The 72089-nt window shown below is 36.7% G+C and overlaps 2 protein-coding genes and 1 long non-coding RNA gene across 5 annotated transcripts; 2 read left to right on the top strand and 1 right to left on the bottom strand.

The window, feature by feature from the left end:
- Positions 1-11843: 11843 nt before the first annotated feature.
- LOC132051644 (putative glycerol-3-phosphate transporter 1) lies at positions 11844-15536 on the top strand. Of its 2 annotated transcripts, none has more exons than XM_059442805.1 (3): positions 11844-11959; positions 13332-14374; positions 14475-15536. In XM_059442805.1, exons 2-3 carry the CDS (start codon positions 13411-13413, stop codon positions 15032-15034), a joined length of 1524 nt encoding a protein of 507 aa, XP_059298788.1. In that variant the 5' UTR covers positions 11844-11959; positions 13332-13410; the 3' UTR covers positions 15035-15536. The 2 variants fall into 2 exon arrangements, with proteins under 2 accessions (XP_059298788.1, XP_059298787.1); XM_059442804.1 differs by lacking the exon at positions 11844-11959 and adding an exon at positions 11980-12135.
- Positions 15537-16198: 662 nt separating this feature from the next.
- On the bottom strand, positions 16199-20767 carry LOC132051645 (uncharacterized). Of its 2 annotated transcripts, XR_009413827.1 has the most exons (3): positions 20456-20767; positions 18632-18701; positions 16199-16669 (listed from the first exon to the last, which is right to left on the bottom strand). XR_009413827.1 is itself a non-coding variant. In XM_059442806.1 (2 exons), exon 1 carries the CDS (start codon positions 20639-20641, stop codon positions 20477-20479), a length of 165 nt encoding a protein of 54 aa, XP_059298789.1. In that variant the 5' UTR covers positions 20642-20763; the 3' UTR covers positions 16199-16669; positions 20456-20476. The 2 variants fall into 2 exon arrangements, 1 of the variants encoding a protein (XP_059298789.1); XM_059442806.1 differs by lacking the exon at positions 18632-18701 and having other exon boundaries at positions 20456-20763.
- Positions 20768-39204: 18437 nt separating this feature from the next.
- LOC132051646 (uncharacterized) lies at positions 39205-58852 on the top strand. Its single transcript, XR_009413828.1, has 5 exons — positions 39205-39284; positions 39368-39488; positions 39573-39853; positions 39934-40053; positions 57925-58852. It is a non-coding gene; the product is annotated as an uncharacterized LOC132051646 (long non-coding RNA).
- Positions 58853-72089: the final 13237 nt, after the last annotated feature.

Genomic DNA, 72089 nt, shown 5'->3' on the forward strand with positions numbered 1-72089 from the left:
TAAAGAGCACAAAATAGCTTTTTACACAATTGTGTATTTTTCGACAATTTATCGATAATTATCCTTATTTTAGGAATTTTATCAATTTATTGTCATTTTTAAGAAACATTATTTTTGCACATGTACAGCGTTATACTACCGCTTTTTGTGCAGTTAATAATCGTTTCTTAATTTTAGAGCCTGTATATTTTTATATCTTATACATTAATATTTATATTTTATACATACATTATTACTTATACATGTATTAGTTAACTATATTTTAGTACAGTCTGTCAGTGTAGAGAAAATCGGAGCAATTAATTCTTAAACGCAGAGCAAGAATTCAATCAAGTCAAGGTCTTGTCACTTTTTAAAATGTTGACATTTGAAGTGACGGGTTGGGTTCTTCATCCATTGATTAATAAATTTTTAAACATTGTTTAAAAGGGTGAAATCCCCATTGGACAATAACCTAAAGACCAAATGTGGCATTAAGGGAACAATGTGGTGTAATTCTTTATTTTTTGGACAAAACAAGGGATCATTTTGTATTATAAATAGATGAGATATGTCTTCATATTTTTTCATCACTTGCACACTACCTCACACACATTTTTCTTCTCTCTACACTCTCTAGATTTTCTTTCTATAGGAAGACTAGCAAGGCTAGCACTTTCTTCCTCTTTCTATATTTTTTTAATTGTCTTTATATTTCATTCATACATTGCTTCTTTACTTATTCATATATATTGTCTTTACATTTATTTACTTGCATTGTCTTTATATTTTTTTTATATACATTGCCTTTATATTTATTTATCTATATTATTTTTACATTTATTTATATACATTGTGTCTTTATATTTCTTCATATATTTTTTTATTCTCTCTACATTTTTCTTTACATTTTACACACATTTTCCTTACACTCTCCACACTTTTCCTTTATATTATCTTACATCTATCTATTCTTTTATATATTTTTTATATACATACGTTATATACATACACATGTACATATTTACATTACTTAACTACTAAGAAAAGAAGGAGAAACTTTTCATTAAAAGGAATGCTTATTGTCTCTACATTTTTTATGCACTATCTTTATATTTTGCTATATTGTCTCTACAACTTTATTTATTTTCAATACATGTATACATTGTCAAGTATTTTTCTTTGCACTTTTGTCAATAACATCACACTACATGCCTATTTTTTCTATATATTTTGCTATTTACATTTACTCTACATTGGCTATACATCATATTTATATTTACCTATATTTTCATTTTTTATTCTTATGTTCTTTTTACATATATCATTCACCTATACATTTGTTACATTACATACACTACACTAATCCTAGGGTCAAATCAAGTTTCATTATTCTTTTGTCAAATCACTTTTTCACAAACTTTATGTCAAATCATCTTTTCAATAACTTTTTGTCAAACTACTTTTTCAAAAAATCTTTATCAAATCATTTTTAAAGACTTTATGTCACATACCTTACTTTTTGACTTTTTCAAATTATTTTAACTAATACTTTTTCTTTCATCTTGCAATTTATTACAAATACTACACTCTTGGTCGATGAAGAAATTTTCGTCGATTTTCAAGGCCTCCCCTGTACAAAAGACGGATTTTTATTTTTAGTGTATTTGTCATTTCTTTAATTCATTAGATAGTTCTTTATTCTCTTACTAACATTTTTACGAAGTGCTTATACAGGTACTGGGAAATACATCTCGAAGACGATGCTCGGAAGGAACTCGAATCACTGTTTGTATTTACTTTCCGCGTTCTTTATAATTGTACAAAACATAAACTCGTAATATAGTGGAAATTTTATTTTTTGAATGACGGGCTGATATATTTGTTTACTTGTCGCCTTATCTGTTTGACTTAAAATTTTCCATTCGCTTTAGGCAAGACTTAGGTCGTCAATACTTTCATAAATAGATTAAATTGACTTGGTATAAATACTTTGTTAATTAAATTCACACTTTTGGCGTTTAGGAAAAAATGCTAGTATATATAATAAGTGCCAAGGAGGAACGAACACAGCAGTACCTCCTTGTACCCACAGCTTTTCAAATTGTACACGCAGTGAATATTTGTACCCAAAGCTATATAATTGTACACTTTATTCAACTATTTTTATATCCCACGTAGACATATGTCATAATATTTAATATTTATTTCCTTCTCATGTATAGAAATATGCACTTCAAATTTAATTCTCCGTCATATTTATTTCCTCCGTGCACTTTTACTTGTTCACTTTTGACTTTTCGTGCTCTAGCTGAATATTTATTCTCTGCTCGTGTATAGACATATGCAGTTCAATTTTAATTCACCTACACAAATTTATTTCCTCCATGCACTTTTACTTGTTCACTTTTGGCTTTTTACATTCTTATAGAAAAAGTACTAAAAGCTATATAACTTGTACACTTTATTCAATTATTTTTATATCCCACGTAGACATATGTCATAATACTTAATATTTATTCCCTTCTCGTGTATAGACGTATGCACTTCAAATTTAATTCTCCGACATATTTATTTCCTCCGTGCACTTTTACTTGTTCACTTTTAACTTTTCATGTTCTAGCCGAATATTTATTCTCTTCTCATGTATAGACATATGCAGTTCAATTTTAATTCACCTACACAAATTTATTTCCTCCATACACTTTTACTTATTCACTTTTGGCTTTTTACATTTTTCTATTATATATAAGTCCCTTAAAGGGACAAACAAAGCTTTAAACAGTTGTACCAAAAGCTTCACAGATTGTACCCGCAATGAATGTTTATACCATAAGCTATATAACTTGTACACTTTACCCAACTATTTTCCTATCTCACGTGGACATTTCTAATATGTCATAGTACTTAATATTTATTCATTTCTCAAGTATAGAAGTATGCACTTCAATTTGAATTCTCCGACACATTTATTTCCTCTGTGTACTTTTACTTGTTCACTTTTCACTTTTCACGTTCTTGCCGAGTAATTATTCTCTTCTCATGTATAGGCATACGTGTGCTTCAATTTTAATTCTCTTACATAAATTTATTTCCTCCGTGCACTTTTACTTGTTCACTTTTGACTTTTCACGTTCTTTAAGAATTAGTAAATCCCACGTGGATGTATGCCATAATATTGAATATTTATTTTCTTCTCATGTATACACGCATGCACTTCAATTTTAATTCTCCGACACATATTTATTTCCTCCGTACACTTTTACTTGTTCACTTTTGACTTTTCATGTTCTTCGTCGAATATTTATTTTCTTCTCATGTATACATATATGCACTTCAATTTTAAAGGGACGAACACAACTTTAAACAACTGTACCAAAAGTTTCACAGATTGTATCCGCAATGAATGCTTATACCATAAGCTATATAACTTGTACACTTTACCCAACTATTTTCCTATCTCACGTGGACATTTCTAATATGTCATAGTACTTAATATTTATTACATGGACGTATGCACTTCAATTTTATTTCTTTATCTCATGTGGACATATGTCATAGTACTGAATATGTATTATCTTCTCATGTATACTAAAATTGTACCATAAGCATTATAAATTGTACACTTTAACACAACAATGAATACTTGTACCAAAAGTTACATAAATTGTACACTTTAATCAATTACGTCTTTATCCCACGTGGACATATGTCATAGTACTGAATATGTATTCTCTTCTCATGTGTACACGTATGCACTTCAATTTTAATTCTCCGACATATTTATTTCATCCGTGCACTTTTACTTGTTCACTCTTGACTTTTCGCGTTCTTGACAAATATAATATGGGTGTCCAAATTACTTGTTCATTTATAAAACCAAAATAAAATTAACCCTTTCTAATAAATATTCTTGAAAATAGTCTATTCGAGAGAGACTATGACAAATGTCTAAGTGGGATAAAAAAATAGTTGGTTAAAGTGTACACTTTATATAACTTTTGGTACAAATTTGCATTGCTATTATTCGTCCTCTTTTCACGTTTAAAGTATTAAGATTGAAGGAAAACCCGTTTTCCTTCTTTGTCAATACTTTGCTTATCTTACTCTCCTTTGCATTCTCTGATTATTGTTTCTTTACATTTATAAAGTGTATTACTTTATATTTTCATTTCGGAATTAAAATTTGGTGATTTACGATATAACTTATTACATTTCTAATATGTCATATAATATTTATTCCATAGACATATGCACTTCAATTTTAATTATCCGACACATTTATTTCCTCATATTTTTTAATTAATTTAATATAAATATTTTATTAGTTTTGCTTTTAAAAAATCCAATATACAATAATGGTTCTTATGTTTGGATCTGAACAGTTAATTGATTGAGATGGATATCAACTTGTCGGTATACATATAAGATATTAAACAATTTAAAAGAACAAAATCTAAAATCAAAATATTAATTTTCCCCCACCTTCTTACTAATTTTCTTTTTCACATTGATGAACAACTTTCATTGCATGACTATGACAAATTTTTAAAAATTATTTACAAAATACAAACCTTAAAGACAGGCTAATTAAAGTGAATAAACATGTTCGGCCCGTACATCGCACGAGCATATATGGCTAGTACTAACCATAAATCGTAGTTAAATGGAGGAGGTAGCATATGGCCCAAACTTCTTCATTACATCTTCTAGACAAGAAGAAGAATAATGTACAAACTACATTTTAAAATCAAATTAAATCTTTAGTGAAGTCTAAATAACTATTTTTTTTTTTTTTTTGGAGATAAATTACCTGCTTATAAAACAATATTTTGTAGTGTAACATACCTCAAATATACATTAGAAGATATGATCAAGATTGTCGAAACATATCATTGAGATCCAAATTGTTGGAATGCTTTGGTCTTCTTGTAATGTAGGTAAACTCTAGACTGCCATAATTTTGTAGTATTCTCAAATTGCACATATTTTCTGCTTCAAACTGCCCCGACAACATCAAAGGCAGGTCTTAAAAATTAGTGCGCTTCAATTCTGCCTATATCCCAAATTACTTTATGATTGTGGCCATTAGTTTTTGAGTGCAACCTGTATTTTGTTTAAAATCTAATAACCATAATTTTATGGAATTGAAGCGTGCATTATCACCGAGGGATGTGATGAGATGAATGAGATTCTTTCACCTTTAATCAGACGTCTCAGATTCGAGTCTTTGAAAATGAATAACTCTTGGTAGGAAGCGTTTTCCCCATTAATGGATCCAACATGGCATATATCCAGATTATCGACCAGGTCAGTGTGCACAGAATACCGATTGTATAAAGAAGGAAAAAAGCATGCATTATTAGAGATTCAAATTGGGTAAACTTTCTTTAAGTCTTCCCTTCATCAATATCCTCAAATATAAATGTTTGGTATTAGCTCATCTCAATAATGTTCTTTTCACCCTTTGAGAGAGTGAGGCTCATGAAAATTATAAATAAAACTGGATATTTCTCAATGATTCTCGTCTCTTGAATCACTATTTCCACATAAAATTCCCTTTCTTTTTTTGTTGTACCTTTTCAGATCTAAGAAGGCCAAAATAATTCTAGATATAGGTGCTTAATTCTCATTGCTCAAAGTACAACTTCAGAAAATAAAAAGATAAATTTTGGTACTCCCTAATTGTCCCTTCCAGAACCAGTCTATGACCCCATTTTGGTCATGAAACTCCACTATTTGGAACTCCTTGTTGCAAAAGTCTGCCAATTAATTTATGTCATCTCACTTTGTGGAAAGATAAAAGAAGAGAAATAAGAGAAAACAATGGAGCGAGTACAATATTAATGCAAAATACCGTGAGGAGTTAGGAACATGATCAAGTGAAAAATGAAATAAAAACATGCCACACTGAGAGGTTACAACATATGCTGGGAAGGCCTTCATTATTGCCGATCCTTAGGGTAATAGTTTAAGACACACAAAAAGGCACATGTATGTACACAATTTACATAGTATAACATTCTTTCTCCATTCCTTTTTATTTACTCAGTTTGTATTTTGTTCCTAAAGCATTACTTAAGTATTAATTTTACTAAATTATTCCTATTACTGGTACTTTAGAAATTTAAATTTGACTATCAGTATTTTAATTAGTTTGGAAAATAATTATTTAATAATAAGATAAAATTGAAAAAACTAATTAGTACTTTCTCGATTTGCTAAAGTAAACATGTAATAGGGAAAATCTAATTTTAGTACACCGCACAAATAAAAAAGAAATAGAACAATAGTAATTTCCTCTATATAGTACGAGTTAGATGTGATGATTGCACATACTCATTATATGTTGGATCCATTTCTGTACGGTGATAATCTATGAAAAAGGGACTTAGAGGGTGTTTGACTAAGTTTATAAACTGATCAAATTGGCTTATAAGCACCTTGTTATTTATCTAATCGTTTGTTAAATTCCTAAAGTGCTTATCCAAGTTTTTTACTATTTTTTTTTAATTTTCAAAACAAAGCCACTAACTTCCTCTCCATTTTATATTCGTCGTTCATCCAATTTCTTGCAAAGATCCTTTTAAATTAAAAAAAAATTAAAGGTATTTTAGTCATTTCAATTAAAAGAACTATTTATCAGCATTTTTACTAAACACATCAATCATCGCTTATTATCAGTTTCATCATTTTTGTCCAATTCGCGTAACAACTTATTTAAAAGTTTAATTTTAACTTGGATTATAGAACACCTTTTTGAAGGGTGCGTCTTCTTCCACACTTTTGGCTTGATCTATATCTTCGCAGAAATTAGCAAAAAAGGAATGTGGAGGAGACCTGTTTCAAGTGGATAATTGTAGTTCGACAATAAACTTAAGCTTGTCACGTTCGACAACAAACTTAAACTCATCAGGTGTCACAATGTGGCTTGATTTTGAGTCTTGATTAGAAAAAGATAATTCGAGATAGAAACAACTTAGAGCCATGGTTTGACCATGGGCATTTGAATACCTGCACTGTTGGATGTAAAGTCCTGCATTGATAGCTGAACAATAATTAAATATAAAATGTAAGAATATTTTTAATGATATGAAATTTTTTGGAGAAAAATTATGTAAACTTGACCAAAATAGAAAATATTACACCATATTGAAAGTACTTTGGAATAGTTGAACATAACATATCCATAAATCCCGTCTATGGAGACAAGAACTACCCCCCTTGAAAGGGGCCTATTTCATAGTGATAAATTGTAGGGGAAATTTCGAACAACGATGCAAACTGACAGACGTAACCGCAAACTTATGCAAAAGAATCCAGGCCAGGAAACTTCCAAGCTCTTTCCTAAATTTAGCATTCATCATATTCTTTATTCTTCATTTAAAACAGATTTTAAAAGACAAGTAAATATCTAAAAATTGATTAAAATAATAGCTAGAAAATAGAACTTTAAAGAGAGCCTCTGCTCGGTTTGACTCGAACTCGATTATACTACAGTCAAACCTCTCTATAACAACATCGTTGGCCGTTAGGTTTGAAATTTTTTGGCTGTCATAGAGAATTGCTATTATACATCTATAACAGTATTGACATTTAAATAATATTTCGCTGTTATACGCAAAAATGATGCATAAATTTATTTTTTCATTTTTAATTGTCAAATTCTAAGCTTAATCACATTTGTATAACGAAAGAAAATCTTTTCATGATGAATATATATATATATATGATATTTTTTGTCATAAATAGTATATTAAAGAATCAAATGTTTGGTCAAAATCTCTATACTTGTTATTAGTAATCATAGATATTTTATTTTTATAAAGATGATTAATTATTATATTACCAAAAAATAAGATAGCTGTTATATGATGAGGGTTGGGGGGGGGGGGGTAGTAATTTTACAAAAAGCGTACTATTATAAAGTTGGTTGTTGTTGTTACAGACGAAATCTTTGTTATAGAGAGGTAAAATATAACATAAAAAATCAATTCCGAAAAAACTTGATTGTTATAAAGAGGTGCTATTATATCATATATACGGATGCCGTTATAAAGAGGTCTGACTGTATAATAAAAGTTGATTGAACTCGAGTCGATTGTATAACAAACTCGGTTGAACAAAGCTCAAACTAGACTAAAAAGTTCTATATTTTAATAAGTTCAAATAGCACTCGATTTGAGTTCGAATAGTTCCGCTTGACGCCCCAATCACGCCTACATTTACACATCGCAAGAAAAATTCGTCGTCGATTTGCCTCCCACATATATAGCTTCGTAGGACCATTTCATAGTGACAAATGATAAGGGGAATTTGGCGCATGGAGAACTACATCACGAAAGCTCAAACTTTTGCAAAAGAATCCAGGCAAGGAAACTTCTAAGCTCCTTCCTAAATATAGCAATCAATCTTTCTTCCTCATTTCAAAATAGATCTCATGAGTAAAACATTTAAGTCAATAGTTGTACCAATCCAAATTAAATTTAAATTAATACCTGCAAATATGAAGAAGTCGGCCTGAGTTCGCGCGACCCTGACACTTTTAATTTCTGCACTTATGGGATTGCATTGGGTGTATTATTGTTGTTGTTGTTACTTGGAAATATGATGAAGTGACAAATATGAAATAAGATAAATTGGTATCAAATTACATTAGTTTTAATATTTGTAGGAAATATATTGCTATATTACAGGGTATAATGTGTACTAATGGTAATTGAAACATCCTTGAAAAACCTCACTTTGGGTCTATCGTGCTTTTTAAAGCTTGTTTAGATAAGTGTTACTTTGGTTGTAGTGGAATAGATAGGATCTCACCCTTAATCAAAGATTTCCGGTTTAAATTTTGGGAGTGAAACTTTTTTTTTGATATATGGAGTACCTCCCCTCATCTTATGTGGCTCTAATTTAAATTAATTGGGGCGACGCCTTAAAAGGAGTACCAAACACTTAATAGTAATTTTCTTTTTAAAAAAAAGATAAGCCTAATTGAATTGTAAGTTATTGTCATTCTCGTTGTAAGTTTGCAACATCCACCGAGTATACCTTCTTGAAAGTTCAACATAACCTTATGAATTTAATATGTAAAATAATATTTTCATCGACGTACTTCCGAAGTGTGTAGAATCCTCTAAAGTCCAACCTTGCGTAAGACATTAAATGAGCTACATTAAATTCTAAGATTGTTTTAAAATTTACTGATGTTGATCTCAACATATCCACTAACTTTCTGGTATATGTTTTCCAGAAAAGTGAAGGATTTACATATATAAACAAGACAATAAGAAAATATAATGAAACTCGTATAGGTAAATTCTAAATGCCCGTATGAAATAACGGAAGTACAATAACATTGATAATTTAAGTTAATTGGACAAACTCACACGTTACACTTTTTATAGGAGTCGAAATGGTAAATTTTTTATTTAATTTAGCTATCTTGTGTTGCTTGAATTATACCTTCTTGATAATTCTTGAGATCAAGTTTACTACTTATACCTTGATACTAGTACCTATTTATTGATAGTTTGGTACTATATATACTTGAAAACTCTTCCTCACAAATACTTTGAGCTAATTTAGGTATGTATTTTCTTAGTTAGCAATAAATAGATTAAGTAATATTTTGTGGAATATATAGCTGGAAACTTTATCGATCAAAAATTCAAATGCCAATGACCTCCCACGCAAGTAAGCTACAAATGTGAGTGCCCAAGCAGAGATGGATCTAGTGAATAAGTTTCGGGTAAGCTTATTAATTTTAACTCAAATTTTGCATATATGTTTAAAAATTTATTAAATAAATACAAATAAAAGATTTTGAACCTAATAAATGGAACGAATTATGATAAAATTTCAATTACGAACCCATAAGGTTTTGGGAAGTCTTCACACGCCTACTTCATAACTCATCTAAATTCAACACAAGATGTGCTTTCCTTGATAATTAACAACATAAGCTGAATTGGAATGCAACTAAAGTGTAAAAAAAGTGTGCGATTTGTACCACAAAGGCGAAAATAACTATATTCAAAGTTAATTAAAGCGCACTTTAATTCATTCCCTTGAATAAATTTGCATACTTTTGATCATAGAAATTCGTTTATTTTCTTTGTTCCCCCCCCCCCCCCCCCGCCCTCTTATTTTCTTTGATCATTAACCTTTTCCTTCTCTCTCTCATCTCTCCTCTAAAAATAAAATTCTTTCGAATTTTTATCTTTTATGTGATTCTATTTAAATATTCCAAATCAAATTAAATCGGGAAAAACATACATATACATTGAAAGTACTTTAATCATCGATTTATAGTTCCATTGACAAAATTTACTCGGGAAACACACAGACACACAAAAAAATGGAATTCACAAAATATAAGGACGGCAATATTTTAAGAAAAATTTCCCATTGACAAAGATTAATGGAAGTTTAGAAATTAAGTTCATGCATGGAACATGCATTCTTTCAGTACTGCCAATTGAGATCTCGACGTTCAATTAATTTAATTAATTATTAACCTGTCAATTACTACACGCAACTGATTTCAACTCTTTGATATTACCTTGTCGTTAGGTGGAGAGCAATGGAAAATCCGATAAGAACAAAATAATTGTTTATTAGACATGTATAGCATATAATATTGCACTTCCAAATTATAATTGCCATAGATGAATTCAAGATGAGTTAACAAGTTCAAAAATAAATTACTTATGATTTATCATGTACTTAACTTTTAAATTTTTGAACGTTTATAAATGATTCAAATTAAAATTCGCTTTAGATTCGCCTTTATTGATTACCTGCCCTGTCATTCGCTTCTTCATTTTGCAAATTTTGTATTGATTTAAGAATGAATATGTGATTGCAAAACTTTTAAGCAATTTTAAAATTTTCTCTGAGTATTTGACATATTAGGGATTCCTATTTAGTTAATAGTTGACTTGAAAAAAAAAAAAAAAAAAAAAAAAAACTTGACTCATCAGTCATGTGTCATGCCTATTTGGTTAAGTCACTGGAAAAGAAATATGTGGATGTGGAACATTTTTTTAATCTCTATGATAGAATTGAAAATCATTTTATCTTATAGTAAGTTTAGATTACGAGTTCGAGCCGTGAAAGCATAGATCCACTAATGTTCGCGTATTTGTATAGGCTATCTATATCCCATCTCTTGGGTACGGTCCTTCTCCGGATCCTGCTAACACGGAGTGCTTTGTGCATCGATCTGCCCTTTTTTTATACTTAGCTTAGATTACTTGTTTATGGCTGTCCAAATATTAGGATAAGCTTACTGTTAGATTTAGTTGCTTTAATTTTATAATATTCCATTTCTTTATAAATTAGAGCTCCAACTTACCATTTCAATCTCACCATCAATTTCATGCCTCAAGTACGTAATCTGTTATCTAAAATTTGCTTGTGAAATATGACCTTAGACCATTTTAGAGTTCAACTCATCGGTCTTCATCATTCAGCTGTTTTTTTACAGACCGACATATGCATATAAAAATGAAAACTTAAAGAAATAGAACTAAAACAGGAAAAAGAAAAAAGAGCAGCCTTATTAGTGAGTGGCATATGACACATGGATTCACATACTTTTTGTAATTCTAATAAATTTAGAAAAGCGTCAATTATTTGTCACCTCATAAGTCTTAAAAATTTTGTGTACCATTTTGCACTATCGTGAGGTTGAAGTATTCAAATGAAAAGAGTGATGATAAACAATACTCCTCTATTTCAATTTATGTGATGCCATTTGACTAAGCACGAAATTTAAGGAAAAAAATTAAAAGTTGTGGTCTGAAAAAAAAGCCTTATATAAATGTCCGATCGTAAATCATAAATTATTTTCAAATATAAAAAAGTGACATTTTTTTGAGATAAACTAAAAAAAAAAGTGTGTCGCATGAAGCGGGACAGGAGAGAGCAAAGAGTAAGGAATTATAGGGATTCAAGCGAGTCACCGCTGGCTTTATAAGTAACCACTCTTTCCCACACTCTGCTTTACTAAAAGCTTCGATAACTTAAACCTTCCTTTTTCCTTTTTTTTGTGGGTTAAGCAACTGAAAGTTCGTGAATAGATATTCACATAGACTCAGTGAGAGTGCCTTATTTTGTAGAGGAAGACATAATAGTTAATTTCAGAAAGATAAGGTTAGCTCTAAAATTTATTCATATATGCGTAATTTCTTTACATTCTTCATTTTTGAATTATGTTTTTCGTTTTCAAATTGTTACTGTATTATTCATATTGTGAGCTTCCAAGTGAGTTCTTTGACGGGGTTTTGCTTTGGTTTTCCATTTTTATGTTGATCTTCTTGCTCTGTTCATTTCTAGTATTGAGACGGACAGAGTGTAAGAAAGGCTCTATTGGATTGTGGTTGTAAAATCAGGAGAAAAGAAGTATTCTGCCCGTTCCAACTCACCTGACACACTTTACTTTTACTAGTCTGTTTAGAAAAGAATGACACCGTCTAAATTTGAAAATAATTAACTTTACATTCAATGAGTTTCTTTTATAACTACTAAGGACATAACATGTTTAAAATTACAAATTTTAGAACTTTTCATTTATTTCTTAAATTGCGTATTGAGTCGAATCATATCACGTAAATTGGAACGAGGGAGTAGTAGAAACTAGAAAGGATTAAGGAAGATAGTATCTTGGTGGAGATATTTAAGGAAAGAAGACATGGAAACCTCTGCTTTGCTACTGCAGTTCCAATGGGCTGTTTTTCTCTGCCAGTTTCTTCCCTTTGTCACAAACACTCATGATTTTACACAATTTTTAATTTGCTTTAGCATCAACTTAAGCTTTGTTCTTTGGCGATTTAGAAAATATTTACGAGTTCCAATAGTATTATTTAATGTCACACATGAATTACGTTTTCTAGACTAGTAAGCCATGTTTCATGTGAATATTTATTTACCTTTAAATTCAAGAGACCTAATATTTAAATATTTTTTTGGTCTTTTTTGCTATTGCCTTCTTATTTGCTGTGATCTGTTTTCGACACTGATCATCAATACAGGAAATTCTGTACTTCCGTGATGATGTAAAGAGCAATAATGAAAAATTTCATTGGTAGCAATTTGAGAGATGAGAAATCAAGAATAGTAAAATACTTGTAAATAAAGCTTTTAATCAAAACTTGACCAACCTTGACTCCAGTAGCATGTGCATCCAACCTTTTTTGTTTTTGAATTAATTCAGTTTACATGCCAAAGTAAGGCATATTCCCATGTAAATGAGTATCTCAACTTAGATATAAATCATAAATGACAATTTCCTTATTTATGAATGGTTAGATCTAAATGATTTAGTCTTAGTCTTATGCATCTTTTTCCAGGTTGTTTTTTACTCGATGTGTAAAAGAAGGGAAGGTTATCATTTTATCTTGAACAATCAAGTTCCTTGAGTAGCTATAAATGGAGTCACCTACAGAGCCAACCACGAAGAAGAATAACAACAAGCCCTTGGGAATTCGATTTATAGAGAGCATACAGAAGTCAAGCCTGTTTTTCAAGACATATCAAGTCATTGTTCTACTTGTGACATTTTTTGCATATACAAGTTACCATGCTAATAGAAAAACTACAAGCATCGTGAAACAAGCACTCGATCCTCAATCCCTAGGTGTTGGTCCGAATTTACCATGGCAACGAAATAGTACGTTTAGAGATGGCTGGTTTCCATTTGATGGCCCTGATGGAACAGCAATGCTCGGTGATCTTGATGTGGCTTTCCTATTTGTGTATGCCATTGGAATGTATTTCTCAGGGCACGTGGGCGATAGGATGGATTTGAGAGTTTTTTTGACAGCGGGAATGTTGGGAACCGGTTTATTCACAGCTCTTTTTGGAGTTGGGTATTGGGCAAACATCCATAGTTTCTATTACTATCTGATCGTTCAAATGATAGCTGGATTGTTCCAATCCACTGGATGGCCTTCAGTAGTTGCAGTGGTGGGGAATTGGTTCGGAAAGAAGAAGAGGGGACTCATAATGGGCATATGGAATGCTCACACCTCCGTTGGGAACATTACGGGGTCATTGGTCGCCTCAATCTTATTGAAATATGGATGGGGTTGGTCGATGGTTGTTCCCGGTATCCTTATTGCTTTTAGTGGCATGATAGTATTCCTTTTGTTACCCGTTCATCCCGAATCTGTTGGAGGTAGTAAAGATGAAGTCGAAGTGCTATCTCCCGGAAAAGAAGACGAGGTAGTTAATGAACCTCTCTTGAGATCAGACAGAGAAGAGGAATCAGCTGTGGGTTTTATAGAAGCATGGAGGATCCCGGGGGTTGCGCCATTTGCTCTTTGCCTTTTTTTCGCCAAGTTGGTGGCTTACACATTTCTCTATTGGCTGCCTTACTACATTAGCCACACAGGCATGCTAACTGTTCTATATTTTTCATGTTAGACATGTTTTTTTCCACTCAATTATGTAAAGTGAGTCTCAACCCTTCTGTATGTTTAATGTTATTGCAGCTATAGATGGACGATATTTGTCGAACGAGGAATCTGGAAACTTATCAACATTGTTTGATGTTGGAGGGGTAGTAGGTGGAATCCTAGCAGGTTACATCTCTGATCAGTTGGATGCTAGAGCCATAACAGCTGCTAGCTTCATGTACTGTGTTATCCCAGCTCTATACCTATATCGCAGCTACGGACACATCTCCATGACTATAAACATCATCCTCATGGTGATTACTGGAATGTTTGTGAATGGCCCTTATGCATTGATAACAACTGCTGTTTCAGCTGACTTAGGAACACATAGCTCTTTGAAGGGTAATTCACGAGCACTTGCAACTGTCACTGCTATTATTGATGGAACTGGCTCAATTGGTGCTGCGGTTGGACCATTTATAACGGGTTACATTTCAGCGGAGAGCTGGAATGCAGTTTTTGTAATGTTGATGGGAGCAGCTTTAATTGCTGGTTTATTTTTGACTAGGCTAGTTGTAACTGAGGTGAATGGAAAGATTCAAGAATCGAGGTCTCAAGGATCATCCAGACCAATGTCTATCGATCTTGAAGTGTGACTGCCATACAATTGTGTGATAATCCAAATGCATTTTCAGACGCAGTTTGGATATTAGACTTTGGTCAAAGGGATGAAAAGGTAGAAATGCTCAAATCAAAATGGCCTAGGATTTTGTATGGAGTACAACTTAAAATGGGGATATGAATTCTTCTTGATTTTGTGAGACTGACTCTGAAAGGGAGAAAACTGGAGATGATTCCTCTGGTCATCGTATATACGTATTCACATGTACATTTTGTGTGCCATAAAGGATCAAACACCTAGATGTAAAGTAGTATTAGTGTGGATTGCTGGGAGTTTGTACGCATTTTTCGTTTGATTCTTGCCAAATGCCAATACATCCTCCAAAATAAAAGATTTTTTTTTTCCATACCACTGTATATGTTGATAGTGACACTGTGGTCATGTATCGAAGCCCTGGCCAAAAAGCCTTGTACAACTTAATTGGATGGGACAACTACTAATTGAATTTTGTTGATAATTTCCAATTCTTGATTGAAGCATCGTTCAAGTAGTTTTTTTTAATACCTCCGAGGATGGAACTTTTTCTTTGTTTGCTCTTACATTTCAGAAGAGGGATCAGCTAGATATAAAAATCAAACAATGGTGTACTACCATTTAAACCAGACATCAATTTGAATAAAGGAGTGTCCAAAGACGTTTGAGAGTCATAACTTTCTGAAATAATCACTACTACTTCTCACAAAACTCTCCTACTTATGGTACTAGCTTTTGACAAATTTAATTCAATAATCCCAGTGAAGAAGATGAATTATTTTTGTCTTATTACATTTTGATATGTTGAGGGAAAAGATCTTAAACTAGCCAAATATGTCAAGTCTATGTCAGAAAGTAAGGACAATACTTCTCACAGTTAACAATCGAAGCGTCATGAAGGTAAACAAACCTTTCTTTAGAGCTAACCTGAGATAACTGAACATGCTAAAACCCATTTGATCTTGAAAAATACTATAATATACGACCAAATTTTAAGACAAGCTCTCCTCCGTTCCATCAACTGTTTTGGAGATTAATCCATGGAAATCTTACACTTATATCTGACAAGTCGATATGAAAAACAAATGATATACGCATCAAATGCATTTTATTTGCAACCTTTGACCCAGTAATCTCATGAAACGGAACAAACTAGAAAGTGAAGTAGAGTACCAAAGACATGAAATAAAACAATTTTAAGAGATTGGTTTACAAAGACCAACACACATGATTGTCCCACTCTCACAAGAAATAAGGTGCCGCAGAGCTATATAAACACCTCTGTATTTAAAGAAAACGATTCTACAAGGCCATTCTTAAATCTTTTAATCACATACACCACGAAAAAAATGCACAAGCTTCACATCTGGCCTGGCCCCTTCCGTCTTGAAGAAGTGCAGCAGAGAAAGAACACCAACTCAGCAGGAAGTAGACAATGCACCAGATATAACCACAATACCGTACAGTAGAGTAAGAAAGCATGCAGAAGTACACTTTTATCATTGGTTGTCCCCAATATCTAGACTATAGAAATTACAGTTACTCCCTTACTTCTAAGTATGTCATTTTCTAAAGAATCTAGATTTCTCCTTTCACAAGTATGCCAAACAGACGGGCTTTCTTATGGCTCGCTATCCTGCAGTAAGTAGAATATTACAAGAATACTTAGATGGGCACATAGAAGAAGAGCTTAACTTGTGAAAAATCACCAATACAAAAATGAGGACAACTTTAATCATGATTTCTGGGGAAGAAACTTTGTGAAGACTACATTCCGAGGAAACTTTTTTTTTTAAAACAAATATTCCAAGGAAATGTTTCGCAAAGTCATATTCCTGTCTCAACAGTAAAGAGTGGCAATTGCTGATGGGAAATAAATAACCCTTGCATGGACATACTGTTGGATTATAAAAAATATATGAGCTTGTATATTTACAAAACTATCCTCTGCTAGGTTTCATTGCGTTGATACTTTACCAAGTATACCAGGGGCTAAAAACACATTATAAGAAAGCACTTTCACCTCATGACACTCTGAAGTCAGAACCCTAGCAGAGAGGGGAACAATAGCAATATCAGCAAAACAAACTAGCTAATGTTGCACAGTGTGCACATATTACAGGTTCCCACTGCAATACTCACAACCCTTAAGTACATCAATGACAGAGAGAAAAGCATGAACTTTGCAAGAGTTCAATATTTTGCATCTTGTCAGTTTTTGTCTTTGTAGTCCCATCGAACAAACATCAGTTGAAATCAAACACCATTAGCCCATTACACTGCCATAACATTTAGGAGATGAATTGTGTTGCATTTTTCCATCGTTAAAGACAACCTAAGGTAGTGAACCATTAATCATACGCCGAGAATGCAACTGATTTGAAACAGAGATGAACCCTAGATTCTATTCAGCCCTCAACAAATATCAAATTAACACGATTATAGTAGTCTTACTTTGCAGAGAATACCATCAAAGATTCATTGCTGCAAATAAAATGTGGCTAGTAAATGTTGATATGGTTCATAAGCAAGCATCAAGGTATTTGTGCGAGACCCAAATGAAAGAACACTGTGTGCATCCAATGCGAGGTGCAGGTTGGAAAATGCTTTTGCATTGTAAATTTCTACTAGATCGAGATGACTTATTTATCTATTTCAGGAATGGTTGTTGATGATTGATATCGCCAATCCCAATCTGGGATTGAAGTGCAGTGGTTGTTATCGTCTTCTTTGACATCCTTATCTTCTCCTAGATGAATGTAAAACTCCTTGGTTGTCTTCAGTTCAAATAATTCTAAGAAAAGTTATGGGAGAATACATAGTTACCCTCTCCCACAACTTATTCCCTTTAGCTAACTACACACCTAAATCTTTTAAGCGTCTTACAACCCCTCTACACTTGTGTGAAGTGGAATTGTTATCCCCTTATTTGCTAATGTGGTACAAATAGTATTAACTCAAGTTGAGGCGCGTCAGGAGCAAAAAATAAGAGCAAACACCATAATTTCCAATCAAAAGCCATAATTTCTGAACAAGAGTTGGGCAAACACCATTCTCTATTAAACTAGCTTCTCCTTCTCCTACTTACTTTTTAACAAACTTCTTCACACCATTGAACAAAAATCCAAGACCTCTTACAATCTAACCATTCATATACACCCATGGACACTTCTTCAACTTCCCATTACCAAATTTACTCCTGTCGTATTATAATTGTTGTCGAAAACAATTTGTGGGCAATTGGCATGTCTCAGGACAAGTTTGTGGTTGGAGAAGAAGATCGTGATTGAGATAAAAACAAATCTTAAGCGGGTATGATTGAGATATGAGAAAACGATAAGGAGAAGATGGTGAGAAAAAAAGGTGGAAAAAAAAAAAATCACATTTTGTAAAAGAAAACTGACGTTAAAATAGGACAGCCACAAACTTTAGATGTGTAGTAAGCAAAATGGGACAAGTTGGGGGGGAAAAGGAAGTAGCCGGTAATTATGTATGCTCCCAAAAGTTTTTGGTTTTAAAAAACTAAAGGTTTTTGACATGATAAATTTGCTTTCAAAGACCAAAACCAATTAATTTCAAACAACAACCAGAAATATACCTCAATCCCAAGCAAGTGGAGATCGGCTGTATGAATCATCAATGTCCATGTGGCTTCATTTAAGTTCATCCTATTCCAATATTATATAAAATAAAATGAAAATAAAAACAATAAAGCACTAGATGTTCTCTATATTTTCTACAGCATATAAATCTCTGACAGGAGTAAAGACTCCTAGAAAACATTTGACCTATAAAGTAAACATACTAACATGACTCAAAACTTAATTCCAACTAATTTGTATCGCCTATTACGAATCATTTTCGTAAAACCAAAAACAAATAATCATGGTTCTCCACCATAAACTAAACTCTTTTTTACAGACAAACTTTTAAATGTTATCATTTTGACCCGATCTTCTTTTCCATTTTTTTTTTTTTTTTTTTTTTTTTTTTACAACTGTTTTATCTTTTCTTTTTTATTATGTAAAGTATTTTCATAAGGTCCTCTCATCTTATGCATCTTTCCAAAATGTAAAACAATTATTTCTCTTGAACCAATCTTTTTCTTTCTTTCAGATGAACGAGAACTCCGTTGGGTCAAATCCTTAAGACCAACCACAGCCCCCCCCAATGGACTCGCCCCTCTACCCTTCTCTACTTAAATACTAGGCTTAGTTTGCATGGTGGAAGTCCCGAGCCTATGACAAAAGTCACAAATCCCTTACTAATCCTTTATTTTATATTTCTATAATACGCTAGGAAGTACATGTTTCTTTGGATACAATGTTTACATCATAATGGAGTTGGAATGAATGACATGGGTCTAGGTGACACTTTTGCAAAATCATGGCTTGCAGTTTAGTTCTGTTTCCAGAAAATATCCACCATACAACTGTTTTAGAAGATAGATTTTGTATTCAGACACTAAAATCCCACAAAAACTAGATTTCAGAAACTTCTCCTTAGGATCATTCAACGGCACATTAGACGATTTTTACCTCCCAGAAAATGCAATATCTTCAGAACATTGACGGCACACAAAGAACACATATCTGACGGTCAAACAATTGGGGAAAAAAGAAAAAAAAAAACATCAACAAAGAGGTATAGCTGTCGAGCAGTGCCAGAAATGACAGAAAAGACTGTCCAGAAGTGATCATGTTTAGTATGTTCCGGAAAAATCAACCAAAAGCTAGATGGCTAAGTGGCATCCGCAGCCAAACAGCATTTCACTGTTCCATCGTCAGCGTATCACAATTGTTCCTCTAGTGCAAATTTCAATGTGAAAGGCCTAAAGGTAGATAAATCTTTACCTATCAGAAAAATATGCAACTATTCACCATTACAAACAAAACTTCTAGCTGATATAACCATAATAATTCTCAGATTTTGACTAGATTTCTGCCTTAACAAAATTCTGATTCCAGGTAAACAATCTCCACCAGGATGGATGCATAGCAACAACAATTTCTCAGGAAATATATTATCCTGTTTTTTTTTTTTTTTTTTTTCTAATTTAATACGAAAATTATTGTTAATGCATTGTATTATGGTTGATCTATGTCTCTAGCATAAAGAGAAAACTGGTCTACCATTCCAATTGGTCTAAATCCTGCTAAAGCTTGACACCTAACTAGAAAACCAAAACGTAATTACACAAATTAAACAAATATTAGATGAATATTGAGTACAGTTCAACTGGTCTAGAAAAATCATTCCTAAACGCAAAAAGCGAAAATCAAAGAAAAAGGCTAACAAAAATCATCATTAACAAGTCAAATTTTCTGGCCATGCTATAAAGGTCACAACACAAATGATTGTATGGGTCAAACCGTACTTGTCAATAGCAAGAATTATTCGAACAATTGGGGATTGCTTAAACCTGAAATGAAAGAGACTGAATCTAAAGGCGATCGCCAGGCTTGCGGTATTTCTCTTCAACATCTTTAGCCTTAAATAAAGCGTTCTCTATAAGCTTCTGAATATTGGGAACATTGTAGTTCTGAGCTATATATATACCGCAAACAGTTCCTGATATGAATGAAAAACTGCTTCTTATTATCCCCATCACTCTCTTCTTGATTTGCGCCAAGTGATGCCACGGATTTGCAAGAAAACTAGTAGGGACGAGTTTGCCTCGGACTGCGCAAAATTTTTATTCCCAAATATGCCTTTGAAGAAAAGCGAATATTAGACTAAGAGAAAATATTTACACTATACAAAGCGCTTAGCCGGAAAAAAGTGACTTTTAAACACAAGTGCTTAAAGTAAAGTATTTTTTAAATCTTTGAAAGTTATTTTATAAATAAACAGTTTTGTGTTTAGATAAAAGTGCTTAAAGGGTTTTTAGAAGTAAGGGTAGTATTGAAATTAACAGAAAATATAAGGAATAAAAGGGTAAATTTGGTCAAATCAAAATGGCTTTTAAGTCAAAAAAATAAGTGGGGTTGAACAACATCTTGGCTTAGCTTATTTTAAGCACTTTTTAACTTAATTTAAGCTATTTTCTATTTTACCAAACACTCAAATAAGTTAAAAAATGACTTATAAGTTGGTTTGACCAGAACAGGCTCTATCACTTAATTTACACCTAACGATAGAATTAACTACGGAATTTCTATTGCGTCGCAACGTAGTACCTCAATTTTTTAATTAAAAAAAATAAAGATGGAATTTTCCGTCGCTGCAAATATAAGTTTTTTAGAGAAAAATCAAAAGACCTAGCTACGGATATTTCGTTGCTAAATCCGTCACTAGGTATTAATAAAATTTGTTGTGTCCTTTTTATTGCTGAATCCGTAGTAAAATTTAAGGCGACGGACTATTATTTTCGTTGCTAATCCGTCGCTATATAATGAACTTAAATTTTAATTATTGTTTTCGCGACAACATGATTATTCTGTAGCTAATCTGTCGTTAGTTAGCGACGGAATGTGGTCTGTCGCTAAAGTTCTGTCGCTAAACACTGTCTTTTTAGTAGTGGAAGCAGAATCGAACTTCGTGGTGCACCTCCTACACTCCGCCTTGAGTCCCATCGTACATGAGGTAAACCCCACTAGCCTGACATGGGACTGGTAAAGCGAAATAATGAATTATCTCCCGGAAGACGCCAAAGCGGCAAGAGCTCTAACAGTCAAGAAAGCACGGTATTGCATGCATGAACGGGAACTACACCGCAGGTCATACCTGGCCCTCTTGACTAATTGTCTAAGGCCCGCAGAAGCAGAATACGTTATGAGAGGAATACATGAAGGCAGTTGCGGGAACCATCTTTGGTTACAAGTCGCTGAGCAGAAAAATAATGAGGGCCGGATATTATTAGTCCCGGATGGAGGGAGATGCTAAAGCCTTCATTCAAAAATGTGACAATGCTAGCGACAACCTCCAATGATTCATCAACCCCCCGAACTACTTCATTCGTTGGTGGCCTCGTGGCCCTTCTTAAAATGGGGGATGGACATCGGAGGCCCCTTAACGGGAGCCGTGGGAAATGTAAGGTTCTTGCTAGTGCAGACAGATTATTTCATGAAGTGGATACAGGCAAAGGCTTTCACAAAAATCCGGGAGAAAAAAGTGATCGACTTCATCTAAGATCACATCATATGCAGGTTTGGGGTGCCGAAAGAGATAGCTTGTGACAATGGTCCTAAATTTGTGGGGGAAAAGGTCACCGAATTCCTGGAAAGGTTGAAAATCAAACTACTAGCGTCTTCTCCATGCCATCCATGTGAAAATGGGGCCCTGATACCTGTGGAGATCAGAGAACCAAGCGTCCGATATACTCAAACCACGGAAGAATCTAACAATGAGGTGATGGCTCTTCGGTTGGAACTGCTCGAAGAGCGAAGGGAAATGGCTTTTGTACGTATGGTAGCACAGAAGCAGGGGGTTGAAAGATATTTCAACAGAAAAACAAACTTGAGGCATTTCAAAATTAGGATTACGTCTTCTGAAAGGTCACCCTTGCAACGCCGGACGTCAATGCAGGCAAACTAGGCCCTAAATAGGAGGGCCCATACCAAATAGTGGGGATCGCGGGCAAAGTGTCTTGCTGGATCAAGGATGAGCACGGAAAAGAGTTAAAGAATAGCTGGAACGTCAGCCATCTCAAGAGATTCTACCTTTGATAAGGGTGACAGGTATGATTGTATAAATACATTACTTACTCTACCCTAACTTGCTTCCTCTCCATGATAGGAATCACTACGGGAAGAACCACCTGTTTCCCCTCATTGCTGACTGCTGGAAGGAGGACCGAAGGCACGTGTTACACTGTTTTCCTTAGCCTAGGTTTTATCCCAAATGGGTTTTACTGGCAAGGTTTTTAACGAGGCAATAACACAGAAACATGTCGTATTCGATCAGAAGTCGAAAAACTTGGAGAGAGCTCAACCAAATATTTTTAAACTCGATACTAGAATCCTCGTTACCTCACAAACAAGTATCAGGGGGAGAGAAAGGGTATCAAGCAAACCGAACAGACGCACAAGGACTGGGACTGTCAGGAGAAAAGAAACACTAGTCCTTGCATAGCTCTGTCCGCCCTTGTATATCTTTCTAAGATTTTGTGGAAGAAATGTTATACTTCAATCAAGCAGTTTGTTCATGTAAACTTCAGGGAAATCGAAATAAGAATCTTCACTTATTTTTTCAGAGCACTTGCCAATAAGGTATCTCTTGAAAGAACAAAAATATTTGGGGCAAAACTGAACTCGGAAGCCATACGGCCCCGTAAAAACTGCTTCAAACACACGACACGACCGTTAGAGCGTCTGAGCGTGCATGTTCTATGAACCTTTGTGCCATTAAATAAGGTTGAAACGTCTTCCTCATCAGCACAGAAATCCAGGGGCCTCCCCTCTCTTATTGTGAATTAGATGAGTAATTCCTGATCACAAAAAGTGTTTCTGGAAGTGACATGCCCGAATTGAGTTAAAAATGATGACCTCAAACACAAAATGCTAAAGTGAAAAAACGGGTGCACCGATCATCGATTTTTAAACTTAAACACCAACACTTGAATATAAACATAGTTCCGGTAGACGGGCATAACGGTCACGCCCCGACGGTTAAGGGTTAAAAATAAAAGCCAACAAAATTACTTGTTATCACTACTGTTGCCAGCAAAGCACATATCAAAGCGTAAAAAAGGAATAGATGCGGAATCAGAAATCAAGTAAACGCAATCGCATACATATATATAAACACCACGAGAAACATTTTTCTTTGAGCATTCGGGCTCAGACAAACATATTAAGGACACACAGGCGCGATATCCGGCAAGAAAAACAATAAAGAACATAACTATGAGCACGCAGGCTCAGAAAAAAGCAGATTCAGGATAGACAGACCCAACCTTCAACAAAACACAAAAAACAATCAAAGGCACAGCGGCCGGAGCAGTTTTAACAGGGAACGAAGGCCCATAGAATATAAAACATTAGCTAAGCAGGGGCAGCAGCATCTTCATCGTTCGAAGAACTAGAGGAAGCATCAGAGGAGGAAGGGGTCCGGTCACGGTGGTCATCCATAGCGATGTCGGCGGCCTCCACATCCACCTCTGCATCTATCATAGCAGAGTTAATGTCTCGGATGCGGCCCTCTTTGATATCTAGGAGAACACCAGCTCGGGTCTTCAATACGGCATAGTCCTTTAGAAGATTAGAAAAGTGCTGGTCGGCGACTGCCCCCAAGCTACTGCAGCTGGGCATTATGGGCCCTGAGCCGCGTCTCGCAAGCCTCTAGTGCTTACACATGCCCTTGGGCAGCCAACCTCTCTGCCTCCGCCTGAGCCGCTCTCTCCTAAAATTCTTAGTGGGCAGCTAGCCTCCCTCGCTTCTGTCCATTTAGAGTCCAAAAAAGACCTACCGGTCACCAGCTCGGACAGATCAATCCTTAGGCGGGAGTTATCGGATTATAGCCTCCTCACCTCTTTGGACGAAGAAGGCGAGCTCTTGATCATCTCAAGCACAGAAGTGACGGAAACATGGCACTCTGAGAAACAAAAAAAAATAGGCGGAAGAATGAGAAATTTTGAAGAAAGGTGGTGATAAACTTAAATAAGTAACATACTTGGAGGAGCAGTCTCGCAAGGTAGGACAGAGGAGCTTCCAAGTCGAACTCGTCTTTCTCCACCGGAGGAGGCAAGGCAGAAGGGCCGGCGCCTGCATCGTCTACGGCCTCTCCGGTGTTATCAACAACAAGCTCGGGAGGCCCCTCTCCTTTCCTTTCAGCGACTCCGCTTTCCTCGCCCTTCTCCAAGTTCACCACACCTTACATAGTTTCCTTCCAATGTTATAGTAATCGGAGGCAAGATTGCTACCGGTGACCAATTCCTCCTAAAAAGATGCGCTAGCATCCTCGGAAAGCCTTCGTTTTTGGCGGCCGCAGCCAGCTCAAGCTTGGTTCGGGCTTCTTCTTTAGAGGGGGCCCTTTGGGACGGCGATTCTCGAGAATTAAGGCCAACGTTAAAAAACATATAAGAAAAGTAGCCCCGAATATCGGGATAAGCAGTGAATAGCGGTAGAAAGAGAAGGCTTTTCTCAAAACTCACCATGGCTCTTACCTCGCCAGCGGTCAGCGGATATACTTCTCCATGTCATCTCAATCTCAATAGAGAAGCGTAAGATACTCATCACCCAGCTGAAGAGACAGGGCATGTGATCTAGCTCCTCGAGGATCGCTGTAAAGAAAGAAAAGCACAAGTAAAGGAAGGGATTCTTTGATCAAAAAAGAAAAAGGAGGCTAAAATACTCATGGGCGTGGTTCCACAACTTCGAGAATGGTTCTAAAGATGCGTTATACAAAAGGTCAGTTGGTATCACAGCAAACCTATCGTGCCACCCATGATTGTAGTCATCCTCGGCATTGGTGATAAGCCTCCGGACACCTCGGGAAGCCAGATGCACCATCCCTCCGGAATACGCGAAGAGAGTACAGTTGGATTAGGTGGTCAAAAGTAAAGGGGAGATTGGCCCTATCGGCCAAATATTGAATGCACTGCACGATTCTCCAAATTAGAGGGGCCAATTGCCCTACCAAGGACGGCAGAATGTTTCGATTATGTGGTGGACCGCGAGAGTGAAACCAGTTGTGAAATGCTACGTGTAAGCGGTAGACATGCCAGCGGAATGGTAGGAGATGTTGGCATTCTTAGGAGCCAAGCGTATCTCTACGCCGGGCCCCCAATTGCAGTCCAGACGTATCTGATCAAGACAAAAATTGCTAACCAGAGAGTGAATCCTCATGACAGATTCTATTCGGCGGCTAATACGAAAATCCCCAGAGCAATTAAGGATTGGGGGGATGATTTCAGTGGTAGTAGAGCCTGAGATACTTCTCTTGAATCCCACGACGGTGCTTTAAATAAGAAAAATGTAATCATTTGCCTCAATTTGCGAAATGGCATGTCTCTACGAAATGTCAAGTCTCTACCTCTGAAGCGACGTCGCGGAATGAGGGCAGGGGCATATTAAATGTAGCCCTGACAAAGTGTACAATCGTGGAGGAAGTCGCGACGTTTCTCTAATCTCCAGCGTGAAATTTGAAAAGGATGGGTTCTTCCACTTCCAGTCTCATGTTCATAGAGGGCCTGAAAAGTGGGGGACTATCTGTATTGGGTCAAATTCGTACCCGGACTGGTTTTAGCAACCGGGAGCTCCGAGAGACCGGAAGGATCTCCACAGCTGGGACCCACTTCCACCTATTCGGGTCATATCAACAAATCTCGATCACTGCGCTGTGACACAAAAGCACGTGGGGGTATAGATAGGTCACATCAACCGACATTGAGGGTTGAAAAGTCTTGTTTTGGTTTCTATATGGCTAGCTTATCATGTAAGCTGTCACGACCCGACTAGGGGCCATGACGGGTACTCGGAGCTAACTACCAAGCACCACTCTTTCTATTACTCATCATGCTTATCCTGTATTCATTTATTATTCTCATGCTTCTAATCATAGGGGAAACCATTATCACTTCTAAGAACATACCTACATTTATATACATAAGCCCTTCGGCTATCAAAATGATATATATACATATATACAATGAGGAGATCATGAGACCATACTACCTATACACATACGTATCTACGAGCCTCTACTAGAGTACTAGACATAAGGACGGGACAGGATCTCGTCGTGCCCAAAACATATACACAAAATAATGTAACAAAATAGCACCTCCGGAATAATGGAGTGCTCCTGTGAGTCTGCTGATCAACACTTATGAATTCGGGTCGCATCCCTGTCTACCTGTGGGCATGAACACAGCTTCCAAAAAGAAAGGGCATCAGTACGAGTATTGTACTAAGTATGCAAGGCATGAATAACGCTAACATAATAAAAATCATGAGACATGAGATGAAGATATAACCTGCTTGACCTTTAAAAGTAACACACGTGTTACACATCATACATATATAAACATATCACATGTACCATCATCATTAACCCGCGTCCGGGTAACCATCGTACGCCGCCCACTAGTGGTGTCATGTCCTTCCCTCTAAGCACGGTGTAATTATAAGCAGCCAGCATTAGCGGTGACATGTCCGGCCATCTAGGGACGGTGTAATCGTAAGCAGCCCGCCTTTGCGGTGACATGTCCGACCATCTAGGCACGGTGGAATCGTATCATCACATACATCTCATAGGCTCATCATACCCTTACCATAAACTTATCATCATCATACATTCGTCATGAAACATACATTAGAACTCAGAGATAATCTATACGGGGTGACGTAAGGTCGGGAACCCCCGATTCCATTATGGAGTGATCATGATCGTCATACCTCACCTTGAAAGAACTAGCATCATAAGGTGGGTCTAGCAATAATGAATAACATCAAGGAGTCGTACAAGGATCATTAACTTCGTAAAATGTCACATCATATTCATAGGCTTTAGAATCTCTAGACTTAGGCTCATCATTATTATTATCGTATTAATAACGTATCTCTTATTCTTTTAACTCATAAGAAGCTCTATATAACGTTGACTCATATTTTTCCGGAGTGTAAGAATGTCATGAAGAGATAAAGAGAGTCATGTCATGGGAATCATGCCTTGGAAGAGAAGGGACTAGCCTTACATACCTTTTCGTTTAACTACTCTATCACTTGAACGTTCCCCTCCAATTCACGTTTATACCTTCAAGAAAGTTCGTACTAATATTAGCTAATCGGTAACATAAGCATGCTTGAACTAAAGCTAGAGAAAATTGGGCAGCATTTCCTTTGTTTATGCAACTTTCTCCGTATCATATATCAACTCCCAAACATCAATAATAATATTCATCATATCATAAGCAACAATCTTCATTCACTATTAGCTAATTGGTAACATAAGCATGCTTGAACTACAGCTAGAGAAAATTGGGCAGCATTTCCTTTGTTTATGCAACTTTCTCCGTACCATTTATCAACTTCCAAACGTCAATAATAATATTCATCATATCATAAGCAACAATCTTCATTCACCCTACCTTATTCAAGTCTCCCAATTCCATTTCAAATCACCCATAACCATGGTCGTAATGTGACATTATATTCATCCTTATATAATGTTTCTCCCATGTTCTTAATATCATTTATAGCATAATTATAATCACAACATATCAAGAGTCATGATTCATATTAAGCTACTACTCAACAATGTCATTATTCTTATATTTGTAATCCATTTTCTATTTCCTTCCATAATCCAAGTCTTTCAACCTCTCAATACTTTAAATAACATGGATGGATCATAAAACTTACCTTTGATAGTGTGGGAATGAGCTTTGGATGGAAACATCTCACTTGAGCAAAAACCTAGTTCCACTTCTAAAGAGATTTCTTGTCTTGGATGAACCCTAGTGAGTTTCTTGCACTTGATTGCCTTGGTTTGATGAAGTTGATCATTAGTTTCTCTTGGAATCTTGTAGGAGAAGTGTGGAGAGGGTTCTAGAGAGTTCTTGAGAGAAGCGGAGAGAAAATGAAATGAAAATAAATGAACTTGGCTCCCTTATATCAACTTAAAATCTGTCCCGACACAATTATACAGACACACATACGGTCCGTATAATTTATATGGGCTGTATGTGTGAACGTATATTTGTTCCAGTGAAGGCTCCAGTTCTGGGCAGTTTATACGATCTAATATACGGGTCGTATAAAGGACCATACAATGCTCAGTTCTCCGAAACTTGCCCTCGTCGACTCGTTTGATCTCCAATCCTTATGGAAGCTTCTTAACACTTGTTTAACACTTCATTAACAACCTAAGGGGCATTATAACTCTTCTCTAAGACATCATTAAGCCATCATTACCTTGGTACCTTGTAAATCCTTTCCGATACACAAAGTATACCTCGCCTTTCTTGATGAACTTTCTTCTCTTGCGTCAAACGTCTTTGAAATCTCAATTAGGACCATTAAATACTATTTATTACTTATAGAAACATCGTATACTTCGTACCCTTCATTAGTCTATTCACTGCACAGCGACATGGAATTTTCCGAGGTGTAACATAAGCTAAGGCACTCCCATCTCATCCCTTGTAAATTATCCCTTACTTTTTCTCTCAAGAGCAATAGATTCGGGCACATCGATTATTCTCGTGAAAATATTTACCTTGCTTGATTTTTTATTTTTTATACTTGGTTCTTTTAATCTAACTCTCGTAATCACGAAAACCTACCCGAAAGGAGAGATTCTGGGATTGGATAGACCCTCTTGTCTTCAAAACCTTGAAATACAAATCTCTAACTAAATATCAGTTTTCACCGGAAAGCAGGATGGGTGTGGGGTTTTCTTTTGGCTGGTATGGTTTTTTAGCTTGGTTGGTCTAGTGTAGCTTGTGGTGTTTTGTAGAAAACCAAAAAAGTGAAGAACTCAATTGAGGCCAATGGGATCTGAACCCTCGCCCATCACGGGAGCATAACCTTAAGTGGATTCCTATTTGCCACAGAGCCAACTAATTGTTTTAGTGGGGGTTCCGCAATAGATTATTTATCACTTCAAACGACTTTTCTATAATATATAGACGCACTAGAACTAGTGTTACAGCCGCTTAAAACCTCACTATTTGTTTATACATAGATGGCACGATCTTTACAAAGTCGAGCATTAGATGGTAAGATATTGGAATCAAGTGGATATGTGAACACTGGTCTTGCTCTTGCCTATGTCCAAGGCCCAACTATCCCTACATTGTAGGGGGCCCTACATACAGAAACCGTGTGTATTAAATTGTTCATTTGTTTGGGTATTCTTTCCGCCCATTGTACTCATTAGGTAGGACTAACCCATTTCATATTCCTTTTAAATAGTTCCAATTGTTATACAAAAGATTAAATAGTTTTATCTCGTACTTTAAACCATCTCACATAAAGTGACATGAAGCGCCTAGGAACATTTAGGAAAGTTCACCAGTGACTAATGCTTTCTCAGAACTAAAATCTACGTTCCATAATGCTTTTTATATTGGCATAATATGGGAGTTTTTCCCCATTGATAGTTGTTAATAAGAAGATAATTACCATGAGCTTCCGTCTTAATGGAAGAAAAGTGAATGTGTTTGCGCTTTACGCGGTTATAAGATATACCTAGATCAAATAAATAATTCTTTTATGAATTTAAACGAGATAAAATTGATTAAGAATTCATATATATTCATATAAAATTTATATTTTATTATATTGATGAAATCACAAAATATAATTCTCTATTTATTAGAATTAGAGTTTCAATGATCTGCATTTTCATCATAAGGTTTTCCTTAAAAAATTTCATGTATGAACTTGTATGTGGGGTTCCAAGAATAAATCTATTACAGGCATGTATGTAGGTATTTGATTCTTCTAGTCTGATGGTAAAACTTTTTATTTTATAAATTTTCCTTATTATAAAAAAGAAACATGAAAGAAACTTAAAGAAACTACTGAAAGAAAACAAAACAACTAATGTATTATTGGTTACAATCACTTACAACCCAGTCAGGTAGATCTTACTTCAAGAACCCAAAAAAAAAAAAAAACAGATTGCAGACAAAATGTTGCAAATCATGATGTACACATATATGGAATCATGAACAGCAAAAATGAAGATGCTTAGAATCAAGAACGACAAAAATTGAAGATACTCAAATATCTGAGGTCTAAGTTCTTAATAATAATATTGGAATCTCTGAATGCGCTTACCAATCTTTATGCCCGGCGTTTACTAAGAAGTTGGTCACTTCTGCCTCCGTCTTTATACCCCCCAATGCCACCGCATCATCTCCATATTTTGCTGTTGCTTCCACACTCATTGAGGTTGCAAGTAAAACTAAGAGTTAAATATTGTTTACAAAATATTGTTACAAGTAAAACTAAGAGTTAATATTGTTTTTTGCTCCAACCAAATCATACCTTTTCCTTTAACTTGATAATGTAAAAATGTGAGATTTGGACCTTGAGTCTGCTCTTCATGTATTGACTTGTTATTTTACATTGCATGCCGTTCATTTTTCAGTTAGAATTGATACATTATTTTGTTTGTCAAACATTTGAATTACAAAATGTGTGTTCTTAATTTTTATAATTAATGAGTATAAATTAAGATATTATTAATTTAAAATATGGATATCAATTACTTTTACAATATTAGTTACAAATATATGATAGTAATAGATTTTCAAGAATCAATATGTATCTTAAAAATACTAAATATCATATATATACATAAAAGCAGGTCATTGGCCTGCCACGTGGCGCTCTAAAAAATCAGGACTTGCATTTATCTATTTCCACAATTTTTGGCAACTTTCCCTAATTTCCAGCCTAATTTTTTTTTAAAAAAAACAAAAACAAAACAAAGCGTCTCTACAAAGAAAAGCCCAATAGTCACTTCTTAAATCCCCAAATTCCCTTGATTTGGTTCGATCGTCACTTCCAATTCCTTTTCTCCCCGGTTGCCGCTTCATCCTCTTAATTTAGGATTTAGGCCTTCCTCTCTTACCCATTTTTCTTTCCACGTCAATTTGAGATTTAGGATTAAATCCTCCAATTATTCTTCAATGCTTTTCGTTTCCCGACCATGGCCATCGTTTTTACCGTTTTGTACTGTACCACTGTGGCATTCTATTATTCATTCAAAAAGTATGGTGTTGTTCCTGATTAAGGTTAATGGAAGTTGAATACTAACCACCCAAGGAAAATGCGATTCTCCAGAATGAGGCTCCAACAGATTTGTATGTCTTAGTCTCAGGAACATTGGTAAGTTAAAATATTGGGGACAATTACTTGAAACCTTAGATTTTCTGTTCATGTTATGTATTATTACAGGGTCTGCTAGCAGATATCCTTGGACATGATCAAGTGAGTACACCACTCAACAATCCTTTTATCCATTTCAAATATAGAATTCATATACATTAACCTTACTTATTTTTTGTGAAACCTGTCCACAAACAGATCCCGAGAAAGCTACTCTGAAGGTAAATTATCTCTTTCTCCGCTTTTTCAGATTTGTTTGGTTAGTATTTCCTGTTTCTATGTATCCATTGTTCTCAAATTCTGCCAGGAATTTAGATTCGTTGCATCACTTATAAATTGTAATAGTTTGGCCCATCGTTTCTCTTTAAACTGTAGTAATTTCTGAAGGAAAAATTAGTTAAGGAAATCTAATGCTCTAAACTTACACTCTATGCTCTCATTTTTAATCCAGTGTACATATCCTACTATAACTATTACACCTCAGAAAATTTCCCGTTAATGTACAGTGAAAAGGCCAACGAAGGGCATGACGTATACGATGTTTTGATAAGTAAGAAATAGCATTTGATGACCCTAAACGAGGTTTCAAAGGCATTTAAGATAAGGAAAGAAAGTTGTTAAGGAAATCAAGTCATATGTTGTGTGTCGGATAAGAATTACGAGTATCGAGTTAATGACGTTCTAATGATGCTTTGGAGAAGAGTGATGACGTCCCTTAGATTGGTATTGAGGTGTTAAACAAGTGTTAAGAAGGTTCCATAAGGATCGGAGATCAAACGAGTCGACGAGAACAAGTCTCGGATAGCTGGGCATTATACGGCCAGACATACTGGCCGTATAAAATACACGGACCGTATGTCCAGCCCAAAATGGCACACTTCACTGGACCAAACATACGGTCCAGACATACGGTCGGTGAAAAATATACGGACCGTATGTTGGTCCGTATGTTCTGGTCGGGACAGAACTTAAACGATATAAGGGACCTCTCTCTCATTTTAATTCATTTCATTTTTCATCTCCATAAGCCAAGAACTCTCTAGAATATTCTCCACACTTCATCCACAAGAACACAAAGGAAATTAATGATCAACTTCATCAAACCAACATAAATCAAGAGTGAGAAACACATTAAAGTCATCTAAGTCAAGAAATCCCAAGAGAAGTGAACTAGGATTTTGGTGCAAGAAGGATACTTCCACTCAAGGCTTGTTTCTACACTATCTAAGGTAAGTTTCATGATCTTCTCATGTTGTTTGAAGTATTGAAAAGTTGAAACACTTGGATTATAGAGGAAATAGGAAATGGGTCATAAATATGGCAATAGTGTCATTGTTGAGTACAAGCTTGGATTGAGTTGTGGATATTGATATGTTGTGATTATGAATATGTTATGAATGACATTTAGAACATGGAATAAGTATTATATGTGAAAGAACGCGATAGTGAACTTTGATCATGATTATGGAGAATTTGAAGTGAAATTGTGAAATATGGATAATGCAAATGAATGATGATTGTTGTTTATGATATTGTGATTGTTGTTATGAATGTTTGGGAGTTGATATGGAATATGGAGGAAGTCGTATAAATAAAGGAAATCTTTGCTCAATTTTCTCTAGCTTTAGTAAGCACGTTCTTGTAATTGTTTAGCTAATGTCGATACGAATTCTCTTGAAGGTAGAACGTGTGCATTAAAGGAGATCAAGCAAGCGATAGTTTAGTTAAACGACAAAGGTATGTGAGGCTAGTCCTTTCTTTCTAAGGCATGAATCTTATGGCATAAATTTCCTCCTTCTTCATGAATGTCCTATCTTCAAGAAAACTAAGAGTCCTTATTCATGAGTAGCCATATGAGATAAGAGATATACTATGAGTACGATAATGAAGATGATAAGCTTAAGTCTAATGATTCTAGAGTCCATGAGATGATGTTCCTATAAAGCTAATGATGCTATCTATAATCCATTGATGTTGATCATTATATACACTCACCTTATATGCTAATTCCTTCAAGGTGAGGCAGAATGTTTATGAATGCTCTATAATGGAATCGGGGGTTCACGACCTTACGTCACCCCGATAAAGTATAGTTGTCTTTGAGTTTCCATGCATGCATTATGATGAGTATATTATGATGAGTATATGATGATGATGTTACACCGCGCCTATATGGCCGGGCAGTCACCGTCAAGGCGGACAGCGTATACACCATGGCCAGATGGCATGAGCAGACACCACTAGTGGGCGGCATGAGATGGTACCCCGGACGCGGGAGGCCTGGACGCAGGCTCATGCTAATGATTATCACACCGTACCTATATGGTCGGGCAGTTTATATATTTATGCATACATGATATGATGATGATTATGAGAGTAAGCCAGCATGCATTATTTCTTTTATGATTCAGTCAGTTACAGCTTGCCCCTCATTTGATGCCTCCTCATTTCATAGATGTTCCATTATTGTTTATGCCTTACATACTCAGTACAATGTTCGTACTGATGTTCGTTTTCTTTGGACGCTTTGTTAATGCCCACAGGTAGAGAGGGAGGTGATCCAGACTCGTAGGAGCTACTAGCTGATTTGAGAGCACTCCATTTTCCGGAGGTGCCATTGATTATTCTTTTAGTATATATATGTATGTATGTTTTGGGCACGATGGGGTCCTGTCCCGTCTATATGTCTAGTACTCTAGTAGAGGCTCGTAGATACGCAGTATGGGCAGTATGGTCTCACAGTTTCTCTTCACATGTATATGTATGTATATATATTATTTTGATAGCCGACAGGGCTCATGTATATAAAGTGAATTTGTCTCAAATGAAAATAGTTTTCTATGATTATAAGCATAAGAAGTATGAATGAGTGCAGGATGAGTATAGAATGAGTGGTGCTCGGTGGTTAGCCCCGGGTACCCGTCATGGCCCTAGTCGGGTCGTGACAATAACCCCGGCTTCTTACTCAACACATACCTTCTTATTGATCTATATTTGTCTTTTCTCCCTGATTTTTTGTGGATTATACTTTTTTCTCCTAATATTTACGTTTAAACTTATTTTTTAAAATCTAAAAAATGGTTAAATGCGTTACTTAATTGAACGAAGAAGATTCCTAGGAACATGAAATATGAAAAGGCTTTAGTCCTCTCCAGCCTCTTCCTTAGAATTGTAACGGTTGAAAGTTAATTTTTTTTTTTGGTTGAACAGACATTTCTTTAATTATTAGTTATATCATTGGATTTAATTAATGTTTAAAACGGATCTCATTGAATCAAAGGAGCAGAAGAAAGCCATGAGGGGAGGAGACTTCTTCTAGGTTTTTGAATACCAGGCATAAGAAGGTCTCTTCATTTTCTTTTTCCTTTCATCAGCTTTCCTCCATTTTGAGTTGTAGTTTAGTTCTTGAACTTTGGGAAGAGAAAAAATACAGAAGGAACATAAAAATAGGATCTTTAGGTGGTGAATTCTCAGCACAGAATAAGAAGGTAGTGTTATCCAAGAATGATGGGTTTTCATATTTTATCCTTCTGAGAGATGGGGTCATTCTTCTAGTTACTCTAATGGCTTTGTGTATGTTTTCAGGGTAAGTTTGAGAACATTCTTTCATGATTTTTTTAAAATAATTTTTCAGCTCATTTATAAGTCTTTTTGGTTTCTATATTTGCTTATTGAAAAATATTGCTTGAAACTATTTCTCATTTTTCACCTTTTTTTTGTACTTTCCTATTGCAGAACTGAATTTTGTGGATTGAAAAAATCTGAGACTTAATTCTTTCAATTTACTGTATCATTATTTTTGGTTATTAGCAACTACTCTTTCTAAAGTTGCAAGCTAAAAAATGCCCAAAAAGAGTAAAAACCGCATGAGAAGCTGTTGAAATTTGCAGGCTTTTGGGGTTAAGTTAAACAAGAGAGATAAATTAAGAGAAAGATAAAAAATTTAAGGGGTTGGCTCGGCATGAGCTCTGAGTTCCTCAACCTTTTAGTTGTGTGACTGAAGTTGTCTTTTTGTTATTATGTCGTAAACTAACATGGCTCCCACTCTGTAGTATGCAATTGTCAGTGGTCGATACATCTTTGTAATTTTTTTTTAGCTATTTCACGATTATATATATTATTCTTGGTTCGACGTTTTTTTTCATTTTCATGGTTTTGCAATTCATCTCCAATCACTCAAGAAATAGAAATGAAAGTCTAATTCTGCTAGAGAAAGTTGAATATGAATTAAACCAAAGAGGAGTTTTTTACTCAAAAAGTAGTGACAGGAAAGGAAGCAGCACACCAGGACGAACTCCTTCTTTTAAATATCAACTCAAGGCCTCGTCACGTGGAGATCCTCTATTTTCACGAATCCAGTTCTCGATAGTAAATGAAAAGAGTGGCGGGCTCAAAGAGGAATTGCCCGAAAGCAAGGGAATCTATTCTGCTCTGAGATGCCGAGAATCCACCTACTGTAAACGATTACTAACGGACTTGGACTATGAATGAGATCAAAAAGGCCATCAAAGAGAGAACATATTTTTTCCTCTGACTTTCTCTCTCATTCGCGGAGCGAAGAAAGCGGGCTTTGCCCCAGCTACCGCTATCCTTGGGAAACCAAAAGAGCTACCGAAGGAAAGGGATGCAGTCTCTCCCTTGGCCTTTGGAGAGGAGAGGGCAGAGAAGAAAACGTCCTGATTACTGATTTTGTTGGTTAAGCAATCACTGCTTAATTCAAATCATGTTGTAGCCTCTGTTGAATTTTTTTTTTAATTATTGATTCTTTTTAAATGGTAAGTTTGATGAATATTCTGACTGGATACAAAAAATTTTATTATCATAAAATGACTATCATGAGGTGATAAGAGCTTTTGAGAAGGGAACAATATCACAATTTCAACCTCCAGTTAATAATCTCTCTATATATATATATAATTGCAGGACATATGGCCGGTGACGTGTCGCTCTGCTATGCCAGGATTAGGATTCATCTTTTATCCTTTTTTTTTTTTTTTTTTTTTTTTTTCTGTTTTCCAGAATTAATTCATGTGCTGTGTGTTAAAAAAAATTACTGAAGCGTCACGTCTCTTAATTGTCCCACAAATACATCTTTTCCCTCACTTTCACAGTTTTAGGTCTGTTTCACTGAATTAAATGCCTTCCTCTTTCTTCTACTTTTAGATTTTCATTTTCCCTAAGTTTTTCACTCTCGTCTCTATACCTATGTACGTTCCCCTTCATTGATCTTCTCTGCCCCTCTGATCACCATTCCCCGCTTTAAAAGGTTTTATTGAGGGAAGGCTTTCTTGCCGAACTATCGCTTAATTTTCCCTATTCTTTTACCAAGTTACCGTGAGGGTTGTTTTCAGTTCTTTTTTCCCCGCAACTTCAGTTCTAATGGCACAGAATGCAGTGAAGAAACCAACATAGGAGGTACTCGCCGAGGAAAATATCCTCTTTCGACATTTATTTGGTTAGTATTTCATGTTTCTCTGTGTCTATTCATTAACGATTATAGATTCCAAGGTCGGGGAACTTGACTGTATAACACAGCGTTCCTCTGCTTTCTTTGTACATATCAACTTTTCACTTCATTTGCATATTATATTGTGTTTGGTTCTATGCACATTTTATATTTGGTAAAGTTTTTCCTGAATTGAATATACTGATTGAGAACTCTTTCCTTTTACCTTCTCCATGAAGTATAAAACGTCATTTGTTTTTGTGCTTGCTATTTTGAAGATGGATATGAAGTATATTTATATTGTAATCTTACATGTCTGATGTTACTGCAACTTAGTAATGATACATGTGTGATTCTTGTACAGGTCTCCAAATGTAAATTCAAGTAGTAACCATCCAAAGCAACAATGAAGGATTTGCCAACGTGAGACACCGGTGAAATAGGGAACGGTCCTACAGTAAAAAGTTGCAGAGGCTATAAAGGCTTTACAAAATGTGTGACAAGAAACAAAGAAATCTTATTAACTTTTGTTGAAAGAAAAACCCATGATACCATTGGAGCAAAACTCAATTAGTAAAGTAAAGAAGGTGCTATGGAAAATGCTTATAAGCATCACATAGTCTAAGCAAATTAATGTTTATCATTCTGTTTCTGATCCGTGAATGTATATTGATTTTTAAGTTAACACATTCAACAGAATATGCAATTTTTATGATTTTAAGTAGAAAACATTCAACTTATCGAGCAAATCAAAAATCATTTTTGTTGCTCTAAAAAAACTGTTGCTCTTTGCATTTGGCAGTTACCTCCAATTGAGAACTTGTATTAGAAATAAGGTTAGAGATCACGCCATTTGAAGCATTAAGATTATTTTATGACTACACATGCTACTTTAGTGTCTGCTTCCTCCGTTAATCCATGACTCTATGGTACTATAGCAACTTAATTCTCAATGTTATTTATTTTTATCTTTATGCTTAAAACTTTATAACTTCTATCTCGCTTATATTTACAAAGTTATGTACTCCTACTTCGCAAAATTTAAAGATGTCTTTAATGACCGCGCGAAGCGCGGGCAAATTGACTAGTTATTTATAAAGGCACATATTTGTTAAAGGTTAACTTTTAATTTTTGATAATTAATTTTATTTTTAAATTTAATTTAATTGTATTTACACATGTGCAACCAAGCAATATGCTTGCAATTACACTGTAATTACGTCATGACTAAAAACATATCTTGGTATTTACTATCTTTTGTGTAATTACTATTTTGTGTAAATACCACCCTAGTAATACAAATTCCAATTACCAGGTGGCTTTCCAAACAAACCCTTAATGAACAATAAGTGCATCTATGAAGTTCTCCCTCCTCTTCATTTTACTTGTCATGTTTATCTTTTGCACGAATCTTAAAAAAATAAATTAAAAGGGTAATTTAACTTAATTATTCTTATTTATTCTTTGATCTTAATTTAATACTACTTGTTCTTTCACCATATTAATCACTCTCCATATTTATTAGAGAAAACGTAAAGATGATAATTAATAATTAATCTTGATTTTCTAATTTGACAAATTTGGACTAATTATATATATTATAACTACGGCATGTTAAATGAACCAGAGGGTGTATCAGTTAGCAAATAAAAGAGTCACAAATCTAACTGACTCAAATATATCAACAGGAAAAGAACAGCCTTACTGTTGGATACATGCAATAACCCTTTTGGTATATAGATTGAGATACGACCCACCATGGAGGGAAGCAGTGGAGAATCTTGATAATGGGCGAAAGTTCGATCCAGCAATATCGCATGAGTGAAGAAGGGCAATATTGCTTGCAATATTTATAACCATATTTTAGAGTTGTTAGACAAATTAACCTAATAATGATCTTAAAATAATATTAATTAATAATAATAAATTACTTCCTCCGATCCTGAAGGTAGTGTGGTTGCTCCACTGCTGGAGCATTATGACTCATCCGGGCGCCTGATCATTGAGCCTGTGGGATATAGGTATGAGTTATCCTTTTACGAGATGTTATTTGTTTATGTTTATGTTAAACCTCTAAGTGTTTAAGTGTTTATGTATTTCTCAGTTTTTTACCGGGCAAAGCTTCAAGAATTCTTTCGCGGACGATACAAGGTTGTTTCACGGACTCGTTGACTTGGGGCAAGATGGATCCAGACCTCAAGAGACAGATCTATTTAACCTTTATGGTATATGAATTTATTATTTTTATTTAAATAATTTACTAATATTGATTGATTCCTTATTGATGAACTCATTACTATTCATTACAGAGAAAGTGTTTCTGACTCCCGGAACATGAAGCTCATGTCGCCCAAAACTTCCAGAAGAAACGTAAGGGCAACTGCTAAAGGGTGCATTAGGAAGGGTTTGTGAAGAGCAAGCGAAGCCTGATTGGATCCGTCTTGAGGCCTATAACAAGCTATTGCAATATTGGGCGTCTGATGAATTTAAGAAACAAAGTGAAACAGGGAAGAAGGCTAGAAATTCTACGAATGGTGGCTCCCTACACATTAGTGGGCCTAAGAGTCAAGCGACCGTAAGGAAGGAGCTGGTATTTTTCCTTTAGTCCTATTGTAGGATAATCGATTTATTTCGTTTTCTTTATTAATTACTCAATTATTATTTTTGCAGGAACTCAAAGAAAAGAGGATATTGCCTCAAGATGAGGCATTCAGAATCACTCACGTGAAGAAGAAGGAAAACAATGAAGAACCGGACGGATGGATTGAGGAACGGGCTAAGCAGTCCTACGTAAGTTTAATTGAATTTCTTTTTCTAAAACAGAAGCTTCTACATTTTATGTGCTTTTATCAAGTCAAGATTTTACCCTCTGGATAGTAATATATCTATTGCTTTTATCTTTTCACTTTCTATAATTGGTTCCATATGAATATATGAAAAAGAGAAGAAAAATATTTATACATAGTAGTAGCACTACTGCAAACTGCAATTTGCAGCTTCTGGTGGTGGATATATGTGAACATATAAGGAAAGATGATTTGTGGATCCGCCGTAGCTCCAAGAGTTATTAAAACTTCACTGTTGACAACATTAATTTTTCTAAGATATAGGAGAAAAAAAAGACATCAAATTTACTGTGTCTAGAGAAATGAACCATATGCAGAAATCATTTGATCAAGTATAGAAAAGAAGGATTTATTTGTTGGGAAATCCATTTGTAATGGATTGAAAATGAAAATAGGTCCATCAAACCACTACAAAGAAGAAATTTACTTTTTCCAACACCCTTGAATTATCTCTGCCTTTATTGTAGAAATGCACAAAACCAACCATAAGGGCTCGTTTGATTGGAAACAACTTATCCTGGAATAACTAATCCCGAGATTAGTTATTCCACCCTCAAGGTGGGATAAAAAAACACTCTAATCTCGAGATAACTAATCCCGAGATTAGTTATCCCGAGTTTTTTTCCAATCAAACGTGGGATAAGGCGGTACTAATTTTTATCCCAGGACTATTTTTCTCTATCCATCATACCAAATGAGCCCTAAGAGTTTTATAAACCTTTGTCATATACATGTTGACTGCTGCCCGTCCAGCTTTATTTTTCATCGATTTGTGTAAAGTATAGCTTGGGAGATCCTTACTGAATCTTTGAACTACTACCCTTTTCAAGTTAGCTACTAAAATGACCTACTCTTTAATTTGAGAATAACTGAGACCTTCCCTCATTTCCTCTCTCATTGCATAAATGATGAACACAATTTGACCAAATCCCCCCCCTCCCCCCCCTTTAATTCTCAACCAAGATCAACCATATATTCTTTTATGAAATATACGAGCATGCTGGACATAATTGTGTGATAGAGAGATTGCAGGGTAGGGGGGGCAAAAGTGAGAGGGAGCAAGGAGGAAAGTGGCAAGTAGGGGAGGTCGACAATAGTAAAGGGGTTCGCGGGGGGGGGGGGGGGAGGGGGCTGGGGTTTAAGAGTAATATGGGTCAGATGTTGACACATCTAGAAGTTGAAGAGAACTTTTCCTTTTTTGTCCATACAATTATTTTTTGTAAATTACATTGTTTACACCGAATTTTGGTAATAATTGAATTTGTAAGTGAGGTATAGGATATGTGGATGAATTTTAATCTATTTTTGGTTGATACGAAATATATACGGATTTGTTTGCTATAATATGTATAGATATATGTGCTAATGCCTTGAATAAGTTTATTGATATTGGTGATTAAGCTATATATATGTGTGTGTGTGTGTGTGTGTGGCAATATATATATATATATATATATATATAGTCTTTGAATGGATGAACAAAGCCAAAGAATACTACAGATCTGGACTAAAATCAGAGAGAGAGATTCAATATATTTTTCTATTACAATGTTCTAGATCTGAAAAAGTCAACCCCTAAAAGTAGGAAAATGTCCTCTATTTATAGGTTTGCCTCATGGGCTTTGAATACCATACAAAGCCTTTTAGAATAAAGAAACCCTAAAAGGATAAGATAGGACCGTACGGTCTGACACCCGTACAGTCGTCAGTACAAAATGACAGAACGGTCTTGACTCGTGACAGCACCACAACTGGTTAACCAGACCAACAGCCACGTTCAGCTTGGACATGGAGTAACCGGACTAACGGCCACGTGTCTTTGACTTGGAGAAACCGGACTAATTGCCACGTTGAGTTTGGTTCGGAGACACCGGATCAACGGATACACTTCTCTTATCTTGGGCCAGCCGCATTCGGTGTAATCCCCCCGGTCTGAAGAAAAGACCGAACATACTCGTGATCATTTGGACCTACCCTCAACCCCCGGTCTCACCGGTCTTACATTGACCCGGTTTTCGCCGTATACAGATAGTTCCCACACTTTTCGGACCGTAGTTTTACCGGAGTAACGGGAAATTGATAAGTCACAAAACCGGTGGTTCCATTAGCTTGTTCTTATCTTGTAATTTGGCGGGAACAGTTATGTCACGTCCTTTTGACATCGGCCACATGTCTCATCCCGAATGGCCAACCTCGGGAACCGCCGTAACGCACGTCACTTCATATCACGTCTCATTAATTGTGGGACACGTGTCGCCGCCCGATTGGTTGCTCTCTGTAACCGCTACAGTTCCACGCCTATATAAAGCCCTTAGCCATTTCACTTTTCCATTTTCACTTCTTCATTCCTTGCTCATCTGATTGTTTCACTTCTTTATTTCTTGCTCATTTGATCGTTTCACTTCTTCATTTCTTGCTCATTTGATCGTAAGAAGCCAACTTGCCAATTTCTCCATTTGCTATTTTGATCGAAAGTGCACATTTGCTACTTCTTTCATTTGTCACTTTGCATCCTTCAACTGCTTCTTCCATCCTTCTTACGTTTTTCTCCATTGTTTCGTTTTCTGAATTTTACCTCTCCCACTTCAAATTCTTGAATCTTCTCTTTCACACCTTCCAAATGTCTGCCAACAGCGAAACTACTTCCTAGGACGTTCCCTCGGTTTCTTCTCAGGGAGCCGAGCCAGCCTCAAAACCCAAGGGAAAAACATTTGTTGAACCGACTGCTTTGGACATAGTGCCATCCAGACCCAACTACAGCTACGAATTTGACGTCGAGAAGCCTTCTCCGATCGCGAATAGGGGTATCGACGTAAGGCGATACCCTTCGTCTATTACGGAGGATCTCCTTCCCCAGGTATGGGCCGACTGCGGATGGGATAATCGTCCGGTGCAAGTGTTCGCCCCCGGGCCCGACGACTCTATTACCGATCATAGAGAATGTTATACCTCGCATTTCGTACATTGGAATATTCCGAGTCAATCGCGGGAAGTTAAGGGCGAGGCCATTCTCCGGTTTTGCTTTAAGGCGTAAGTTGCTTGTAGACATTATTGGCATGGAGCATTAAGGGCAAACTTGGAATTTAAAAATTATTATTCAAGACTTGTGGAAGAAGTCTTGTGGCCATCCAAGTAGGAGTGGACTATGGCCCACATGATGCAACATACATGTGATTAAAAAGATGACTAAGTGAGCAAATTCATCTTTTATTACCTAAGGAAAACTCTAGAAATTTGAAGAAATTTGGAGGGAAAAGAAAAAAAAAAGAGGAAAGGAGAGCACATGGCTGGCCATGTGCTTGGCCATGTGCATGGTCATGTGCCATATTAATATATATATATATGGAGGGATGATCAAAGAGGGCAAGCTTTCATCATTTTAAGTTCTAGAAAAGAGGGAGAAAAGAGAGAGAGAGTCACGGCCAAGAGTGGCGGCGCCTTTGAAGGTGATCATGGAAAAATTATTTTTCTTCTAGTTTTCTACTAATTGGAGGGTCCTCGTCGACGTGGAGTAGTTGTTGGAAGAAGAAAACCATTCGTTTTGCAAAGAGCAAGGCCTAGCCGAGAAGAGGAGGTGGAGGAACAAGGTATAGTTCAATCTTATTTTTCATGTGTGGTGCATGGTTTGTGGGTATTGTAGTATATGGAAATGAATGAAAATCATGAATATGTAGATATTGAAGTGTAGCCGTGTGCATGTTGTTGGTGGAGGCATGTTGAACAAATTTTATTTAGTGTTTGGTTGATATTGTTATGGGCGTTTTGAGCATGTCGTAATGTGTTGAAATGGATGAAATGCATGAAGTTGTGTGTGTTGAGGGGCTGACCGAACGGTGGCTGTTTGTGTGGAAGAGATGGGCTAATTTTATTTGATATAATTTGGTTGTCGTATTGTGAAATATATGGTGAGAATGAAAGTTTAATGACTTATGTTGAGGTGGTGATGTCGTGTGGGCTGTTTGGGGGAGCCAATGTAATTTTAATATGGCTTCTTGTCTTGATGAAAATAATGTTGCTAACATATAGAATTGTTGATATAGTTTATGGATTTGAAAAAGAGAAGTGTGTTGTTATTGTTCTAGTTGAGTTGGAAGGCTTCGGACAAGATTAGATGTTGGTTTGGACATCTTGAATTACCTATCGATATTGTCATTATGATTTTTGGTTTGGTTGCTGTTGAATTGGCCGAGTTAAATTCTCGGGGTTGGTGAATATATAGGGGAAATGCTGCCGGAATCTCTGTAGATAAAGTGATGGCTTGGAATTGGGTCCTTCAATGTCTATGGCTAATGTCGGATGTCTAATGACATTATCGTGGATCGTGGGAAGCTGAGGCGCAAGTTTGGATTAGCTTAGAGGGCGGCCAAGGTATGTAAAGCTCACCTTTCTTTCTTTGGCATGTCCTAGTTAAATTAGGCTATGATATGATCCCCGAGGTAACTCTACTCCTGCGATCCGAGCATGTCCGTGATTCTTATTTGTTTCTCGATATCCGTATTTATAATGTAATCAAATTGTGGTCTATATGCCTTTGTATGATTAAAAATGAATATGCATGAAAAGATTTGATCATAAAAGAGTTTGAAACTACGAACGTTCGTAACTTCCATAGGAAGGCTCGGATCGCTTCGATTCGTCCGTAGGAGGTTCTATGGCGTGCTAAGATTATAATGTTCATAGGCGGGCCCGGTTCGGTGGATACTTGTCCGTGGAACCGCAAGATATTCTGTTATGTAGTTCTGACGATTTATTAAAAGAACCTAATATAGTTAACAATCCGACCCCCGTATGTGATCACTTATTTATCTGTTAAGTCTGAAATAAGAATTCGTATATATATGATTCTGGTACGTGATTATGACGCCTAAAGTTCTATTTGATAAGTCCCGGATAATATCTGGAAAAGATTTGATTTGGACAGTGCCGTCGGCTTGTAAATGATAATTTGCCTGACTATTCCGTTAAGTCTGTGTAAATGTATGAAATGAGAATCCGTATGCATATGATTTTGAGATATAACTATGATTGATAAAGTTTTATTTGATATGTTTTCGAATAATATCCGCAAGAGAGTTGCTATGATTAATGCTATTGGATTGTGAAAGATAAATTGTTTGATTGTTCCGCTAAGTCTGTATGAATGTTTGAATGGCATATAGATCCCACGATTCTGCTCGTGCACATTTTTGTTATTCCCTTCGCCGAGTCCCGGGCCGGTTATTATCGTGCGTACCATGTGAAGTATGATGAGTTTCCGAAGTATGATGAGCGACTAATATGATATGATATGTTACCGAAGTATGATGAGTTTCTGATATGATATGATATGATATAATGTGATGATGTGTGCCGGAGATACAGGAGATCTGAAAACTTCTGAAGTATGATGAGTTGTGGCGCCCAAGGCAGGATGGGCGACCACGTTCCGTCCGCCAGGTCCCATTATGGACCGCATAGGCTCTATGATATGATAATCTGTTTGATCTGATGATATAATAACCTGATAATGTGATAATCTGACAATATAATGAGTCTGTTCTGATGATGCGATAATCTGATGATGTGCAATCTGATGATTCTGTTTAGTGTGATGATACGATAATGTGATGAATCTGTCTGATGTGACGATATGATAATCTGAAGAATCTGTTCACCGAGTCCCTCGCTGGAGGGCCGGGACACGTTATATGTTATGTATCTGTAATCTGGAATATAATCAGTTGGTTGGTTTCAGAACCGGTGGTGGGGCAAACCCAGTGGCGAGGCAAAATTCCGCGCTGGTTTAGGCAAATCCCACATTGGTTTAGGCGAATCCCACATTGGTTTAGGCAAATCCCACATCGGTTAATGTCAGCTGCTATGATATGTTTTATTTTACATACACATGAGATAGAAATGTTTTTAAAAAGAAGGCTAAGTATTTTGAGCATTCTGATTATTATATCTGTCTTCTGTACCCTTTATGCACTAATTGTATTACAGAGGCATGTACTTCGATATTCTGACTACCATGTACATTTTCTGTACTCCTTATTTTGGTTGTGATTTCGTTTCTGTATTCCATGCTTTACATACTCGGTCATATTAAAATGCGACCCCCTTTCTTCGGTCGCGTTTCATGTATGTAATTACTCCCGGAGTCGAAAGACATTAGTAGAAGATGTTCGGCGGGTTGGCGAGCTCCATTTTCTCAGGCTTTGCCCGAGTCGATTATTATGTTATGGTTTCATGTTCGTGCTAGAGACTTTGCGAACATTAATGTCGTGGGTATAAGATGTCGATTATGTCGCCTATGTAAGCCCGACGTATTATTATGTGTTGTATTATACGTTCCATATGTTACAAGTTTTATTTGACACTGAACAAGATGAAAAAAGTATGTTTGACTTTACGAAAAATTTCCGTTTTGTAATTATGTTATGACTAAAGGCCCGACATGATTATGAATGTCACAGAGTCGGCGGGTTCGCTCGGCCCTAGAGTAAGGGTCGAGTGCCCATCACACTGTCGGATTAAGGGTGTGACAGAGAAGGTTTCCTATACATTTACACCTACACATTTACGCTCAAACTCAACCCTCCAATTGACCCGATTATTTTGGAGATGTGCCGGATGTATAACGTGACCTTGGCCCAAATTGGTCGGATTATCTGGAGGACCGTGGCCTGCCTCCGGTTATTGGCCAATAATATTATCAGGGAATTCACATGGCGCACTTCATCCGGTTGTATTCCCCGAGACTCTTCCGAAGGGGGGTGGTAAAGCTCGCCAAGCGAGGTCGGAACCCGATCTTTTCCAAACTTGACGAGGATAGAGATCGAGGGTGGTTGAAACGTTATGTCCGAGTAAGAATCGTGGACATTATTCTGGCTGAGTATATGCCCTTTCCGGAGAGGTGGAACGATAGGCGTAAGTTTCTCAGTTCTCCCTTCTGTAATTATTCTTCCTCCATGCTTTGTCAACACTTGTTCCCTTGCATATATGTGATTCCCCCCACCCCTATTTTTTTTTACCAGCCGAGGCATGGATACCTCCGGCCATCCGGAACCTTACCGAATGGGTTGGAGCAATCATCAGTTAACACACTTATGAACAACGGACATGGGGGAACCTGTCGCGTGGCCGATTGGTTGCCCAAATCATGGTAATCTTCTCCTTGATTTGGTATATATTGCATCCTCCCTTCAGGTTTACCCAAGGGCTCGGTGGAGCCAAGATCGGAACCAACAGCCGAGCCTGCTGCACCGGTTCCTGAATTTGATATGCCAGGGGCATCTCGGCTCATTGCTGCTGCGGGTAAGAATTGGAGAAAGCCCTCGGACAAAGGGCATAAACCAAAGAAAAGGGCAAGGAGCGCTGTTCGGACTCTGAGGGATGAATCAAAGTTCGACTTTCTTATTCGAAGGGTTGGTGAGGGCCCCTCTATCGCCTCTGTTCTGGAGAAGGAAGCTGCCACTTTGTCCTTTCCTACAACTGAGGAATGACCTTCCATTCTGGCTCCGCACACAGGTGGGGAAGAAGTTCTTTTTCTAACTCCTCTAAGGTCAATTGAATTCATTGACATTTCAGGTGACGCTTCACCCGAAGAGATTCCCTTGCAAAGGCCTAGAAGATCCGGGCCATCTTCGAATATTGAGGCCGAAAAAAGAGCAGAGTCGGCCCCCAATACCGAGGCTCCAACGGATACCAGCCCACTGCCTGGTGCTGATCAAGCTGCAACATCCGAGGGACCTATTTCTCCCGAGGCTACTGGGGCTGTTCTAGCTTCTCCTACTCCTGCGCCAAGGTCCGATAATCTGGACGATATGTTCTCGGATATCCCACCTACAATCGGGGAAGCTTCTGGTTTCGAACATCTCCCTATCCCTCGGGCCACGAGGGCAGCTAGCCGGGCCACCGAAACGGGTGTAAGGGATAGTCTAGTAGGTATCTTTTCGGCCCCTAGCGTGAAACCGAGAAGGATAAGGTCGGCCATGGTCACCGTCCCCGAGGATTGCAGCTTTTTGTTCTGTCTTGTGGGAGTAGCAAGCTATCTGAGGCCTCTCATTTCGGACTCAGATAAGAGAAAGATAGCCGGAGTCCCCTGGCGGTGCCTCATTAATGAGGGCATGCATGTAGGCAACCGGGTAAGCTTATCATCTAATCTTTCCATAATTCAATGTGATCCTCAGCTCTAGATTTATCCAAGTTAACTTTGTTTGTTTCTTCTGCAGAGTGTTGTGCTCGTCAATGAGGACTTTATCCGTGCTCAGCACGAGGTTGACGACTTAAAGGGCCAGCTGGATGCCTAGGGTCATGAAACGGAGAAGTTCCAGCACCTTCTGCGAGAAAAAGAAGATCAATTGAGCCGAACCACTGCCCTTTCCAACCTTCAACCCAAGCTCGAAGAGGCGAAGGCCGAAAATCTTTGTTTGAAGGCCGAGTTGGCCGGAATGATTGAAAAGAACCGGCTCGTGGAAGCGGATAAGGCCGGCCTTAGCCAAGACAATGCCCGTTTTACTTCGAGGCTCGGGGAACTCGAGGCCACTATCTCCCAACTTTGAAGTGAACTTGATTCAGTTAAGGTCGATGTCATGAGAATGGCAGAGAGGCATCGACTGCTTGAATCCAAAAATGCTAAAGACAAGGAGAAGTTGAGGGTGGTCGAACAGAAGGCCGAGGCTCGAACCCGGATTAGTGACTAGCTCAAGAGCAAGTTTGAGGAGGCAGCCGAGGCCAATGACGTGCTTCAGGCCAAGCTTGAGTCGGCTCACCAAATTCAAAGAACTCTTCTCGAAGAGAGATCCAAAATACCGGCTAAATTGGTAAAAGCTGAGGCCGACTTAGAAGAGTCTCTTAAGGATGTGGAGGTTACCGAAGCTCGTACTACGATTGTGGTCGAGTATGAGCGGTGGAAATCCCAGAGGGTTACCCTTGAATAGGCTCAACAAGGATTGGGGGACCTCCAGGCTCAGATACTCGAGGCCAAAGCAATCGATGAGGAGGCTAAGAAAGCCCTTGATGCTGAGTCTGAAGATTCTGAGCAAACAATTTCTGAGGACTTCGGCTCCAGTCACACCGAGTAGATCAGGGCTTGCACTAGCCTTTATTTTGTTTTTGCTATTTAACTTGTGAAAATTTCAAATGTAAAAACCCTTCGTATATGAAATGAGCATTTCCCTTTTGATTGTCTCTTCATTATTTTATCCGAATGCTTATTATGATATTTGCCTTGATCACTTATCCCGTTAGGAATAGTCAAAGGTTTCGACTGTTCCTAAGTGTTGGCTTTTCTCTTCGTTCGGTACATTTTTGTTCGAGGATTTGATCGAGTGATTTGCCCGCGAGACTTATTTATGCTTTGTGAATTCAGACGTCTTCGAATCACGTTAGGCATTTTAGGGCTGAGGTTTTCCGACCGCTTGGTTCGGACACCTGAATCCCTTATCATAGATTAGGTTCGGACACCTGGATCCATGCCTTGTCAAATTTTGATACGGCAGTCCCCATTCGAGAGTGTTAAAAGATTTTGGCTTTGGTTCAACGCGACCTTGTTGCCCTTATCGAATTTAGACGGTAATCCCCGGTATGGGGTTTTTAATAAGAAGACATATCCGAGATAGATTTTTTATAATTTTCTATATATTGCAAGTATTTGCACGTACATAATATGAAGACTTCATCTGTTTCCTTCTGTTTTTGCCGTAGCAAATACTAAGTGGACACGATTCGTTTTTGATCGTTTGGTCCTTACATTGAAACCTAACACAGAAGGTCTGGGATTAGACAAAGATAAGAAATATAAAATTTCGAGGACTTTTTCGGGGTAGCACTTAACGTGTTGTTCCTTCGTCTGCCGTGTTGGGTTGAATTCACTTTAACCTACCGGGGTAGACCCTGATGTGGGTATGATAGTCCCCTAGTGTTTATCCGAGCTGCATGATCAGGTAAGCACTATTAAGTCCCCACTTGAGGGGTGGATCTCGAGTTTTCAGATACTTTGCCTCGTTTTCATAAAGTAACACGTTGTACTTGTTGCCTCATTAAAAATCTTGTCGGAAAACCCACTTCGGGACAAAATCGTACTAAGGAAAAGAGTGCAGCACGTGTTTTCAGACCTAACTTCGTCCGGTACTCGACTTTCTGCAAAAAAGAACGGAGGTTAACAATGAAAAATGATCACAAGGGTTGGTATCCATACCATAGCAATAGCATCTCTTCAAATGGGCCATATTCCAATTATTGCGCAACCGTTGTCCGTCCATGGATTCCAGCTGGTACGACCCTTTGCCCATTATTCGTGTTATCTTGTACGGCCCTTCCCAGTTCGGACCCAACTTCCCGTCATTGGGATTCTTGGTGTTCAGAGTAACGTTCCGAAGCACCAAGTCCCCAACTTGGAAATGCCGAAAATTAGCCCTCTGGTTGTAGTACCTCTCCATTCTCTGTTTCTGAGCTGCTATACGGACCAACGCATTTTCGCGTAGTTCGTCCGCGAGGTCGAGTTTTATGGCCATGGCCTCTTCGTTTAACCCATCAGTGGCGTATTTGAATCAGAGGCTCGGTTCGCCAACTTCTATTGGGATCAGAGCTTCAGCCCCGTAAACCAACGAGAAAGGCGTTTCTTCCGTGCTTGATTTTGATATAGTTCTGTAAGCCCATAATACCTCCGATAGCACCTCCCTCCATTGATGCTTTGATGTTTCAAGTCTTTTCCTTAGATTTTGAATTATTGTTTTGTTTGTGGATTTCGCCTATCCATTTGTACTCGGGTGATACGGAGTAGATAAAATCTTCTTGATCTTCAACCCTTCGAGGAAATTATTGACCTTGCTGCCAACGAACTGAGGGCCGTTATCACAAGTTATTTTGGCCGGGATGTCGAAACGACAGATAATATGGTCCCATATGAAGTCAATAACCTCCTTTTCTCTAATGTTTTCGAAGGCCTGCGCTTCTACCCATTTTGAAAAATAGTCAGTCATAAATAAAATGAAACAGGCCTTACCTGGTACCCATGGCAAAGGACCAACAATGTCCATTCCCTACTTCATGAAGGGCCAAGGTGATATCACCGGGTGTAACAACTCCCCGGGCTGATGGATCATCGGGGCATGCCTTTGACATCCTTCGCATTTCCGGACAAAATTCTTCGCGTCATCCTCCATCCGGTTCCAGTAATAACCGGCTCTGATAATTTTTCGAACCAAGGCTTCTGCACCGGAGTGATTACCGCAAGTACCCTTGTGGACTTCTCTCATCGCATAATCGATTTCTCCGGAACCCAAACACTTGGCCAGGGGGCCGAAGAAGGACCGTCGATACAATTGACCATCTATTAAGCAGAATCGTGCTGCTTTGGTCCTTAGTGACCGTGATTCTTTTGGGTCACTCGGGAGCCTTCTATCTTGCAAGTAGTCGATGTATTTGTTGCGCCAATCCCAAGTTAAACCCATCGTGTTTATCTCGTCATGCCCGTTTTCTACCGCCGATTTCATCAACTGCACTATGGTACCTGGGTTGATTTCCTCCCCTTCGACTGAAGAGCCCAAATTGGCCAATACGTCGACTTCGTTATTCTGCTCCATGTGTACATGCTGCATGGTCCACTCTTTAAACCGGTGCAGTATCACCTGAGTTTTCTGCAAATATCTTTGCATACGCTCATCCTTAACCTCGACGACCCCATCCACTTGGTTAACGACTAAGAGGGAGTCACATATTGCTTCGATTACTAAGGCCCCGTACTCCGAGCCAATTCCAAACCTGCAATCATAGCCTCATACTCGGCTTCGTTGCTAGTCAATTTAACAGTTCTAACCGATTGCCTAATGACATCACTGGCGGGGGTTTTAAGAACGATGCCTAACCCGGAACCTTTTAAGTTCGAGGCCCCATCTGTGTATAGAGACCAGATACCCGAAGCCTTTCCCGAGGTTAGCAATAATTCCCTTTCGACCTCGGGAATTATGGCGGGGGTAAAATCTGCCATAAAATCAGTCAAGATTTGAGACTTAATGGCTGTCTTAGGCTTATATTCGATATCATACTCGCTAATCTCTACGGCCCATTTGGTCAGTTTACCCGATAATTCTGGTTTATGCATGACATTCTTTAGCGGGTAAATAGTTACTACGCATATCGGATGACATTGAAAATAAGGTTTCAGCTTTCCCGAAGCACTTACCAATGCCAAAACCAACTTTTCGAGGGGGATAACGAGTCTCCGCATCCCCTAAAGTCCTACTCACATAATATATTGGAAATTGCGTACCTGCTTCTTCTCGGACCAAAACACCACTTACCGTTACTTCGGATACGGTAAGGTAGAGGAACAACTGCTCGTCCGCCTTCGGTGTATGCAGCAGAGGTGGACTGGACTAGTATCTTTTCAATTCCTGCAAGGCTTTTTGGCATTTCGGTGTCCAGGCAAAGTCATTCTTCTTACTCAGTAATGAGAAGAAGCGGTGACTTTTATCCAAAGACCTCGAAATGAAACGGCTCAGTGCTGCGATCCTTCGGGTGAGCCTCTGCAATTCTTTGACATTATTAACCACCTCTATATCCTCGATGGCTTTGATCTTGTTCGGGTTAATTTCAATTCCCCGGTTCGACGCCATGAAACCCAAAAATTTGCCAGATCGGACATCGAAGGCACATTTTTCCTGGTTGAGCTTCATGTTGTATTTGCGAAGTACATCAAAGGTTTCCTGCAAATGCTTTAAATGGTCCTCTGTTTCCAAGGACTTGACTACCATGTCATCAATATAAACTTCCATTGTTTTCCTATCCGTTCTTCGAACATTCCATTAACTAGGCGTTGGTAAGTTGCTCCGGCATTTTTTAACCCGAAAGGCATGACATTGTAACAGTAAGTCTCGTATCGGGTAATAAAGGATGTTTCCTCTTGATCTTCCGGGTGCATCCGGATTTGGTTGTACCCAGAGTAAGCGTCGAGAAAATTTAACATCTCATGCCCGACCGTCGCATCGATCATTCGATTGATTTGAGGCATCGAAAATGAATCCTTCGGGCATGCTTTGTTCAAATCGTTATAGTCAACACACATTCTAAATTTATTACCTTTCTTCGGCGCCACCACTACATTAGCTAGCCAGTCCGAGTATTTTACCTCCCAGATAGAGCCTATTTTTAAAAGCTTTGTTACCTCATCTTTTACGAAGGCATGTTTCGGCTCTGCCATGGGCCTCCTTTTCTGTTTCACCGGGGGAAATCTCCCATCAAGGCTGAGCTTATGAGTCGTCACTTCCGGTGGCACACCTGTCATGTCTATATGGGACCACGCAAAACAATCGGCATTAGCTTGAAAAAATTTAATTAACTTATTCCTGAGCTCCGAGGTTAACCCCGTGCCCAGGTATACCTTTCTGTTTGGTAAATATTCGAACAAGATGACTTGTTCCAGTTCCTCCACGGTAGATTTGGTTGCATCCGAATCATTCGATAATACGAACGATCTGGGTACGCCGAAATCATCCTCTTCATCCACCGGGTCCGACCCCTTATGCTCTACTTTCGAACCCGTACCCTTTAGTTGTTATTTGGCATCCTTGCCTCCGATCGATTCATCATCTCTTGGATTCAGCTTTTTTGGAAAAAATGGCGCTTCCTCGACCGCGAACATCTCCTTTGCAGCGGGCTGTTCACCTCGGATGGTTTTTATCCCCTCCGGGGTCGGGAACTTCACCAACTGATGTAGTGTCGACGGCACTGCTCTCATGCTATGAATCCACGGTCTACCAAGCAAAGAATTATACTTCATATCTCCCTCGATGACATAGAATACCGTCTGTTGTATGATGTCGTCAATGTTGACTGGCAGAGAAATCTCTCCCTTCGTGGTTTCGCTTGCCATATTGAACCCCCGAGTACTGGCTACCGGCATAATGCTGTCGAGTAGCCCTTTGTTCTACCACTCTCCACCCGGATGATGTTAGCCGAGCTACCTGGGTCAATCAAAATACGTTTAACTTGTGATTTAAAAATGAGAATAGAAATTACCAATGCATCATTGTTCGGTTGGATGATGTCTTCTGCATCTTCATTGCTAAAGGAGATGGAACCCTCGGGTACGTAATCCCGGTTGCGCTTCTCACGTACAACGGAAACCTTTGTTCGTTTCATCACCGACCCTCGAGAAGCATCTGTTCCCCCAATTATCATATTGATTACATGCTGAGGTTCCACCGGTTCGGCCCGTTTGTGTGATTCCCTTTCCTTATAGTGGCTTTTAGCTCGTTCACTCAGGAATTCTCGAAGGTGGCCATTCTTCAATAAGCGAGCCACCTCCTCCCTTAGTTGACGACAGTCCTCAGTTCGGGTTTCATGATATTTACACACCACGCTCGGGTCCCGTTGACCCGGGTCTGACCTCAATAGCCTTGGCCATCTTGCTTCCGTGATACGGCCGATAGCCGAGACGAGATCCGAAGTTTGATGCTGAAGTTGTACTCCGATATTCTTGGCGGGTCTTTGTTGCTAGACGAACTCTCGGCATCACTTCTAAATAATAGACCTCGACTGTTCGACGGGCGCTCGACCCGTTTATCACCCCGACCAGAGAAGTGACTGGGGCCAACCCTTGATCTTTTCGATCTAAAGTTTGGGTTTTCTGAATGAGAGTATGGCCGGTATCTTTCCCTCGATGATCGCGTCTCCGGCTTGTAAACTTTCCCCGGCCTTTCAGAGCTTTTGCTCATATTTATGGGTCCCAGGGGAAGCTCGAGTTGGTCATCGTCTACCTGAATCTTTGATTTTTACCTGTTATGAACATCTGCCCAGGTTATAGCCTCATATTCCAACAAGTTTTCTTTCAGTTTGAATGAGGCCGTTGAGATTCGAGGATTAAGCCCTTTGGTAAAAGCTTGTGCAGCCCATTCCTCCGGGACCGAAGGGAGCTCCATCTGTTCCCTTTGGAAATGGTTTATAAATTCTAGTAACAACTCATCATCCCTTTGGGCTATGCGGAAGATACCCGGCATGGGCTTTTATGGACGCATCTGTGAGCATTACGAAGGAAGTGATGGAATGCTCATGCAGATGGTCATACCAGGTCAGCGCCCCTTTCAATAGTGTTTCTCCAAATTTTTTCAACAAACGGACTCAATTTCATCCTCTTCGACATCATTGCCTTTTATGGCACAGGTGTACGAAGTCACGTGCTCCTGTGAGTCTGTTTGTACCGTCGTATTTCTGGATATCCGGCATCTTAAACCTTTTCGGGATCAGCTTCGGAGCCGCACTTGGTGGGAAAGGCCTTTGAATGTACCTCTTCGAATCCGGCCCTTTTAGAATCGGCAGAGCCCCCGGGAGCTGATCCACCCAAGAGTTATACGTTTTCACCCTCTTCTCAATTGAATCTACCCGATTTGCCAAGGTTTCGAGCATCTTCAGAACTTCGGTGGATGAACCGGCTCCCGATCCATTATTCTCGACTACCCGTGTTTCATCCCTCCTCGGTTCGGTGACACCTTTCGACCTCTCCGGGGCTGCCTTATCATTTTTGCTTTGCAACTGAGCTATTGCAATTCCCTGTTCGGCTATGGCGGTTCCCTGTTCCTACAACATTTCAAAAATTAAACATAAGTTAATCTCATCCGGAGTATCCGGTGCTTTCCGGCCTTGGGCCCGAGATAAAGTAATTCAGTTATGAGTATTCAAGGGATCAGTGGCCGGTAAAACGGCGTTCTTCTGGTTCACCGTGTTCTGCCGGTTGAGGCCTTCCCTCGAATCAACAGAGTTTGGATCGATTGGATTTGCTGGTAGGTTTCGTAACCCACTGTTCTCATTTTCGGTCCTGGAGTCTCGTTGTTGTTGACATGACCAGACTGTCCGCTGCTTGCCATTTGGTCCTTTTTTTGCAGAAATTAGTAGAAGATTTCTTTATCAAACGGGTAGAAAGAGGTAGAAGCAAAGACTAAAAAATCACTATTATCCTAACCCCACGGTGGGCAACAAACTGTTTACCCCAAATTTCGGTAACAATTGAATTTGTAAGTGAGGTATAGGATATGTGGATGAATTTTAATCTATTTTTGGTTGAGACGAAATATATACGAATTTGTTTGTTATAATATGTATAGATATATGTGCTAATGCCTTGAATAAGTTTATTGATATTGGTGATTAAGCTATATATATATATATATATATATATATATATATATATATATATATAGTATTGAATGGATGAACAAAGACAAAGAATACTACATATCCAGACTAAAATTAGAGAAAGAGAGAGAGAGCTTCAATATATTTTTCTATTACAATGTTCTAGATCTGAAAAAGCCAACCCCTAAAAGTAGAAAAATGTCCTCTATTTATAAGTTTGCCTCATGGGCTTTGAATACCATACAAAGCCTTTTAGAATAAAGAAACCCTAAAAGGATAAGATAGGACCGTACGATCTGATACCCATACGGTCGTCAGTACAAAATGATAGAATGATCTTGACGCGTGGCAGCACTGTAACTGGTTAACCGGATCAACGGCCACGTTCAGCTCGGACATGGAGTAACCGGACTAACGGCCACGTGAGTTTGACTTGGAGAAACCGGACTAACGGCCACGTTGAGTTTGGTTCGGAGACACCGGATCAACGGATACACTTCTCTTATCTCGGGTCAGCCGCATTCGGTGCAATCCCCCCGGTCTGAAGAAAAGACCGAACATACTCGTGCTCATTTGGATCTACCCTCGGCTCCCAGTCTCACCGGTCTTACATTGACCCGGTTTTCACCGTATACATACATGAGTCTAAGTTGAAAAAATAAACCGAGTTTCTACCGGCCATCACAGTAATGGAGGCAACTAGCAAGGAAAATCTTTGCAATGACATTAGACCAGAGAGGTAGTCTTTGGTATCACTTAGCTATAACAGAGGAAGCTCATTTAGTTTTGTTAAGCTGAAGAGAGGTATCAATAAGTCCTCTTCTTCCTCATTTTAACAACTATCAAGATAGTAGTTAAAGTATGAAACTTGACCTTTTAATTCCACCCACATAAAATAATTAAACCTTGGTGCATATTCACGATGATGGATGCGGGAGAAAATGAAAGAAGCATGTTTCTTATATCCATATTATGACGGGCTTGAAGCTGATATAAGCATCAGACACGTAAGGAATATGATATCAGCTAGAAGTATGAATGGACATTTAATGCTTGTTAAGGAATAGGATATCAGCTAGAAGTATGAATGGACAGTTAATGCTTGTAGGAAGACGCCCAGCTCACTCTAAGACTTCATCAATATTTAATGACTCGGGGAACAGCAGATACATCTAAACAGCGTTTTTTTTAATAGATAGTAATACCTACTGATAATAGTTAGTAATACCTACTGATAAGCTTTGTCTGCATATTCTTGTTAAATTGATGGAAGTAGAGGCCATTTGATTATTGTTTTAGTTCTGTGTGAATTAACAGATAGTATAAGGTATTTGGTATTAGTAGCTCAATGTGAGGATCAAAATATGTATTATTCATTTGAAGTCAAGAAATAGACAAAGAGTTTGGATTTTGTTTAAAAGCTAACAACTTCACCAGAAACCACCAACCTTACGTTAAGGTACTTGCTTTAATTTTCTTTTTTCCTTTTTCTTTATGGGCAGATGATTGGCCTTTGTGTGCTCTGTTTGATTCTTTAGCAACAATGTAGTATCATTGTAGTAATTTCTATATCGCTTTCCCTTCCATTTTCAGATTTTGAGAATGGGGTGCAAGTTTGAAATTGTAATTAGATGCTTCGATAAAATAGTGTCTTATATTGGTTTTACCATTTAAACAATTGATTTTCCTTGTTCAATTTCAGATTCAATTTCAATAATCACGGGCAGAGTTATGCAGTAGTTTTCCACTTGGCACAGAGCCTACAGATGAACAATTGAATGAATTGTGGATTGCGACTGTTGGTGGCCCCACTAGGTTTGGCACAACTTATGGAATGGCAAATAGAGCATTTCGTAAATTTCAGTCGCCCTTGCAAGGCATAGGTTCTTCCAATGATGCCGGGTCGTCAGATAGAGCGAGTGTTATGGCCATGGAGCAGAAGATTGTTAAGCTATCTATCCAGTTACAGGCCTCGAAGGCTAGGGATAGGCGGAGAGACGAGCAGCTACAGGCTGCGGAGGGGAGGGAGATACGGAGGGACGAGCAATTTGCGGGTGTGAAAGCTCAATTAGACTTATTACTTTCTTCGAGGAGGATTCCCCCTTGTCCGGATGACGCTCGTAGCTCCAAGCGTCAACCTCCCCTTTCTCAATCTAGGTCACGACATCGGAGGTTGGTCAAGAACACGCACTTGTAGATGAGCCAAGTAGTGGTGATGATGATGGGGAGCACGTGTCAAACACAGAACGACATGGTTGAATTTTAAGTATCTTACTAACTTATGAATTTTTTGGTGGATTTGTAAAAATGTAAAAGTGTTTGTTGGATGTTTGTGAATATTGAAGTAGTTTGATGTTGTAGACTAACTTAATGTAGACTAGTATAATGTTTTGTGGATGTTTGCAAAGGTTGAAGTAATTTATTGTTTTTTGTAAATGTTGAATTACATTTTGATTCAACTTTGAAGTAGTTTCAAGTTGAATTTGATGTAGTGCGGGTTGTAGCATGTTATTATATGTGCTTGTTGGATTGTTAGCAGCTATTTGAGCTGGTTTTAGCTAAATATAGAATTGGTTTTCATTGCTGACAGGTGGGCAGCTGCAAAAGTAGCAGAATGCTGCCAATTTTTCTGTAGAAAACTGACTTCATGAGGTCAGTTATTTTAATTTTATTTTCCAGATTTTAAAGAAATCGACCTCAGGTGGTCGGTTGTGTTCATATCATATTCCATATTTTAAAGAAACCGACCACATGAGGTCGGTTATGTTCATATCAATATTCAGATTTTAAAATCTAAATGCCGTGAGGTCAGTTCATGGTTGTCATTATTCATAAATTTATAGTTTCCGACCTCATGTGGTCGGTAACACAAAAATAAATAAATAAAATTTTCAATATACCGAATACATGAGGTCGGTAACTTGAAAAAATAAACAAAAACTAATATAATTTACTGACCCCATGTGGTCGTTAATGCTTTTAATGAAAAAAGTAATAATTTAATATATCGACCACATGAAGTCGGTATGTTAATTTTCCTTTTTTTTTTGGGACGAATCATCATGTACAGACCACGTGTGGTCGCTTTTTTCCGACCTCATGAGATCGCTAATTATTTGTGACCAGCCCATACCAGACCTACTTTTGAGGTCGCTTTTTTTCAGAAACCGACCTCATGATGTCGAAAATAGCAAATTTTTTTGGTCGGTTTTCAGTAGTTTTTTAGTAGTGATTATAGTATAAACTCGATGTTATTGATTTTTTTGTTGTATTAGATGATTATGTAAGACGAAAAAAAAATTGTTTTACAAAAAGTCTTTGTGCGTGAAATTATGGGTGAAATTTAAAATTAATAAATATCGAAATAAATCTATTTCTATTTATATTATCTTTAATGTGCTAATTACTAGCGACAAAGTTAGGCATGCGACTCTTAAAAAACTTATCGATTACAATAGCAAAGTACAAACTTCAATATTATCAAATATTAATTCGGTAGTAATATAATAAAAGTACATTATCAACTCATACTTGAACTCGACACGTTTTCATTTGAAAAATAAAAAACAAACCTGACTTTTCAAGACCTTAAGTTGATTGTACAAAATCCCAAATTTAAGAATATGACAAGATTTTAGGGCTCACTATAAGATAATACAATTTTTAATTAAATTAAATCTATAAAGTTATGTATTCCTCAATCCCTAGTAATTAAATACTATTATGTACTTATATAATAAGTTGTTACACCTCGTAGTTTTGTACGTGAAATCTATTAGGCATTAGTTGTTTTAAGTGTAGCCCTGGAGGACTTCCTAGGATATGTCATACTATATGCACCTATCTCATGGTTACAAGGGTTTTAAGTTCATATAATAAGCTACGGAAGGATTGGAGGGCAAGTGGACCGAGGAAATTAAGTTTGTTGGATTTTATAGAAAAATATAAGGGGCAATTTTGGTCCAAATTTGAGAAAGAATATCCTTTAGTATATGAGGAGTTTTGAAGTAAAGCAAAAGCCTAAATTGAAGTTCATGAAGTCTAGTTTCCAACGCAACAAGCCGCTCGTCGATACGACGTCGGAGTAGAGAATTATGGACGTTACAAGTTAGGCGGTCAGAGCAGGGGACTGCACTGTGCGAACGCATAGTGTCGCGCGCTGCTACAGTGCTACAGTGCCCACCGACTCTAACCCACTATATAAGGGGAAAACCCCCCATTTTTCTCCATAATAATTCCCTAAAGAGCTCTAGAAAGTTCAGCCAGTATATGAGAGCTCATATATCACATAAAAGTGAGGATTTTGAGTAAATTTCAAGTTACGGAGTACTAATCGAGATCCGGACAACGTGTAGTCGCGATTATAGTTTCGTTTTGTGTTGGAGTTGTCTTGGAAACAAAGTAAATATTGAATATCCTCTTATTCTAGCAAGGATAACGTATGAATGTTATACCCCATTTAAACGGGTTAAATTAGAGTACAACATATTGGAGATTGCTTATTTTAAGGAGTCGCCACCTAATTAATTAAAGGGTGAATTAGGACACCTATTTTATTAACTAAGGTAAAGCCTAGCTAAACCTCCGTTAATGGTCTGCTTAATCTTAATTCTAGGTAAGGGTTCTAATTTATCCTAAAGGGAAGGGGTTAGGCATCCTCTAGGATCCGTTAACTACGGTTTACCGGCCAAACTTAGGTTAATTAATTAAGGTTAAATATAATGCTTAAATTTTAAGAAAATAGCTTACAAGCATAGTTAAAGTTTAAAGGAAAATAATATTAGCTAAAATAAAATTTGAGAATAGTAATGTATGCAAAGAACCTTAAAGGCTAATAGAACTTGTAAGAGTTATTAAGATTTTAAAAAAATACAACGTTTCATAAATATTGCTAGGACTTTAAAATGTTATTTAGAATAAAAAAACTTGTGCCAAATATATTAATCTTGCATAAAGGGAACTGCAAACGCCTTTTAAAATAAAACTTATAAATATTGCTAAAGTTTTGAATAATAATGCTATTTAAGCTATAGTTTGCAAAAATGCAAGGGCTTGCATATAAATAGAAACCTTTTAAAAGAAAGCTTAGCGGGTTTAAAATTCGAAATAAAATTACGTTATAGTAATATAAAAATCCAGACTTATTAAATAAATGCAAAAAGGTAATTGGTTTTCTTCTTCTAATTCTATTAGTCGTATTCGGCTAAAACACGTATAGTTTGATAAGTTTTGAAGAAATTATTTATAAAAGTTCTTGAACTTATATTTGTATATTAATAGCCTTTGAAATCTTAAAAAAAAATGGTTCCATTAACTCATACGTATATAGTTTCACTACTTGCAAATTAATTATCCTAAATGAATAGAATAAAAATTAAATGTTATAACTAGTCTATAAATGAAAAGAATGAAGCTTGTGAATTAATTGTTAATTTACTACCCATTCTTAAGACTAAGTCCCACTAAGTTTGCTAAGGTTCATTCTAACTAGGAAATAAACAAGGTAAAGTGTTAGTTGCACAAATACAAATCAAATGCATAAAAGGAAATAAAAGAGCAAATTATATTAAATGGGCTCAGCCCATTTCGGAATTGCTGGTCTGCTGCTATTGGGCTTTGAGCCCAGAATTTATGTTTTCCATTTCTTGTGCTGCGGACTGGGCTGGACAGGGATGACTTGAGCGAGATTATGTTGGGCTTTCAGCCCAACTCCGAATGCGGGAGAAGAACGAGTCGCTCGGACTCGTATGCGATAGTCATGCATAAAAAGAGAGATAAGGATTAGTATCTAATCGATGAATAAAGTTAAATATATATAAAAATGTAAACTTAAGATAATTCAATAGATTCTGCATGTATATTATGTATGTTCGAGTATATCTCATGTATACACATTCATAGGGATTTATAGAAGGTTAATATTGGAAAGCTTTCGCCCCCGTCCTCCCGACGTTGCACAAGTTCCAAGGAATTTCATGAATTCCAGGCATGGCTAATGCCGGGGAGGGTTCAAGCTTAATCCATAATGACCAACTAATGTCCCAACTAATGTGTTTTCATGAATATACCTCAAGCATATAGAGGTGTACTACTTCACCATTTCAACAATATTAAAATATTTGAGTCTTACCAAAGCACGCAATTTGCACAGTAGTGGCGGTGAACTTCTCAAAAAATTAACTAGAAAATATGCTAAGACAACAAGATGCACAAAATTTGCATAGCAAAGGCAATAACAGGAGCCTCCCAATCATGAATGACTTCTGGATTATATAGTAGTGCACAGGAGCATGAGACAGCAAACAATTAAAGCAGGATTCTCAATCTTTTGACAGCCAGTCGCATAAAATTAAGCAAAGATGGATAAATTAAGCCCATATAGGATAGAACCAGCAGGCTGACATTTCAAGCCGCTTTAGTCAATACAAACAGCTTCAGTGTATCTAAGCAACTACCAGTTTTATAGCTTACGATAACACCTAAATCAGCATTTCAGTTCATCTCTTTTTCTTAAACAGATTCACAGAAGCACACACATGAACAAGATCATTAGCTTAAAAATGATGGTTGGTGTGGAACACTATTATCAACTACACTTGCTTATAGAAATATTAAAAGTTATTACGCACAAAACAGAGAGGTAAAAGAGGCTCACTTTCGGATACAACTGAAACAACAGATACTTTAGACAAGAAGCAATTTGGATGAACAAAATCTTAGTCAACTGCTGTTTCAAACAAACGAGTAATAACTAATACTCAGGCTGATGCCGGGAAGTGTTATTTAATCCAAACTCCTAGTAGGATGGAGGAATACTGTTGGCGAACTGAAACACTCTACAAAATTTAAAAAGCTGACTAAAATAGGAACAGCCTAACCATTTCAAAAAAGATATATGCTCAGACCAAACGAGCTATGATTTTCTGGACTAGCTGAAGTGAAATTAAACTAAGCAAGAACCATTCATATAATCGATGAAAAATAAGAGTTGTAAGGGATGCTAATGAGACAACTGCTTGACCAAGGAGAAAGAGAAGGATTGGAATGTTGTTGAACATTTGATTATAAACTAAGATATGGAGGAAACACAATTATCCTGCAATTATCCACAGGGAACTAAATAACAGCAACTAAATACATATTAATCATGCTTTAAGCTATCTAATCAACCACTAAAGCACGCAACAAATTAACAAATAAACCAGGTCGAAACAGAAACTAAACACCTACAGGAAGAATGATTAGTACCGCCAATATTGAAGAAAAAGTAGGGCGATAAACAAGGTTTCGATACAACCTCAAACACTATCAAAAATCCGAGACCTTAATTCTAACTCGGACCCGAAACAGTAGCGAAGGAAAAATTAACAGTAAAAACAAAGCCGATTTGTATTTCAAACGAGTTTCTAGAAAATGTTTGAAACTGATGAAGACTCTTAATTTCTAGGGAAATTTGGCATCTAAAGAACTCTCTTTTTTTTATCCGATTTTCTCGTCGCTCCGAAAAAAAAAACCCCCCCTCAAATGGGTCACGAAATGAGCATTTATAGTAGAAATCCCTAGGGTTTCGTTCGAATTTCAAATTCTTGGCTCCAAACGAAAGTTTATCGAGCCGTTTGAATTCAAAAAAAATTCGAATCTCCAAGGCTGATTTGTTTTCAGGGAATTCAGATACCCTTAGTCATTTGTGTTGACTATAGTTGAAGTTTGCACGGAAATGGAATGGCAAAGATCTGCCATGGTGATAAAGATTTGGACCACTCCTTGAAATGGAAAGAGGGAGAAGAAGACGACAGAGAGAGGGCAGAAGGGCGTCTGAGATTATTCAAAAAAATGGAACAACAAAAGCTTCATTTTCGGCTCAAATTTTGGTTGGTTTCTGAAAAAGGAAATGGGAAAGGGAGAGAGATGAAGAAAAGAGAGAACAGGACGTTAGGGTTAGTTGTTAGGGCAATGGTGAGTGAAATAAGGGGGTTGGGCCGGGTCGGATGACAAATAGTGGGCCGAATCTTTTAGTGGGTTGCTGATTTTTCACAGAAGTTCTTACACTGCTTTGGGCTTTTAAATAAAAGACCCCTTTTAATTAATCATATACTAACGGGTGCCAAAGTATTATTTAATATAAAATATGTAATTATTAGTGCTCAGATAATAAAATTATATGATGTCGCAATAGCCGTGCAATAATATTTTAAAAGTCAATAGTAAATAAAATGCTATTATTTAATTATGCGAAAATAAATGCGATGTGTGTGCATGGTGATAAAATCTTTGAAATGATAAAAATGCGAATAATAATACTGGTAGTAATAATAATAACAAATAATAATAATAATAATAATAATAATAATAATAATAATAATAATAATAATAACAATAACAATAGTGATAATAGTGGTAGTAGCAGCAGATAATAACAGTAGTGACTACAACAAGATAATAAAATGCCAGTATTAGTAAAAGCCAATAATTATAATAAAATATGAATAATCATTTCTTAAATTGTCAAAATTACTATAAATATAAATAAATATTTAGGGAAGGCGGGACAAAATTGGGTGTCAACAAGACTTTTACTCTTCAACACAGCCCATGCATGTGGACATGGTATCTCGTCCATTTGGAACATTCGACAACTGCATGTTTTCTTTTTAAGATCAATTATGAAACACCTTGCCTCATCATTTACGGTATACACATATTCAGTTGATGGTTCAACCTAATCAACAAGAAATGTGTCAGACCAGAATACATTGAATATTAACAACGATAAATATATGAAATACATGAAAATATACAATTCAAACAGAATTACTTAAGTACCTTAAAAAATATACTGAAATACATTGAAATCTATGTAGGTAGACTTCAACAAAATAAACAGTAACATACCGTCATACGTAGAGATTTACACTCGTTTATTGGTAATAATTGCTGGAATGCTTTTCCAAGTGTTGTGAATGTGTATGTACCGTTCCTCCTATTAGTGCAATTCGATCTCCCAAACATCTTTCTAATTCTTTAAGAAAATCGAAAAGAGGCAACTCTCTTGCTGCTACCAGTTTTTCATCGATACATTCGGCTATATTTGAGGTCATTGTCCATCCTATGTTAACGGGTGAATAAAGTCAAGCCCACTTTTCCCTTCCAGCATCCTCGAAGTACTCTTTTACTCGAAAATCAACCTTCTCAATCTTCTCCATCAGCTTATCAAACCACCCTGTGTGTATGCTTTTGCAAGTGCATAGAATACAAGACTCAATACTTCATCATTCGACTTGTATTTTTTTGTCATATTTTTCCATAAATGGCATATACACGCCAAATGTGGCACAGTTGGATATACTCTAGACACTACCTTAATGATGCTCTCATGTTTGTACGATACAACACACATGTTATGCCCATAGGCTTGCTTGAACGCTCAAAGAACCACGTCAAGACTTATCGTTCTCAATCTATCACGCGTAACGATGGTAGAATATTACCTGCACAAACATGTTTAATTTGAGTATAATGCAGTGTGTATTTACAGTGAAATATAGCATAAAGCAATTTTGAAATACATTTGAAATACAATGAAATATAACATGAAGAAAAAAAATTGTATTTATACATGTTGGCACATAACGACACCATCCAATGCGTTTGGTGATACGAATGTCTTGCAGATTATATGTAGAGGTTTAGGGGGAACCATCTACTACCACTATTGGTCTATAACACTCGAAGCCTTTTATGAATGCTTTAAGTGTTACAAACAAGTACAAGAACTCATTTTGTTGATTTGTGCGCTCTCACATGTGATCCAGGATATGTTTTATCCAACATGTATACATATCCCAGTAACTTCTTGTATGATTCTGCCGGTTCCCCTCTTAATTCATTCATTGCCTTTTCTCTAGCCCTCCAAGCCGTTATATAAAAAACATCAGCACCGTACTCATTTTTTACATCGTTTACTATATCACTAGGTGTATATTTCCTCTTGTGGTTTGCTATTTTTGGCTTAACAACTGATGCCCCAATCAACCAACTTGTTGCTTGCCTTTGGGAATACACCTTGTCCTTTAATGGACATATATGTTTGTTATGGAAATATCTCACTCTAAACATTTCAGAGTTCGTAATACTTGAAGCTCAAACTTTCCAATGACAATCAGTTGACCAACATACCAAGGTGTAACTACAAAAATCAATCCAAAAAAAGACAGTCAGATTGAAGTTTCAATCACATGTATGATGCTAAATATATTGCCTTTATACACGATATTTTACATAATGGAATTAAATCATACAAACAGTGCATATTTCAATGTATTTAATCCAATACCATTGAAATATAATGTCACTAAAACAGTGATTTCAATGTATTTCATAGTATATTTCATAGTATTTTCAGTACAACATACCTTATGGCATTCGAACTCTCTATCTTGAAATTGAATCTTTTGCGAATTGCATAATTCGCCATAACATTCTTCAGAGTATCCTTATCCTTGTAAATTTGATCAACAAAAACTTTCTTCTGTTCCTTGTTCGAAATTATCAAGTTATCGTTGTTTTCAAATAAAACAACAGCCTTAGCACAATCCGATACATCCAAATCATTTGAATCAACTACGTCCATAGCATGCATATAATCCTTAAATTCAAGCTGAAACATATCGTCTAGAATTGCAGATTCACCGGATACAAAATTCTCATGATCATTATCAGTTATGCTAACGCACGTCGGATACATTTCAAATCCCTTGTTTTCTCTCTTAAGCTCAACATACACACTAACTCCCGTATCGTTGTGTATTTCCGTTTAGCATATTTTCTCCTTCAATAAAGATATTTTATTGATATCGTTTTCCTGCTAATATCAACTCCTAACTGAATCGCAATAGTTTCAACCAACTCAGCGTATGAACAATAATCTTTGTAGACAACTGCGTCTATTTTGTAATTAACAAAGCAATTCTGGTCGTTCCATAAACGGGAGTGTCTGATCACAGCTATTATGCTTGACATTTTTTCATTTTGAAATAGAATAAAACTAGAAGAACAACATTTGCATTGCAAAAGAAAATCATTGTTTCAAACACAGAATATAGAATCAAAAAACAATCTCAAACAAATCATCGAAAAATTGAAACATACCTTTGTAGAATCTGAAATACAAATCTGATCGTCACTAAAATTCTATATAGACACTCGTTCGTATGTTATCGAGTATATGCCAGCTTGCTCTTTGAAGAATTCAAATGTAGAAAATAGAGCTCACAAGGATTTTTCTGTATTTGGAAATTTTCAAATCTTGAGTGGCTTTTGAATTCAAAAAGTTTTGATTGTGATAAAAGTGGAGAGAGATACGTAAGCTGTTATGGAAGAATAGTCGTTATGCGTGATTTATGGGAAGATTTAAATTGATTCCCAGAATTTAAAAAAAAATCCATAAATAGGGCCTGATTTTACTCACCAGTGTCTTACATTTCTTGTATTTCAAAAAAATGAAATACACGCATTTTAGGATAAAAACTAGCTACGCTTGGTAAAAAGTAATTTTATAGTTATTTCTTGTTACAAACTAATAAAAGGTAACTATTTATGTAAGTTTTACTAAAAGAATTATTATTGGAATTAAATGTTGGGCCCATGCTCAGCATGGTCAATCCCTCATCTAGTATACACATAAGAGAGGATAAAGATTCTTGAACTGTACATAGAAAAGTTCAGATTTTACCTTTAGTGCCAACTATCAAGCATTTTATTTTTCTTTTTAAAAAAACTATCAAGCTACAACTTGAATGAGTTATTATTGCTATAAAGATTTTTGTTTCTATGCTACTGGGCTTCAAATCGTGGATGGACTCCGGGCAATTTGCAGGATTGACCTTGGCCAGGGGTGGTCTTTAATTTTTGTCCCTCAAATTAGTGGTCTTTAACTTTTGCCCTTCGCAAAAAATCACTTAGTTTCTGGTTTGAACCCCCACTCAGTAAAAAATTTTAAAAAAAATTCGCAAGGTAGAGTCTTGCAAATTCTAGCCATGCAATTTGCAAAAAGGTGGAATTTGCATTGCGATTTTTTTTTTTTTTTTACTGAGCTAGGGTTTGTACCCACAACCTCAGTAGGCGAAGGGCAAAACTTAAAGACCACCAATTTGAAGGACAAAAACTAAAGACCACCCCAAATGAAGGAGAATCCGCGCAAAAAAAAAAAAAAAGCTAGAGAAGAGATGTAGGCCCCAAACCTTATGTACATAAAAGGGCCTTAGACCCGAGCTGGCCCATTTTTCATTTCAATGCACGTCAAACAAAGGGCCTAAGCGCACAGATATCGATTTTGGAACTATCATTTTAAGTCATATCCATAATGTGTTTGCAAATCTACCACTTCAGAACAATTTTAAACATGCGTTGTCTAAATTTCATATGGTTGAAGTTCAACCATTTAACTTTTGAAGTTATTCGCACGACTAACGTGCGTTTTTAAATATTAGATAGAGATTAATAATGATGTGCAAATAGGGTAGCTTGTGAAATTTTTACCGAGCAAAGTACTAACAAAAAGAAATATTGTACGTAGATAAAGGTTACCATCGATAGCGTAGGAGAGTATAAACAACGAATTCAATTGAATCCGTCATTTCAATACGGAGCTCAAATGTATGTAAAAAATCACCAAAACTTATAAAAAAAAATTAAATTTGGACCCATAATTTTAAAAGTCTAATGTATTACTCCCTCTATCCCAATTTATCTGGCAGTTTTCACTTTCGAGAGTCAATTTGACTAGACTTTGAGCTAAATTGAATTAGATTAACTTAATATTTTAAGATTAAAATTTATATATTTGAAAACTACTATAATTTGCAACTTTTTTCAAATCAATTTGGTGAAAAAATTACATCTTACAAATTGGTCAAAATTCATCCAGTTTGAATTTCGAAAAACGAAAAGTGCCACATCAATTGGGACAGAGGAAGTATGTGATAAGAACCTAAAGAATGAACTCATAAAATCTAAGTTATGTATCTACGTATGGTTACAACTTACAATGTTATTGGTTTTTGGTTTCCTCTTAGCGAACTAGAGAATTAGAGCCACAAAACTATTCTTTTTTCTCTTTTTAATATTTATAGAGATGATATATGCGCGTGCATACAAAGTGTAGCTAGAGTTTTAATTTTGTTCCGCAGAACTCAATAACTTTAATTAAGATTAAGAAATTCACTTAATATTCATAAATAAATAATCCAGAATACAACAAACAATCTCTTCTAAAATCCAGAACCCATAAACTCAAACTTCATCTTACTTTGCATATGGATCTATATACTATATTCGTGTATATACATAGTATATACACATATATGTTGTATTAAGGAGAGAAGTCCAACTATGTTTCTTAATTCTTGATATAATGTACATCCCTCTACCAAAACTTTATATGTATACAAACTTAAGAGAGTGCACAAGCATGTAAATTTGATTGCTAAATTACATGAAAAGTTCTTGATTTTTAAGTCAATTAAATCGACAGTACAACTCCCACAATGCAAATGTGCAAGCACTCTTGAGCAGTCTTTTATAGAAAATTTCCAAATTGCCCATACATCGGAAGATGGTCAATTGAACATATAAATATGCTAAATGTTATTTCTTATACTTGTTTTTCTTATTTCACAACCGGTGCTCGTTATTCGTTACAGAGCCCTTACTAATTTGAATTCGCGTCGTATAAGATCCCTCAAACTCGAGACCTATAGTCAAGAATGGACGGATTCTAAATTTCAAGTACAACAATATTCATACAACAACTTCAAAGTGCAAGGAAAAAACTTTAAATCTCGGATATACCCTCTGTAGGCAAGCTAAATTCTCAATGCCGCTTCTATTTTAGTAGGTATACTTTAGTAAATTAAATTCCAACATACATATGATTACCATGTCAGATTTTCAGTCGAAAGGGAGGAGAAAAAAGAAAGAAAAAGTGTTAATTTGAAAAAGACAAAGCTGAGAGTAAAATATAAGAGAAATGTCAGATCATGATGGAGAATAGACTTGCACCTTGTATGGTCTATATTTAGTGTATGATATATGATATTTAAGTTAATGTTGAATATATAATTGCAAAAGTAAGATTCTCCAATTCCTTGTTTTATCCCCAGGCATCGCTTACATGTTAATACTCGTTCTTAAAGGAAAACATAAGTGAAGTCTTTTTATGTTTCTAAGTTTTGCTTACAAAATTAACAATTTAGACTCTCACTTGGTGTTAAAAAAAAAAAAAAAAAAAAAAAAAATTCTCTTGGTTTAGGAATTTTACTCAATAACAGGAAACTAGACATTTATAAAAGAAACACTTGCTGTAATTTCTAGTCCTAGCTAGGGAGACTAAAGAAGAATTAAGGTCCTATCTTTATTCTTTCATGCCCAAAAAAAAAAAAAAAAAAAAAAAAAATTAAGGTAAATATAAGAAATAAAATGACATGAAGCCAATTTCATTTTATGTTAGTTGATAGTCAATGGGGAATGATAGTTGATACTCTATGCTCCTTATGTCACAATCGGCCTAAAACCAAAGATCATCTAGAGCCCGTTTGGATGAATTAATGACTTTTATTATGCCAAAAGCCATAAGTCATAATTAACTTTTGGGCTTATTTTTTATTATTTTGGCTTAGAAACAAGTGTTTAAAAGACTTTTTTGTTTTACCCAAATACTGTAAAAGTGCTTAAAAGCACTTTAAATAAGTCAATCGAAACAGGCTTCTGGTGGTGAAGTGTGAGTATACCAAACAGGTTTGGATGTGTTCATGCAATGGACTATTACACATGCTAAAGGGAAATATCCGTATGCCCAAATCTCAGGATGGTGATTGCAGAATTAATTGTGCACAACTTATGGATGGAGAGAAACTAACGAGTGTTTGAGAAGCAAGATAGAGATTGGAGTTACTGGCAGAAGAAGTAGCATATATATGCAATGTTAGAGCTAATTAATCACAAGTCTCAAATTGTATTGTAAGGTTTGTTGTTCTAGATAGGATGTTTAGCTTTGTGCTTTTCCTTTAAGATAGAGGACAGTGGTTGTCTCTCTATGGCTTTGTATGTTGTATCGAATTCACTTGGTGAATAATAAGATATTGTTGTTAATCAAAAAAAAAAAAAAAAAAAAAAAAAAAGGTTAAAAATTGGAATGCAGTTTGATAATTCGATCGCATGAATCAAAATAAAGATCGAACATTGAAAATTTGAGTACCTCAAAAGCTTTCTTTCGATTAATCTTATGAAAAACGGTTTGATTTCTTATGATGAGAATTCTTAAAAGAAAGCCAATATGGAAAAAGAGAAGCTTCATATGTCTACCCATTCGGTCACCGTAGTCACTCGATCTTATAGACGTATACATTTAAATAAGCTCTATAAAGATAATATGCTCAGGATCGTTATGCTTACGAATACAGCATAAGTTATCCCAATTCAATCCTCTTGTACTAGGGTTGGCTCCTCGCAGTTCTCCTTTAAACTCCAACTCTTTTCCGTATTAAAAAAATCAACATGAAGCAGAGGATAACGTTTTAAGATTATTAGCAACAAAAAGAAAACGAAAAATAAAAGAACACGTTTTAAGATTTAGAAAACGTTTTGACTTCTTTCGCTTGCCAATGGGCTTACCAACTCCATCGACAAGGGCAATTTGTGACCAATGGTACTTTTGCAATATTAATATTTTTAGTTAGTCAATTAAAAAAAAAATACACCGTCTAGCCGTACCAGCTTTGAGTATGTATACTTAATCAGTGCATGTACAAATCTATATCTATATATCTACTTTTAGTTATGTAGTGAGAACTGCTAAGAGATATAAAAGTA

The sequence above is a fragment of the Lycium ferocissimum genome, chromosome 4, assembly GCF_029784015.1.
Source record: "Lycium ferocissimum isolate CSIRO_LF1 chromosome 4, AGI_CSIRO_Lferr_CH_V1, whole genome shotgun sequence".
In the NCBI taxonomy this organism is placed as follows: domain Eukaryota; kingdom Viridiplantae; phylum Streptophyta; class Magnoliopsida; order Solanales; family Solanaceae; genus Lycium; species Lycium ferocissimum.

Bases quoted from the DNA above. Each gene is read 5' to 3' on its own strand.
- LOC132051644 (XM_059442805.1), top strand. From the start codon at position 13,411: ATGGAGTCACCTACAGAGCCAACCACGAAGAAGAATAACAACAAGCCC. The intron at 14,375-14,474 runs GCATGCTAACTG...ATGTTATTGCAG, and splicing joins TTACTACATTAGCCACACAG to CTATAGATGGACGATATTTG.
- LOC132051645 (XM_059442806.1), bottom strand. From the start codon at position 20,641: ATGGGGATAATAAGAAGCAGTTTTTCATTCATATCAGGAACTGTTTGC.